Source organism: Crinia signifera, chromosome 6 (genome assembly GCF_055691185.1).
Source record: "Crinia signifera chromosome 6, ASM5569118v1, whole genome shotgun sequence".
NCBI classification, from domain to species: domain Eukaryota; kingdom Metazoa; phylum Chordata; class Amphibia; order Anura; family Myobatrachidae; genus Crinia; species Crinia signifera.
In genome coordinates, this window is record NC_139222.1 from 39,072,701 (window position 1) to 39,144,789 (window position 72,089).

A 72,089-nucleotide genomic window follows, 5' to 3' on the forward strand; every position below is an offset into this window, starting at 1 on the left:
GGTCGACAGTCATTAGGTTGACCATTGAAGGTCGACTTGTCTGAAGGTGGACATGGGGTTAGGTCGACAGGGTCATTAGGGACCAGGGAATTCTCAAAAGATGGACACCGGGGGACAACAGGTGAGAATGAACAATAGAAAATTATTCCAAAATACGGAATAATCCCCTATCCAAAATGTTCCTGGACCCAAGCATTTCAGATAAGGGATACTCAACCTGTAATAGACATGTACGTTTCATAAATGATTTTAGCATGAAGCACAGAAGCCGGCTACTATACCATACTTGCCGACTTTTGAGCTGGGCTTTGTGGGAGAGAGCAGCTTGTTAGAGGAAATAGGGGGCGTGGGAGCTCCCAAGCGTAATTTGGATTCCCTCCCCATTTATGCCATGTAAATGAGGCGGGGCCATGGGCGGAGCTAACCAAAGTACATTTCAAAGTGTACTTTAGAGCTACATTTAGCAAATTTGAAAATCCTTCCTTCTTTCCTCCCTCCCTCCACGAGGCTGCTGCTTTATAAAAAGAAATGTTCCTCTCCTCCTGCACCCTCATTAAATGTTATAAGGCAGTGGGGAGGGGAGCAATTTTTATGAAGCGGCAGCGTGGGCATCTGTAGCGAGGGGGGGAGAGAGACAGCCTGAAAGGGGGGGCAGCCTGTGCCCGAGCCCTATTAAAGAAAACAGCGGGGTGCAGAGGGAGAGAAGCAGGAGGGAAGCCAGCCGCTAGCTTACCATGTCCTCTGCGGCACTACCCTCTGCTGCTCCCGATCCTGCGTCTGCCCCATGCTGTCACTGTGCTGCCGCTGCCAGGGCTATGACGGTGACCACGTCCGGTGCTACAGAACCCCGGCCGGCATTTAATAGGACAGCCGCGAGGTCACCGTCAGCCTCTGCACTTTGTGACTTGCGCAGTCACTGTTTTTTTTTAAATTTTTTTGACAGGCAGACTAAAAGCCGGGAGGATCCCATATATTCCCGGGAGACCAGGAGAAGGGATCAAAAAGAGGGATACTCCCGCTAAATGTGGGAGTGTTGGCTACCCTGTACTATACCGAGAGAGCAACAAGTTGGTGACTGTATACGAATAACACAATAACACATAGACAGGACACGGACAGACAGCCACAAATTATATTGACTTTTCTCTTTATGCGATTATTTATTTTTAACATATTTCACAGTTGCATTAGTCAAGTAACAATCAATTTTAAGATCAAAATAAAATGTATATTTTAAACAATTGTTCTACACAAGTGCGCCACTACCAGACTCTTATTCTTCCCAGTTGTATAGATAATATTATCTCTACAAGTATTAGAACAGGAAATATTGTGTCAGTGGAAGACCCCCCCAAAAAATCAGGCTGCACCCAAGGTCCAAGTGCACTACACCCCCTGCCACAGCTACATTCCCTATTGTTTGGGCTTTCCCTGTATCTAATCTCTGGCACAGGGGCGGGACTCGAACCCGCAACCAACCAGAGGATGACTCTCAGGGCCGGGCCATCATGGCTGAGGAGAGGCTGGTGGCTCTGCTGCAGTACCTGGCATCAGGAAGGTCCATGGAAGACCTGAAGTTTGGGACCTGTATCTTGGCTCAAGCTTTGGACTGTATCATCCCTGAGACCTGCAAGGCAATCGTGAAGGTGTTGCAGTATCAGTTTTGCAAGGTAAGAAAAAATAACACCACAGTTGTATTTAAATGAAACAGCAAAACTGTTTTTATTAAACTGTGAGGTAAAACTTTGTATTTGCGGCCTACACATGGCTGCTTAAATAACAGAAAAAAATAGTTGTTATAAAATATTTATAGAATTTTTGGTACTTGTTTCCTAGCACGGTGCCCGTCGGATCCCATCGCATACCTTAACTTAAGGTATGCGATGGGACCCGATCAGACATGACCGACCCGATTTTAGCCCTTTAAAGACGTTTCCCGTACAATAAAAAAATCGGTCGCATCACATGTCATTATAATGGCATGCGATGCGATGCGACGCGACCGACCCGATTTTACCATTGGACCCAATGTTAAATTGTACCTGAGACCCGATTTTACATTGGATCCAATGTTAAATGCCCCCCAGACCCGATTTTTTATTTTAAACCCACCCTGATGGTTAATTATAAGGTCAAATGCCCCCCATTGTTAACGCCAACCCACGATCAACGCCAACACGAAGCGTGGCGAGTGCAGCAGTACGTGTCCTCTGACCTTTTCATACCCCCACTATCCACGTCGGCGTGGAGTTGATTTTTATATAGTGCGGCGAGCGCAGCGAGACACCGAGCCCGAAGCAAGACGAGGGGAGGCGTAATACCTGTGAAGTAATGCGCGTCCCCTCGCGGGGCTTGCTGCGCTCGCCACGCTTCGCGCTCGCCACACTGTATAAGATCAACTCCACGCCGACATGGATAGTGGGGGTTTGAAAAGGTCGGAGGACGCGTACCGCCGCTCCTCGCGGGCTTGCTGCGCTCGCCACGCTTCTGGTTGCCGTTGATCGTGGGGTGGCGTTAACAATGGGGGGGCATTTGACCCATCAGGGTGGGTATACAATGAAAATTGGGGTCTGGGGGGCATTTAACATTGGGCCCAATGTAAAATCGGGTCTCGGGGACCATTTAACATTGGGTCCAATGTAAAAATCGGGTCGGTCGCGTCGCATGCGATTTGGTCCCATGCGATGTGACCGATTTTTAAGACTCGATGGCATACAATTGAAATCGTGGGCGCCGTGCTAGGAAACAAGTACCAAATTTTTCTATATTAAATAATATGTATATAAAATAGTATACAATACTATAAAATAAATGTTCAAAACAGTACAAACAGTATCAGCAATCTTTATTATCCTTAAATAACCAATAGTGCAGTATGATAGATGGGGCTGAAGCCTGACTAATCTTGCTCGTTGCCAAGGGGGACTCATTTTGCTCATTGCCAAGGGGTACTATTATTGCTCGTTGCCAAGGAGGACTCCCGCCCCCGCCTGCTCTGCCCGGCTAAGCTGCCCCCCTGTCGCAGCTATTTTCACTTAAGTCTCCGGCTGGGCCGCTAGCCAATAGGTCCAGCAGCCATCAATGCTGCTTCTGATTGGCTGCTGGACCGCAAGCGCCTATTGGCTAGCGGTCCAGCGGCAGACTTAATAGCTGAGCATAGTCGGGTAGAGCAGGGAGCGGGCGGGGAAGGGAGCAGGCTGCACAGCACCGGCACTCTTTGATGTCTCGATGCCCAGAGCTCGTGTTCCGCCGGTTTCACCCTTCCTACGCCTCAGCCTACCTTAACCCTGTAGTTAGGGCTACCTACATCTGTCCATCAGCTGGTCCTGAAGAAATCCAATATGGGGTACCTGTGGAAGGAAATTATACTTACAGGGGTCCTCCGGCGTAGATCAAGTCCTCTTGGTTCCATGTAGCCTTCAGGGGACTTGGCAAAATAACAAACCGAAAAGGCGACACCCACAGACTGACAGGATGAGTCGCAAGATGCTTGTTTACATCCGGCGGCTCCTCCCGAATACTGCTATTGGCTGCCTAGCGGCCAATCAGGAGTCGCTAGGCAGCCAATAGCGGTGTGTATGGGTGGGGGGGGGCATGGGGTTGCACCTATGGGAATGCCCAGATCCAAGGTACCTTAGAGTAGCCCTAGATGTGTGTGGGCCTTGCGACCATCGAATGATGTGGGTGTTCCTTCACAGTCTGTGAAAAGATGTTTATGTAAAACATGAATTCGTAGCCTTGCGGACGTATGTGGCGTGCGAGGGGAGACGTGCAAATCAGCATTCGCAGGGCGGCATCTGGTGGACTTGGAGCCTTGCGAATCAACCATTATAACCCCCAAAGTGTGTGATAACTGTACTACAGAATAAGCATAGATGAATAAGGGATAGCACTGCTGAAATTTTGCTCCAAGTTGGCCAATGGATAGACTATAGGAAATAGCACTCCCACAATAGACGTAAACTGTACTCCAGAGGCTGTGCCGGTCACTATGACACTTAAGTAGGTTCTGGTAGCGGCAGGACTATAGTAGGTGCCTTCCTTTTAATCAACAATGTGTTTTGCCGTGGTTTCAGCTTTATCAAGGTGATGGTATGAGGTGGTTGCTGGGTGATCAAGCTGGTATGAGGAGGAGTAGGCTGGTATGAGGAGGAGTGGGGGAGTAGGCTGGTATGAGGAGAGTGGTGGAGTAGGCTGGTATGAGGAGTGGGGGAGTAGGTTGGTATGAGGAGTGGGGGAGTAGGTTGGTATGAGTGGGGCAGTTAGTGGTATAATGGTGGTATAATGTCAGGGGGGATATCTGGGAGGGATGGTAGCTGGGGTGGGGTGTGTGGCCTGTGTATGTGTTGCAATCTAGTGCGGCACATACTTTTTGTGCTATGCGATGTGATGTGCACAGGAGCACGCATTGCATCGCATGAGCAAAATGTTTTGTGTATGGGCAGCTTATCTCTCTCTCTGCACATGTTACATCTGCAGTGAAAAATGGTTTTGTTTATTCTGAGAACAAATTTGTCCTGTGATCAGGGGATGAGGTGTGTCTATTGCAGTGTTGGATTGGATTAAAGCAGCCAGTATTTACCCCCCCCCCCCCCAAATCGAACTCTCTCTGCACATGTTACATCTGCCCCACCTGCAGTGCACATGCTCCTGCGATCATCTCTGAATCAGGCTTGACTCTGGAGACTTCATAAACAACCTTATGACCTGCGTTTGCGGATCCTTAGCACCAGCACCTCCTGAACCCACTCTATCTACCCCCATAGTTACAGGTTCTACTGTTCAAAGAAGCTTTTTTGCAGCAATTGTGGACATACTGTAATTGAGGAATACAGAATAGCTGCAAAGAGATTTCTGTAAGCAAAATATTTAACTTAAATTAAAGTTGCAATATATTTTTATACCACTAGATGGTGATGTATGTACATGTGTAATGTAGAGACTATTGGCCTTTTTCAGAGCAGACGTAAAAATATGGTGAGATTTAATAGGATGAGAGATTCAGAAAGTGAGAGATTTGGTAGGAAAAAGCGGCATAACATGATTGCCGCTTTAACCCCTTCACGACATTTGACGTATATATACGTCATGGCCGGGAAGTACTTCCCGACACATGACGTATATATACGTCATGACTTTAAACTGTCACTGCGTCTCGAGACGCAGTGACAGAGGGACGATGTCTGCTGTCCCTGACAGCAGACATGTCCCTGCATGCCCAGGGGGGGCTGCGATGTCGCCCCCCCGTCGGCGATCGCTGTGATTGGCTGTTCAGTGTGAACAGCCATTCACAGCGTTTTCCTGTGTTACCAGCGAATCAGACGCTTGGTAACACAGGTGTCAATCACCGCCGGGCGTCAGGGGGCATGAGGGGGTCATCGGTGACGATGACACCTCACCCCACCCTCACCCCACCTGCCCCCAAGGCTGTGATTGGTCCGTGGGACCCACGGACCAATCACAGCCAAGGCGCGACATTTAAACTACCGGTGACTGCGCTGCAGACGCCATTCCGGTCTGGAATAGCGTGCAGAACGGTCACCGTGCCTGTCTGCCGTGAATACCGACCTGATCCTTGCTAATACTTACCTGATCCTTGCAAATACCTTACCTGATCACCTGCTCACTGCTTGTAGCGTGCTGGACGCTTCCTGGATCTGACTTCCTGAGACTTCCTGCTGCTGCTGCAGTGTGATAGAGAGATAGAGAGATAGAGAGAGAGATAGAGAGAGATAGAGAGATAGTGACAGAGAGAGCTATATTTTGTGTCTGCTACCCCCCCTTTTTGGGGGTGCAGGGGTTTTTTATATATAAATAACTGTCGCTGCTGCTGCAGTGTCATAGTGATAGATAGTGATAGATAGTGAGAGATAGTGATAGATAGTAATAGATAGTGAGAGATAGAGAGATTTGTGTCTGCTACCCCCCTTTTTTGGGGGTGCAGGTTTTTTTTTTATATATATATAACTGTCAGTGCTGCTGCTGCAGTGTCATAGTGATAGATAGTGATAGATAGTGAGAGATAGAGAGATAGAGAGAGATAGTGACAGAGAGTGTATATTTTGTGTCTGCTACCCCCCCTTTTTGGGGGTGCAGTTTTTTTTTTATACATATAACTGTCAGTGCTGCTGCTGCAGTGTGATAGATAGTGATAGATAGTGATAGATAGTGAGAGATAGAGAGAGATAGTGACAGAGAGTGATAGAGAGTGTATATTTTGTGTCTGCTACCCCCGCCTTTTGTGCTGATCACTATATCTGAGGTGATCAGCAACTTTTTGGGGGTGCAGAGGTTTTTTTTTTTTTATATATACCTGTCAGTTGCTGCCAGTTGCACCAAAGGTTGTGCACCTGCTGCCCCTCACTGGTAATCAGTGTCGCATCACTGATCACCTTTTTTTTTTTTTTGTGGGTGCTGTGTGGTCTTTTTTTAATTTTTTTTTTACACACACTGTGATTTTGTGGGTGTCCTGTGGCCACTGTGCGCTGATCAGTGACGTACATCACTGATCAGCTTTTTCGGCACAGGGTTGATCTATTTTTTTTTTTTTTGATCAAATTCCTGTTGCCTTTGAGCGCTGTTCAGTGACAGACGTTACTGACCAACATCTGTGCTCAATTTTTGGTGCAGGACCTTTTTATTTTTTTTTAACCCCTTCATTTTTTTTTTTTTTAACCCCTTCAATTTTTTTTTTTTTTAACCCCTTCATTTTTTTTTTTTTGTATAAAGTATTTTTTTTGTTCTGCACTACATACACACAACACACTACATACCCCCCGGGTTGAAATAAAGTTTGTACCCCCCCCTACACTATACACGTGTTGAAACATTTCACTACCAGTAACACAAAAATAAAAATGGCATCCCAAATGTCCTCCCAAATGTCCTCCCAAATGTCATCCCAGTCATCCAGAAGAATGTATTCAGTGGAGGAGGCATATGCCATGCTTGCCTCTGATTCTGACACAGCCAGTGAGGCAAGCGGGGAATTTGAAGGATTCGTCTTAAGCTCCTCTTCCTCCTCTGGTGATGAGGGACCCCCTCAAAGACGCCCCCGTAGAGCAGCTGAGACCCCCCCCCCAATAATTGATCTCGTATGGACCCCACCACCAGACAATTTTGAGCCCCAGGTTCCTGAGTTTTTGGCCATGCCAGGAATCCAATTTGATTCCACAGGTCTCAGAGAAATTGACTTTTTCAAATTATTTTTCTCTGATGATTTTATAAATTTAATGGTGGACCAAACTAATTTATATGCCCAGCAGTTTATTGCTCAAAACCCCACGTCATCATTTGCTAGGTGGACCCCTGTAGATGCAGTAGAGATGATGACGTTTTGGGGTCTGGTGTTTCATATGGGCATAGTAAAAAAGCCAGAAATTAGGCAATATTGGAGTACAGATGTTCTGTACAGCACCCCATTTTACCGTATGGCCATGACTCGGACTCGTTTTGAGGCAATCCATAAATTTATACATTACACCGATAATGCACAGTGCCCACCCAGAGATGATCCCACCTTTGACCGGCTATTCAAAGTCAGGCCGGTCATTGATCATTTCAGTGCCAAATTTGCAGAGCTATACATCCCTGAAAAATTTATTTGTATTGACGAGTCCCTTATACATTTTAAAGGAAGGGTTAAATTCCGCCAGTACCTTCCCAGTAAGAGGGCAAGGTATGGCATAAAAATGTATAAGCTGTGTGAAAGCACCACAGGGTACACCCACAAGTTTAGGGTATATGAAGGGAAGGATTCAAGAATTGAACCGCCAGAATGCCCCCCCTCCCTCGTAGGTGTTAGTGGCAAAATTGTCTGGGATTTAATGCACCCCTTCCTGGATAAGGGTTATCACCTCTATGTGGATAACTTTTACACCAGCATCCCCCTGTTTAAGGCCCTTGGTTCAAGAGGTACAGCAGCTTGCGGTACTGTGCGCAAGAACCAAAGAGGCCTCCCCAAAACGCACATTGCCCAAGTAATGAGAAGGGGTGAAAGCAGGGGAATATGCACCGAAAATATGTTGTTGGTCAAATATAAGGACAAGAGGGATGTCCTTATACTGACAACAATTCATGGAGACAGTACCACCTCCATCCCTGTACGAGGTACCAGTACCCACACCTCAAAACCAAATTGTATCCTAGATTACAATAAGTACATGGGCGGAGTGGATCTTTCAGATCAGGTACTGAAGCCGTACAGTGCCCTGCGGAAAACAAATATCTGGTACAAGAAGCTGGCCGTGTATATCATCCAGATGGCACTGTATAACGCTTACGTGCTATTCCGTTCTACCGGCCAGAGGGGGACATTTATGCACTTTCAAGAGGAAGTCATAAAGGGCCTAATATTTGGGAACCAGCAGGCAGAGGGCCCCAGTACTTCTAGTACTGGGCCCCGTATTGTACCAGGGCAGCATTTTCCCAACGAAATCCCCTCCACTGCAAGAAAGGGCAGGACACAAAAAAGGTGCAAAGTTTGCTATAAAAAGGGAATAAGAAAGGAAACTATTTTCCACTGTGAAACTTGCCCCGACAAACCCGGCCTATGTATAAAGGAGTGTTTCAAAATATACCACACATCGATGGATTATTAGGTTCATCATTTCACCGTGCATCGGGGGTCTTGCTAATGCCACATAGCACCCACCATTCATTCCACCAGAATCTGAGCTGCAAAATCCAAAAATCACTCCTTCCCTTCTGAGTCCTGCCATGCACCCAACTGGTATTTTTTGGTCACATGTGAGGCATTGCCGTACTCTGGAGAAATGGGGGCACAGATTTTGGGGTGCTTTGTCTCCTTCATTCCTTGTGAAAATGAAAAATTTTGAGCCAGAAGTACATTTTTGTGTAAAAAAATGTAATTTTTCATTTTCACAGCCCAGTTGTACCAAAATTGGTGAAACCCCTGGGGGTTTGAAATGTACACTATACCCCTAGATGAATTCCCTGAGGGGTGTAGTTTGCAAAATGGGGTGACTTGTGGGGGGGTTCCACTGTATTGGTAATGCAACATAGCACCCACCATTCATTCCACCAAAATCTGTGCTGCCAAATCCAAAAATCACTCCTTCCCTTCTGAGTCCTGCCATGCGCCCAACTGGTATTTTTTGGTCACATGTGAGGCATTGCCGTACTCGGGAGAAATTGGGGCACAGACTTTGGGGTGCTTTGTCTCCTTCATTCCTTGTGAAAATGAAAAATTTTGAGCCAGAACTGCATTTTTGTGTAAAAAAAATGTAATTTTTCATTTTCACAGCCCAGTTGTACCAAAATTGGTGAAACCCCTGGGGGTTTGAAATGTACACTATACCCCTAGATGAATTCCCTGAGGGGTGTAGTTTGCAAAATGGGGTGACTTGTGGGGGGGTTCCACTGTATTGGTAATGCAACATAGCACCCACCATTCATTCCACCAAAATCTGTGCTGCCAAATCCAAAAATCACTCCTTCCCTTCTGAGTCCTGCCATGCGCCCAACTGGTATTTTTTGGTCACATGTGAGGCATTGCCGTACTCGGGAGAAATTGGGGCACAGACTTTGGGGTGCTTTGTCTCCTTCATTCCTTGTGAAAATGAAAAATTTTGAGCCAGAACTGCATTTTTGTGTAAAAAAAATGTAATTTTTCATTTTCACAGCCCAGTTGTACCAAAATTGGTGAAACCCCTGGGGGTTTGAAATGTACACTATACCCCTAGATGAATTCCCTGAGGGGTGTAGTTTGCAAAATGGGGTGACTTGTGGGGGGGTTCCACTGTATTGGTAATGCAACATAGCACCCACCATTCATTCCACCAAAATCTGTGCTGCCAAATCCAAAAATCACTCCTTCCCTTCTGAGTCCTGCCATGCGCCCAACTGGTATTTTTTGGTCACATGTGAGGCATTGCCGTACTCGGGAGAAATTGGGGCACAGACTTTGGGGTGCTTTGTCTCCTTCATTCCTTGTGAAAATGAAAAATTTTGAGCCAGAACTGCATTTTTGTGTAAAAAAATGTAATTTTTCATTTTCACTGCCCACTTGTATCAAAATTGGTGAAACCCCTGGGGGTTTGAAATGTACACTATACCCCTAGATGAATTCCCTGAGGGGTGTACTTTGCAAAATGGGGTGACTTGTGGGGGGGTTCCACTGTATTGGTGCTTGGGGGGTCTTGCTAATGCGACATAGCACCCACCAAAATTCCACCAGAATCTGAGCTGCAAAATCCAAAAATCACTCCTTCCCTTCTGAGTCCTGCCATGCACCCAACTGGTATTTTTTGGTCACATGTGAGGCATTGCCGTACTCGGGAGAAATTGGGGCACAGATTTTGGGGTGCTTTTTCTCCTTCATACCTTCTGAAAATGAAAAATTTTGAGCCAGAACTGCATTTTTGTGTAAAAAAATGTAATTTTTCATTTTCACTGCCCACTTGTATCAAAATTGGTGAAACCCCTGGGGGTTTGAAATGTACACTATACCCCTAGATGAATTCCCTGAGGGGTGTACTTTGCAAAATGGGGTGACTTGTGGGGGGGTTCCACTGTATTGGTGCTTGGGGGGTCTTGCTAATGCGACATAGCACCCACCAAAATTCCACCAGAATCTGAGCTGCAAAATCCAAAAATCACTCCTTCCCTTCTGAGTCCTGCCATGCACCCAACTGGTATTTTTTGGTCACATGTGAGGCATTGCCGTCCTCGGGAGAAATTGGGGCACAGATTTTGGGGTGCTTTGTCTCCTTCATTCCTTGTGAAAATGAAAAATCTTGAGCCAGAAGTGCATGTTTGTGTAAAAAAATGTAATTTTTAATTTTCACAGCCCAGTTGTACCAAAATTGGTGAAACCCCTGGGGGTTTGAAATGTACACTATACCCCTAGATGAATTCCCTGAGGGGTGTACTTTGCTAAATGGGGTGACTTGTGGGGGGGTTCCACTGTATTGGTGCAACATAGCACCCACCATTCATTCCACCAAAATCTGTGCTGCAAAATCCAAAAAACACTCCTTCCCTTCTGAGTCCTGCCATGCACCCAACTGGTATTTTTTGGTCACATGTGAGGCATTGCCGTACTCGGGAGAAATTGGGGCACAGATTTTGGGGTGCTTTTTCTCCTTCATACCTTCTGAAAATGAAAAATTTTGAGCCAGAACTGCATTTTTGTGTAAAAAAATGTAATTTTTCATTTTCACTGCCCACTTGTATCAAAATTGGTGAAACCCCTGGGGGTTTGAAATGTACACTATACCCCTAGATGAATTCCCTGAGGGGTGTACTTTGCAAAATAGGGTGACTTGTGGGGGGGTTCCACTGTATTGGTGCTTGGGGGGTCTTGCTAATGCGACATAGCACCCACCAAAATTCCACCAGAATCTGAGCTGCAAAATCCAAAAATCACTCCTTCCCTTCTGAGTCCTGCCATGCACCCAACTGGTATTTTTTGGTCACATGTGAGGCATTGCCGTACTCGGGAGAAATTGGGGCACAGATTTTGGGGTGCTTTTTCTCCTTCATACCTTCTGAAAATGAAAAATTTTGAGCCAGAACTGCATTTTTGTGTAAAAAAATGTAATTTTTCATTTTCACTGCCCACTTGTATCAAAATTGGTGAAACCCCTGGGGGTTTGAAATGTACACTATACCCCTAGATGAATTCCCTGAGGGGTGTACTTTGCAAAATGGGGTGACTTGTGGGGGGGTTCCACTGTATTGGTGCTTGGGGGGTCTTGCTAATGCGACATAGCACCCACCATTCATTCCACCAAAATCTGTGCTGCAAAATCCAAAAAACACTCCTTCCCTTCTGAGTCCTGCCATGCACCCAACTGGTATTTTTTGGTCACATGTGAGGCATTGCCGTACTCGGGAGAAATTGGGGCACAGATTTTGGGGTGCTTTTTCTCCTTCATACCTTCTGAAAATGAAAAATTTTGAGCCAGAACTGCATTTTTGTGTAAAAAAATGTAATTTTTCATTTTCACAGCCCAGTTGTACCAAAATTGGTGAAACCCCTGGGGGTTTGAAATGTACACTATACCCCTAGATGAATTCCCTGAGGGGTGTACTTTGCAAAATGGGGTGACTTGTGGGGGGGTTCCACTGTATTGGTGCTTGGGGGGTCTTGCTAATGCGACATAGCACCCACCAAAATTCCACCAGAATCTGAGCTGCAAAATCCAAAAATCACTCCTTCCCTTCTGAGTCCTGCCATGCACCCAACTGGTATTTTTTGGTCACATGTGAGGCATTGCCGTACTCGGGAGAAATTGGGGCACAGATTTTGGGGTGCTTTTTCTTTTTCATACCTTGTGAAAATGAAAAATTTTGAGCCAGAACTGCATGTTTGTGTAAAAAAATGTAATTTTCCATTTTCACATCCCAGTTGTACCAAAATTGGTGAAACCCCTGGGGGTTTGAAATGTACACTCTACCCCTAGATGAATTCCCTGAGGGGTGTAGATTGCAAAATGGGGTGACTTGTGGGGGAGGTTCCTAACTTTTAGCACTTATGGTGCCTAGAAACCTACATGGTGCCTAAAAAAAAATCTCATAAAAAGGAGGCTCCAAAATCAAGTAGGTGCTCCTTCTATTATGAAGCCTGTGGTTTGGTCAAAGTGCACACTAGGGCCACATATAGGATATTTTTGAAAACAAAAGAATTGGGGGAATCAATTTTTAGTCACATTTCTCTAGTAAAATCTACTGTATTCGTTAGAAAAATGTATTAAAATTGAAACTCTGCAAAAAAAAAGAAATTTTGAAATTTCACCTACACTTTGTTTTAATTCCTGTGAAACACCTAAAGGGTTAACAAACTTCCAAAATGCTGTTTTGAATACTGTGAGGGGTGCAGTTTTTGAAATGGCATCATTTATGGGGGTGTCTCACATACAAGTCCCTCAAAGTCACATCAGAACTGAACTGATCCCTAAAAAAATCAGTGTTTGAAATTTTCTTGAAAATTTGAGAATTTGCTATTCATATTGTAAGCCTCCTAGTGTCCAAAAAAATTAAAAGGAAGTTGAAATAATGATGGAAACATAAAGTAGACATATGGTCTATGTTAGTTATTAACTATTTTGAGTGGTATGATTATTTGTCTCACAAGCAGAAAATTTAACATTTTGCAAATTGCTAAATTTTCCATTTTTTCACGATATTTTGGTATTTTTCACAAAAAAACACAGACTGTATCGACCCAAATTTACCACTAACTTGAAGTACAATGTGTCACGAGAAAACAATCTCAAAATCACTGGGATAAGTAAAAGCAAAAAAAAGTTATCCCCACTTAAGTGAGACATGTCAGATTTGAAAAAAAGGGCTCTGTCATGAAGGCACAAACTGGCTCTGTCATGAAGGGGTTAAAAAAACTGGAGATTTCTTCCCAAATCTCTCACTTTCTGAATCTCTCATCCTATTAAATCTCACCCATGATTTCTGTCCATAGGCGTGCGCAGCCCATTTTCTTAGGGGGTGCACAATTTAAGGGGCGTGTCCATCACCACCTACTGGGCGTGTCGTTAACCACCTACTGGGCGTGTCTATCACGGCCTATTGGGCATCACTGCAAACTAAATAGAAGGTAACTTATTTATGTATGGGCTTTAGAATGAATAATTCCCCCACACACACTAGAAATAGGGACAGTGCACCCAAAGCTCGCTGCAAAAATGTACACTAATACCTATTACACATAATGCCACACACTGTAATGCCCATTACACATAATGCCACACACCGTAATGCCATAACATATGTTAGAAAATGAACTGCCTGGGTGCACATGGGCCATCATTGCCTGCACAACCAGTCTGCAGCTGCATTGTATGTACAGCACAGCCCGGTACCGGCAGCAAGAAGAAGTGGCTTTTGTGGGCTTATGTGCAGGGGTGTAACCAGACCTTTCTGGAACCCATAGAAAGATTTTACGAGGGCCTGTGACCTCAGAAAGCAACGGGGGTAGTGGTGGGGGATTTGCTAAAGCTGATGGCAGACAAAACAGTACAGAAGAAGCGTAGCCTGACAGCGTAAGGGGGTGTAAATAGCAATAGCAATACTTTGATGTATTAAAAATATTATTCTTTCACAGAATTATAAGACCACATTGTAAATCACATTACGCCCCACACAGTAATACCCATTGCATCACATTACGCCCCACACAGTATTGCCCATTACGTCATATTACACCCCACACAGTAATGCCAATTTTGTCACATTATGCCCCATACACATTAATGGCCATTGCATCACATTACACCCCGCACAATAATGCCCAATGCCCCACACTACACCCCTCACATTAATGCCCATTGTGTCACAATACGCCCCACAGAATAATGCACATTCCATCACATTACGCCCCACACAGTAATGCACCTTGCATCACATTATGCCCTGCACTATAATGCCCATTGTATCACATTACACCCTGCACAATAATGCCCATTGCCCCAAACTATGCTCCATACAGTAATGTCCACTTGTCTACATTATTCCCTCACAGTAATTAACAATCAGGTACCTGATCAGACCATGAAGTGTAGAGTAGAGCAGCCAATCACAGTAGCTGCAGAACACTTTCACTGTTTGGTGCCATAGTTAGCTGTCTCTCTCAAGTGAAGCCATGAATGAGTTGGGGTTAAGGTGAATCAGCCATATTGGGCGGAGCTTAGAATGGCTGGGGATGGGGGCTTACAGAAACGAGGAGGATCTGCTATGGATAGATCAGGCAGAAATATGGGCGGGGCCTCAGGGTCACTTCTGGGGACAGACTACCTATCCGGGTTGGGGGCAGGGCTTTGCGCGACCCGAGAAATAGCAGGAGAGAGGTACTGTGTGAGGCCTTTGCTTCTGTCTGCTCTGCTGCAGCAGAGCTCATAGTATGACAGGGGGCAGGGGGAGCAGCGGGCCCTAGACACAGCTGGGGGGGGGGGACAAGAAACAAAGCAGCGGAGGAGCTTGCCTGTCAGTCTGCAGAGATGGCGGTGACATGCCAGCAGCTCAGCACTCAGCAGCAGTGGGAGGCAGGAATTGGACCAGCTCAGGCACTGCAGGAAGCGAAGCGGGGGCGGAGCATATGGGGCAGGGAGCTTCAGTGCTGCTGCCCGCTGTACTGTGTCTGTAATGTATTGAAGGGCGGCGAGCATTCTGTGTCTGCACTCTGTAACAGCGCTGCAGCTGGTGGTGGGGCCAGGCACAAGGTAGCCATTGCGGTCCAGACCGCAGCTCCACTGCTTCATAACACAGTGCCTCTTTTATACTTGGGGGGAGCGACCTGCCCTCTTGCTCCTACCATTCTGGCGACGTGTGCTTTGCATTAGGGGGTGCCTGTGCACCCCTGGCACCCCCCCTGCGCACGCCTATGTTTCTGTCTATCTTTCCTTAGTGAGTAAGCTCGCCTCTTTTTCATTCTTATGCCTAATAAACAGGTAACTGGGATTGCGACTCAAATGGGTTCCAACATGGCTAGTAAACCTTCAAAAGTGACCAAAGTACATTATGATCCTGGTATGTGGGTAAAGTCATGAATTACAACTGAAATACTGTAGGTAGGAAAAAGCCCCCTGGAAAAATCTGAATCCGTAACCCTAATGTACAGTAGGAGCAAGTTTCATCTTTGCTCCTTTGGCCATGGCTAGCCATGGCTATTCTATTGTTCTCAGCTGCAATACGTATTGTATTGCAGCTGAGAACAATAGAATAGACATGGCTAGCCATGGACAAAGGAGCAAAGATGAAACTTGCTCCTACTGTAGGTTACACACTGATAATGATGACTGTGTCTGATTGGTCGTATGCAATAAAAACACCCATTTATGCAAAATTACTTAAACTGCTGCCGTAGTGTTTTAAAAGTCACACCCAGTGGCGTAACTACTGTAAGGCAGCCCCAGCAGCCGCTTGGGGGAGCAAGCAGCAGTGGGGTCTGTGTGGGCGCCGGCACCCGGTCGACGCACTGACATGCCGCTGCCCACTAACTGAGCACTGGAGGCGTGTCAGCCACAGCGTGGGTGCGGCCATGGCAGAGATGACAAATCCCCCCACTGATTCAATTGACTTTACACAGAGCCAGCTATTGGCTACTGTGTACAGGATGGATGGGCGGATGGGCGTGCTAAGGCGGCCTGGGGTGCGTCGGAGCCAAGGGAAGCAGCAGGGTCTGCTGGTATCTCTTCCTCTCTCCTGCTTCAGCTTCTCCCTTATGCGTGTGACGTCATCACATCACACGCTGGGGAAACACGCTGGAGAGGAGCCTGGGGGAGGGGGGCACAAACTTTTTGGCAGGGGGGAGCAAAATGTATAGTTACGCCACTGGTCACCCCCCCCCCCCCCCTCTTTATGCCTGATTGAAACCTAATTGGGACACCCATAAAACACTGTGCGTATCCCTGCTTCAGCCCCCTGTTTGCCACTGCCCGCCCCCTCTGGAGGTCCCAGGGTTTGCATGTGCAAACCCCAAACAAGCAGGATTCAACCAGCTCCTTTCTTACATAAATAAAGAATACTTCACGCAGGCCCTTTACTGCTGGGTAAAGGGCCTGCGTGTATGTGCGCGGTTTGTTATAAAAAGAAGTACAATTCTCTAGCTGCATCTCTGCTTCACTTAGCACTTCACATGCAATGGCGTAACAATAGCGGTGACCTCCTCTTGCATCCTAAATAACGGTCTGCTTTAAGGCGGTGGCCATTTTGCAAGTGACATACAAGAGGAGCGCCGGGACCGCAGACAGGAGGATTTGCTGGTCCCGGTGGGAAGCAATGGACGCCGAATTTCAAGTTACGCCACAGTTCAAATGCACTAATCCACTTATTATTTGTACAACCCTCTCATGAATTGCGATTAGGAGCATTTGCAGCCATCACGGTGAAACAGTTGTACGATACATACCTACTTGAAGCATTCCCTCTGTGGGAGTTACCCAGAGAGAAGCATGTGGGAGGCGACAGGGGCGGAGCCAGGTGAATTGTATCATGCCCTGCCCCCATACGATGGAAACACAATAAACCTAAATATACAAATAAAATAAAAAAAACACGATGAGGGTATCTAATCACTTCACCTAACGTCACATCCTACCCACAAAACAGAAGTGGGGCAGCAGTGGCATAACAATAGCCCCGCAGAACCCCCGGTGGCGGGGAGGTGCTGAGTATTGCTGCGCTGCGCTGCTGCCCCCTGCCCGGACCTGCCTTATCCCTCCGCTTGCCGCTCGCTGGTGCGTCTGTGGCTGGTACCCATCAAATGCAGGACGTTCTTTGTATGCAAATGGCCCAGGCTGTCGTCCCACTCCCTCCGTCCGCACACTTGGGTGCATGCTCCCAGCGAACACCCTGTTCGCCTTGGCTGCAGGCACCTGGCATATGCACAGAAATGACCACCATTGGAGCCACTGTGAATTTTCTGGTCCATGCGAACAGACCAGAATAAGGCCCAGAATCCACTTCAAAGATATTACATTCTGCTTTATTACAAGAGGTACAGCTTAAGACCCTACACGGGGCATTCATTCCACAAGCTAAGCGACGATGCCTTGGTTCCTGGAGAGTCGGGAGCCTGTGTGAAATGTACGGGTTCACTATCTTCCTTCTTCCATGAATGTGGAGCTGTGGGAAGATAAGACAATTTTGGGATAAAGTTACGAAGCTTATAAATGACATTTGTAAACTCCAGTTGGTTAAAGATCCTACAGCATTATTATGCACTAAATTCTCAAATTGGGACTTGAAGTTCCAGAAGGGGAAGTTGGTCCCCCTTTGTGACAGTGATTGGGACCTTAGCAAGAAAAAGTGTTATTGCGATGTCGTACGTCTCCATCTCCCCATTTGTTATCGATGCTTAAAACTAGAGATGCGCAGGTTCTGATTTACTCTGATTTCAAAGCAGGATCTTATTGGCTATCAACTGTCAACAACTGTCATGTGATTTGGGATAGCCAATAAGATCCTGCTTTGAAATCAGAGTAAATCAGAACCTGCGCATTTCAGTGGCGTAACTAAAGGGCCGCAGCCCCCGCAGTGGCGTAACTAAAGGGCCGCAGCCCCCGCAGTGGCGGGGAGGCGCCGGGGGTCTGTGGGCGCTGTTGTTTCTTCGCCAGCTCCCCACTGCTTGTGGGTGCAGCGGGGAGCTGGCAGGGGGGTCCGTGCGGTGCGGGGGTACCTGTGGTCAGGGACTCGGGAGAGCCTGGAGGTCCCTGCGGCGCTGATTATGAGTTGCCGGGGTCCCTGCAGCGAAGTGGAAATACTGCGCTACCGCCGTGCGGCGGCGCGGGAAGCACTTCTAACTTTGAAAACACTGGCCGCGGCCGCACACTGATTGGCTGAGATTCAGCCAATCAGCATGCACCCAGTGTTTTCAGAGTCAGAAGTGCTTCCCGCGCCGCCGCACGGCGGTAGCGCAGTATTTCCACTTCGCTGCAGAGACCCCGGGGGGGGGGGGGGGCGATATTGTCCCGGCGGGGGGGAGCAAAATTTTCTGTTACGCCACTGGCGCATCTCTACTTAAAACTGTCCTTTTGCAACACATGTATTTGATAGAAACAAATGTCAAGAAATGTTACAATAATTGGGGAATAGATATTGAACATCCGGTTTTTATAACTAGGTCCAAGATAAGGAACATTTTTGAAGGGACTACATGGTTCCTTCTGAGCACATTGTGATGCCCAGGTCCCTGCGGCGAAGGGGAACTAGCCGCCACCGGAGGAGAGGGAGGTAGGACGTGACAATCACATTTTATGCATACATGCTGAAGCTTGCCTGTCTTTTGCCTTTATGTGTTCTCATTGTGAATATGCTTGCATTTTCTATATTTGTGGAAAATATATTAATAAAAATTTGTTTAAAAAAAATAAAAAATCCCAAATAAAATATATTTAGCAGTCCCACCTCTATACCAGCACCCAGGCATCTGGGGAATGTAACACGAGTGGCGGATACAGTAGGTGCAATCAGTCATCTGATCCGGGACATTCTTGGCTTATTTGCACTTTGCAAAGAGAATTCTATACATTCACCTACGGATCAATATTGTATAGAAACCTGCTTGGAAGTTGGGGAACGGCACCACCTGCCTCCAGCTATCAGATTATCCACTGCCGGCACGGATCACTCGACCCTATAGATGTCGACATACATTGGGTCAACAGGGCTTAATAGGTCAACCGTTTTTTTTTTCTTTGCCGACATGTGCCGACAGGTGGTATTTCCTACCCGACCATCGACTACAGCGTGGTGGGAGAATATCGTAGTGTGACTAGCGCAGCGAGGCACTCTGCCGTGCGAGGGGACGCGGTACACTCAGACGGTGTCCATGTCGACTATGTCGGCACTTGGGACAAAAACATGAAAAACTCATTTGGACATTTTGACTGTCGACCTTCCCATTGTCATCCTAATGCTTGTGTCGACCTTCCGACCGTAGCCATGACGACCTATTTCAGGTGTCAACCTAAGCCTTGTCAACCTTCAGTGGTCGACACAATGTATGTTGTCCCCGGAATGCACACACATACACGCACACACACACACACACACAACACGCACATGCTGTCTCCACCAACAGAGTGTGCTCTACCACTGTGCTAATAACGTACGTGGAGATGGACAGGGATAGATTGATAGCCCTCCGCCCACTTGCGCTGTATAAACAAACACACAATCAGGGAGTCAGCAATCCCACAGTCAGCTCCAGTCTGCTGTCTCCTGAATCCACAGACTGGTCCATCTGCAAGGTAAGAGCAATCACATTGCAGTATTAGCTGAGGGAGTCCTAGCAGCCTGAATGTGGCAGCGCTGCAGGGCATCGGCGCCGGGACTGTACATAACGCTGCTGGGACATTCTTATTTATTCCACTTACGGCTGAAAGTAAACTCTGTTCTTATGTGACGAGTGCTCTTTATATTACGGATACAAGTGTTAGGCACAATGGAATATGCTTGCGCCATATAAGTATCATCATGCAGAACAATGATATATAAATGCAGGACAATGATATATAAATGCAGAACAGTGATATATACATGCAGGACAATGATATATAAATGCAGAACAAAGATATAAATGCAGGACAATGATATATAAATGCAGGACAATGATATATAAATGCAGAACAGTGATATATACATGCAGGACAATGATATATAAATGCAGAACAAAGATATAAATGCAGGACAATGATATATAAATGCAGAACAGTGATATATAAATGCAGGACAATGATATATAAATGCAGGACAATGATATTTAAATGCAGGACAATGATATTTAAATGCAGGACAATGATATAAAAATGCAGAACAGTGATATATAAATGCAGGACAATGATATATAAATGCAGGACAATGATCTATAAATGCAGAACAGTTATATATAAATGCAGGACAATGATATATAAATACAGGACAATGATATATAAATGCAGGACAATGATATATAAATGCAGGACAATGATCTATAAATGCAGGACAATGATATATAAATGCAGAACAGTTATATATAAATGCAGGACAGTGATATATAAATGCAGGACAATTATATATAAATGCAGAACAGTGATATATAAATGCAGGACAATGATATAAAAATGCAGGACAATGATATATAAATGCAGGACAATGATATATAAATGCAGGACAATGATATATAAATGCAGGACAATGATATATAAATGCAGGACAATGATACTGTATATAAATGCAGGACAATGATATATAAATGCAGGACAATGATATATAAATGCAGAACAATGATATATAAATGCAGGACAATGATATATAAATGCAGAACAATGATATATAAATGCAGGATATAAAACCCTTTTTGGAATGGGAACGGCAGGACCTGGCTGCTGCAGGACACCAGTGGATGGAGGACATGTTCGCTTACTTATGGAGATGTTAGGACTGGTGGACAAACCATTTAAAGCACAACATCATTTTAGACACTTTCTCATGATGTGGGTTCTATGTCACATGGGATATTGCTACGGGCAACCAATCAGATGCTACTTCTTATTTATTTTAGCACTATCTAGAAGATAATAGATAGGATCTGATTGGTTGCCCATAGCAACAACCCATGTGAAATAGAACCCACATGTTAGTAAATTTCCCCAGATGTCCTACATGAAGAAAGCATATAAAAATCCTTGACCATGCTGTGTTCCTACATTCCTAGTTATTGTTATATGGCCAATTAATAATAATAACAGCAACCATAATAATGATAATATTATAATATATGGCCAACTGTAACTTCTGCTTTTTTGTTTTTGAATTATTTTTAATCCTAACTGCTACATGGCAGTACGGATGGTGTAATGGTTAGCATTACTGCCTCACAGTGCTGAGGTCATGGGTTCTATCCCCACCATGTGTTATATATACGGGGCAGTACGGATGGTGTAATGGTTAGCATTACTGCCTCACAGTGCTGAGGTCATGGGTTCTATCCCCACCATGTGTTATATATATACGGGGCAGTACGGATGGTGTAATGGTTACTTTACTGCCTCACAGCGCTGAGGTCATGGGTTCTATCCCCACCATGTGTTATATATACGAAGCAGTACGGACGGTGTAATGGTTAGCATTATTGCCTCACAGCACTGAGGTCATGGGTTCGATTCCCACCATGTGTTATATATACAGGGCAGTAAGGATGGTGTAACGGTTAGCATTACTGCCTCACAGCGCTGAGGTCATGGGTTCTATCCCCACCATGTGTTATATATACAGGGCAGTAAGGATGGTGTAACGGTTAGCATTACTGCCTCACAGCACTGAGGTCATGGGTTCTAACCCCACCATGTGTTATATATACGAGGCAGTACGGATGGTGTAATGGTTACATTACTGCCTCACAGCGCTGTGGTCATGGGTTCTATCCCCACCATGTGTTATATATACGGGGCAGTACGGACGGTGTAACGGTTACATTACTGCCTCACAGTACTGAGGTCATGGGTTCTATCCCCACCATGTGTTATATATACGGGGCAGTACGGATGGTGTCATGGTTACATTACTGCCCCACCATGTGTTATATATACGGGGCAGTACGGATGGTTTCATGGTTACATTACTGCCTCACAGGACTGAGGTCATGGGTTCTATCCCCACCATGTGTTATATATACGGGGCAGTACGGATGGTTTCATGGTTACATTACTGCCTTACAGCGCTGAGGTCATGGGTTCCATTCCCACCATGGCTCTAACTGTGTGGAGTTTGTATATTCTCCCCGTGGGTTTACTCCGGTTTCCTCCCACAATCCAAAAATATACTGGTAGGCCAATTGGCTCCCAACAAATTAACCCTAGAATGTCTGTGTGCGTGTATATGTGGTAGGGAATATAGATTGTAAGCTCCGCTGGGGCAGGGACTGATGTAAATGTTCAAATATTCTCTGTAAAGCGCTGCGGTATATGTGTGCGCTATATAAGAAACTGTTAATAAATAAATACATCGATTGTAAACATTCACATGGAAGTAAAATAACCCGGGTGATCCCATATTTGTTCTCGCACGGCCAGTTTTCCCAGCTGTTCTTGGGAATGATAAGGATCTGACAGTGACGGGCAGCCAGCAATGTGAAGGAGATCAGGGCATAGGAAATGGCCACTTATTGGGTTGTTTTATTACTTCAAAAATGACATAATACCATACCTCCCAACATGACCCTCTCCAGTAGGGACACAATGCTCTGCTCCTGGACTTCCCTGGTAATGTATGATTCCCATTACCTGTGGTGAAACACCTTTCTTATTACTTAACCTGTTCAACACAGGTGACAGCAATCATACATTACCAGGGAAGGTCAGGAGCAGAGCATTGTGTCCCTCCTGGAGAGGGTCATGTTGGGAAGTATGTAATACTTAACTTGTGTGTTGCACTCAACCAATGTCATGTACTGTTACCTGCAATGTCCAGCAGCCTGTATGCCATAGTGCTGAGGAGATATAACATTTATTGCAGCAGAGAAAATAGTCTCAATCTTTAGTAACATCCAAAATGGGAAAGTTGTGTAACCCTTGTGTTGCATTTGCTGTAGTACATATGTGTATATGTGTGTGTGTGTGTGTGTGTGTGTGTGTGTAAAAATGTGTGCGTGTACAGGTGGAAGGAAAATAGATTGTAAGCTCCATTGGGGCAAGGACTGGTGTAAATCATCTATATATATGTCTTGTGTCTGTGAGTCTCCGAAACACTGCCATCTGCTGGCAGAGAGTGAAACTACATCCCTTACTCTCACATGCACAAACCCGGAAGGTAGCAGACTAGCTTTCGAAGCTTTTGCTTTGAGCGGGCTCACTAGCAACCAAATGTTCTCTGTAAAGCGCTGAGTAATATGTTTGAGCTATATAAATACGTTAGTAAATAATGTATAGAGATTGGGATGCATTACAGGAGGTCAGTCTTCTTCAGGAACAGAGTAGTACAGAGAGGACATTTGGGGAAGCAGCTCCCGTCATCGGGAGAGAACTGAAACGACTGATGCTGAAATCTTGGGCCCCAATCAGAGCACTTGCCAGTCCATGCCCCAAATACTCGTTATTTTACTGCCATTGGCATAACATCATCATCATGTCCTTGCCCGCAGCTTAGAATAAGTGCCCTGCCAGGCACCCAGCTCTTACTGGAAATAGCCAGTCAGTGCCCTTCTCGTAGCCAGGGGCTATTTAGATACTAAGATATATAAATGGCAATGAGGGGAATTGTGATTGGTAGGACAGTAAGTGCTGATGGTTACAATGACATTCTACTGCAGTTATGTCTTCAGTGTCAGTGTAATTGTCAGATAATTAGTAGCTCTTTTGCATTTTCCTAATTGTGCCGTGAAAGTTCCAAAGTGTCTCTTTTGGGTGTAGACATCCATGACCTTCTAAAGAGGCCAGGTGACTAAGTGTTCATAGCAACCAATCAGCTCATAGATATCATTATATAGACTCTGGTCCATTCGCAGCTGGTGTGCGTTCGCACGGTGACCGATGTTTGGCGTATGCGCATGGACAGCTGCGTTTCTGCGCATGTGAATAAGCCGGGTGTGTTCCCATGGGATGTGGGTGCCGGGGACGGGCAGCTGCCCGCCCACTTACTTTTGAGGGTGTGGGCAGATCTAAGTGACCTGAAAGTCACTTAGATCTGCATGCGCGTTCCACATCATTCGATAGTCGGTGACCATCGAATGATTATGGGTGTTTACTCACAGGCTACGAATGGATTTTTACGTTAAACATCTGTTCGCAGGCCCTGCATGTGAACACAGGCTGCGAGGGGGGGGGGGGGGGGGTACCACCATTCACAGGGCGGCTTCTGGTTGACTCACAAGGGTCCAAACGAATCAACCAAAATAACCCCCAGAGTGTACTTGATAAATGATTGTTGAAGCTGATTGGCTAATTCCCCTCATGTCCTGTTTAGAATATTTTATACATCGACCACTAAATGGCAAATCTTGTAGAAAATGTACAGACTTCACTAAGATATGATCAGAGCCGGCCCTAGCCTAAATGACGCCCTAGGTAAGATTTTGGCTGGTGCCCCCTAGCACCGCCACTAGTTCCGCCTCTGACCCTGCTCCCCTTTCCCAGCACCATCAACCCTCATCATAGCAGTCATCATTTTGGTGCTCCTACCCGCAATATTTTAAATAGAAACAGTGCACACATTCGGTGCGCAGCTCAAACAGGGGTGTGTTCTTGCTGGGAAGGGGCATGGCCACCCAATAGTACCCCCAATGCAAATTATGCCACACAGTAGTGCAACTTTATTCACATTATATCATGCAATGGTGTCCCTTATTCACGTTACATCACACAGTAGTACCACTTTACCTTATGTACATTACTCCTCACATTATTCACATTATACCCTTAGAAAAAATCCTGAGAAAATATTGTATTTTAAGCACCTCCATGGCATTACTGCAACCCAGCACAAAGCAGTGTGTGCTGGGCAGAGGAGAAGAGCTGCAGCTGCTGCTGTCACTTAAGGGGAGGGGGCCCCAACTGGGCCCTTCCATCAGACTTTGGCCTGGGTAATTTGTACCCCCTACCCCTTTCTCTCGGCACCCCTGATAATGCCACACAGTAATCCCCCTTACACATGACACACATTATTAATGTCCTTATAAACATATGCCAACCTTTATTAATGCCCTTCATACACATAATGATACACATAATGCCCCTTACACCTATGTTGCACATTATTAATGCCCTTATACACATGACACACATAATGCCCATTACACATATGTTGCACATTATTAATGCCCTTATACACATGACACACATAATGCCCCTTACACATATGTCGCACATTATTACACTATTGCACAACCAACCCACCCACAGACAGCACTCGCACAGCTGCTAACACTGTGACCTCTGCCTCTGCCTGGATACAGATGTTTCCTCATACATCTTGCCTCAATAGGCCATGCAGCTCCTGGCCAGTTCTGCTAACGTTGGGTGCCTTTTTTGCTGAAAATTCGTCTTATTTGCATTGTTATGTGACCAGGACACACAAGGAGCTTCTTATGATTAAAATGATATGCAGCATGCCTATATTCTGTGTGCGACTGTGGCTGTACCTGCATATGGAATGCTATGTTACAGTGATTTCCATCAATACACTATTTCATATGCAGATACAGCCTCACTCACACACAGAATATAGGCATGCTGCATATCATTTTAATCAGCAGAAGCTGCTGATGCTCCCAGGCATTACAAATGCCCTAGGCAATTGCCTAGTTTGCCTATGCCTAAGGCCGGCTCTGGATATGATTACAAGTAATCATTGCTTTGTAGGATGTCTGTAATATAAGCCATGGTGTGGAGCTGTGTTATATTACCAGATGTATAGATTGAATCAGTTGTACATCTTAAAATATATGCAACAGACCAATATAGATGCTCGATCATTTTCTATGCAGCCGGTATGACCCCTGCCACATGTGTAATTTCTGTATACATATATATATTGGTGTTGTTGTGCTGAACTGTGCGCCTGCTTTATCTTGTGGAACTAGAATGAGCAAACAGCGTGCTGCTAAATAAATCTATATAATGGATAACTGTATTATACAGTGAGTGTGGCTGTCACTCACATACAGCAGCCAGTGCGCAGATGTATTACAGAAGGGAAGCTAGTGTATTGTCTCTAGATAAATGCAATAATCACCCCAAAAGTGTGGAAAAGTACTATTCATGTTGTAGAACATATACCAACTGGATTCAGTAGCGCAATACTTTATAAAGTTATTAAATCAAACTGAAAGTTATATATAAAATTGATATAAGCGCGTTAGACAGTCAAAAGAGGAACTCTAGTACGCTGAAACCTTTGCCCATGTATCCCTGTAAATATAATCCACACTGCAAGGTCTGTACGTGCAACGTAGAAGTGGGGTTTGTGCATGCACTAGACCTGATATAGTGAGGCTGCATGAGAAATGCGTACAATCCTCAGAAAATGCAATTGTTGGAGGTATGAAGTTCTGAACCCATTTTTAGCTTGGATGCGTCCCACCCTTAGCATTAGGCCAGTGGTTCCCTAATTGTGTGGCTAGGCACCCTTGGTTGCTGAGAGGCTCTTATATTGGGTGCCTCTGGTTGGTGACCCAGGACCAAATCAGATCATTTATGGTCAAAGTGACAGGAAAGCCAATGTTTGTGACTGCCAAAATATAATCATAACATCATAATAGTTCTGGTCAATCAAAAACACAACTGTGCACCACCACATGTGACACCTTGAGTCCTGTTGGAGAAAGTGCGCTATATAAATTAAACTTGCTTACTTACACCCATGATGACAGGTAGGCAAAATTTAATTAAGTTCTCTTTTCCCCAAATTGATCAATAAACAGATTTTATCCTAGGGGTGACGTGAAAACAATGCTGATGCGTAATTCAAGAAAGTTTGAGAACCACTGGGTTAGACTCAAAAATACAGCAAAGTAACCAATCCCAGTACTAGGTAAACTTTGATGATATTCTAATCAGATGGTCTGAAAGTGTGTGGACCACAGAAAAATGGCAGCCCAACCAGTACCAAGATAGGAGAGAGTTGAATGAGTCCCACCCTGATCAGTGACAGGAAGGGTTCTGCAGAAATGAGTGAGCAGGTTCCCCTTACAAAGGCCACCAGTCCTGTGCTGTAATAGTAATAACCAAAACAAATCTGGTCCACTTTACTGGAAACTATTCCACGCTCATACAGTAGTCCCACCTAATCTGGCACTATATTTCCTAGGATGCCCTGGCTCTCATTATGGGCCAGATGTAGTAAGCTTGAGAAGTGATAGAATAGAGAGTGATAATCCACCAGCCAATCAGCTGCGAACTACCATGTCACAGGCTGTGTTTGAAAAATGAAAGGTAGGAGCTGATTGGGTGGTAGTTTATCACCATTTTATCACTTTTCAAGGCTTAGTACATCTCACCCTGACTGAACTCCCGGGTGAAGATTTCTGAAGCATTGCAATAGCGGTCGGTGGAACTGAAATCCTCTTTTACCACTCTATTAAAAATAATGTTAATGAGGTATTTCAAAGAAAATGAAATATAGAATAATAAACCTAAAACACTTTTATAGCTCTTTGAAACCTTGCTTTGAAATAACATAATTTTCAGTTGATGGAGAACGTGTTCGATAACCTGTGGATCAGACGAGCCGCACTATGGGACTCATTCTGCTTGGATCGCTAATGCGGGAATTTGAAGTTGTCTGCAGGGAAAATGACGTCGCCCAGACAGAAAGAGAAGACGCCCAGAGTAGTTCTGATGCTTCCACTAATCTGGGACTGGCCGGAAGTGGCCATCGCTGACATCACAGACCCTCCTCATTAACGCCTGGGCACTCCTGCCTTTTTTTCAGACACACCCATAAAATGACAGATTTCCACCCTCAAACGATGGTTTCCTGTCAGTCAAACTCCGTCCACTTTGTGTTAACGTCCCATACGCATTTTCAGTTGCTATTTCCCCCTTGCACATGTGCAATGCGTAAGGTGTGCATTGTTATTCGATAATTGCTCAATTTGTGAACTCTCTATGAAGTGATCCAACGCTTTCACATCGCAATGAGGGGTTGGGCCCAGGATCTTGATCCCGGGACCGACGCTTTCATACTAAACCCGGGTCGCCCATTATACCAACATATGATACATATTCTATACTTATCTCTACATCCTTGTGAACATCTCTTCTTGCATACAGTATGAACACCCGTGATCTTCCTCTCCATACACATGGTGGGGAGACATATAGTTGCTTCTAATTATCTTGTGACCATCTCCCCCTGACATTGACGACTTATCGGCATTAGTGTCCGCCAGAATATATTATCCACTCCATGACAGCTGCTCTTATAGTTACTTCTAGGTCTCCGACCCGATAGCTGAAATAGGCTTGTTGGGTTGTAAGTAGTCCATAGGCAGTGGCGGATCCACCACAGGGCGACAGGGGCGGTCGCCCCGGAGCCCCTACACTCCAATCTGCGGTGGCAGCAGCGGGTGGTTGGCAGACAGCAGGGTCTGGGCAGGAGGTCCCTGCGGCGGCTGGACAGTGGTTCGCTGGTTATTTCAGCATTCCACTACAATGAAGTGAAACGCACACTATTGGAGAGGCTTGGAACGGAGAAGCGCGCCCAATTGGAGTATGAGTAGAGTAAACGGAATAGAGGCTTGGAACACGGAAGTGAGGTGAACGCCGGTCTATGCGTTCCACTGCGGAGGCGTTCGTCGGCGCGTGTTTTATCATAGTCGTCTGCCGCCGGGTTGGTGATGTCTACTTGTTACTTGAGTTGACAGCGGATCCCCCTGGGCACAAGGTAGCCGTGTGGGGTTTAAATAAGGTGTAATGGTGATTTATATGCCATTTGGGGGAACTGATAAAGGTAAACAAACAGTACAGATGTAGCAGGCTACATCTTTTCAGGGGCTGGCGATTCTATCGCCAGCCCCCGCCAGCGGCCGGCTACCGTCAGGGGCGCGCACGCACTAGATGCAACGGAGCCCCCCCCAAACTGGGCAGAGTCTCCCTGAAATGGAGATGGGCAGGGAGAGGCTGCCCAGCCAAAGAGATGCACGAGCGTCCCAGTCCCTATCACCGGCGCTCACCAGTGAATGGGATCTGGCGGGCGCTGGGAACAGATAGAGCCGGCTCCATCTGTACATCTGCTTTGGTAATGAGGGTGTTAGCACCTGGTACTAGTATATAAGGACAGGGTGGTGGTGAGAGGAGGGGGCCCCACAATTTTTGTTGTCCAGGGCCCCCACAGACCTTAATCCGGCCCTGTCCGTAGGCCAGAGGTTCCACGATGTGGTCCTGAAGGCACCCCAACAGCAGGAGCGTAACTAGATATTCGCAGGCCCCATAGCAAAAGTTTGTAAGGGCCCCCTATTTATCAACGGATGGTGATAAATGTAAGTAAAACATACAGTATTACTTAGACAGTAAAGATGGCCCCCTTCAGCTCTGGGCCCCATAGCAGCTGCACCCCTTGCACCTACGGTAGTTATGCCCTTGCCCAACGGTACAGGTTTTAAGTATATCCATGTCACAGATGGTTACGTCCTATATATTGACTGAGGTACTAATTAAGTGACCTGTGGCCAAGCAAGGATATACTTATATCTGCACCGTCACATGATGTCAAGCAAAAAAATCCCAAAGTAAATTGCTGAAGTACTCAAAAGCACTTCATTGTTCAGTTGTGAATGGCTTGGAAAAGGAGAATACCATTTACTTTGGTATTTTATTTTTAAACCACTGATTACAGGATATCATCCCCTTATTAAAAGGAACCTATCTCCAAGGCAGCGAAGGATGCTTCTGATAGAAAGCCGCTGCTTCCAGATAAACACCATCTAGGTACAAAACCCTTTTTATTAAGCTATGTGATTACTGCAAAATATTTACTCGCATTAATTAAGGGTTCAGAGGAAGCTCATCCAGTACAATAGTATAATGAAATCATCTGTTACTTTGAAGGGAGATTGTGACATGAGTCAGCCAGTTGGCATCTAGGATTGTGTTGTCATATGCACACTAGGGCAATGATAATCTCTTACCCAGCACTGGATACTGCATCGCATGGTAACATTGGCTGCCTGACGATAACACAATAATACAATTAATGCAGACAGATTACAATGTCAACAATCAAATCAGAAAAAAAAACTACTCACATGGTGATAAGAAAAATGATGACTACAGTACCTTATTGGAAGGAAAGCCACATTGGCCAATATACATACAGCTGTAGCGCCTCTCAGCCAGCTGGAGTCGCCAGATTCCCTGAGCTGGTGCAGGCTGGCGGAGAGGCGCTCCATATGCCAGGGAAGTGCGAGTGTCTCACACACTCACATGGCGGTGGGGAGCGGATTCCCTGCCCGTCTCCACTTCAGGGAGACGGGCAGGGTTAGTGGGGGTGCGGGCAGTGGGGAGCAGTGGGTAGGTGGCAGAGGGCAGGCTCCGTCAGAACGGGGCGAAGGAGCGTCTCATAAGCCAGCACCCCCTTCTGGCGGCTGGCGAAAAGCAGAGGATGGCGATTCTATCTGTACAGTCTGTCACATTATCTTACCCTGGGCCAGTGGGGTCACTTGGGTTGGTGCCACCCGGTAGACAGGCATTAGGTGGACAGTCAAAAGGTCGACATGGGTTTTTCACTTTTTTTCTAGCCAACATGTGTCAACAGGCCATATTTCATGTACTACCATCCACTAGGGCATGGAGGGAGAATAGTGTGCCGAGCGGTGTCCATGTTGACCATGTCGACATTCGGGACAACGCCAAAAAAATCATGTTGACTTTTTGACTGTCGACCTAGATACTGTTGACCTAATGCTTGTGTCAACCTTCCAGCCCTGTCGACCGTAAGCAGGTCAACCTATTTCAGGTGTCGAAATAATCATGTTGACCTTAGTTTAGTCAACCCAATGACCCATACTCCTTCTGTATCACACCGAACCTTAGTAGTGTTTTGTAAATGATCATTCTTGTATATCACGGAATGTAATGACAATAATAGTGATATAGGCAGCTGACAAAGTCAACATACCGTATATACTCGAGTATAAGCCGAGTTTTTCAGCCCTTTTTATTTGCTGAAAAACCCCCACTCGGCTTATACTCGAGTCAGTGGCTTTAATACTGTAGCCGCGGCTTAGGGAAGATGGCCGCGGCTACAGAAACATGGCCGCCGTCCTCCTGCATTGAGAACATGTATGGTGCAGGAGGCCTGGCCATTACAGAGCAGAGGACGGCATCGGCGCGACGAAGTCAGCGGCTGCCGCCGCGTACCCCCCTCCCCACGTGGAGCCTGTCAGCGGCACCCTCTACCTCCCTCTTGAGCACTGCGACCAGGGCAGCGGCAGCGGCGAGCAGGGCAGCGGCGGACACACCAGGAGGACAGCGGCGGCTGTGCACCCTCCTCCCCCCGCCTCTCTGTGGAGCCAGACAGCGCGGCAGCTGCAACCCCCCAGTACAGGGGATGGAGGTCAGTCACACTTTAAGTGAGGCTAAAAGGCTTGTGGCGTTTTACACCAGTGTCCCTATTGACATTAATGCCAGGTGGTTGCTGTCATGTAATGTGGGTTTGGAGCCAGTGCTTGGAGATGGGATCATCTCTCAGTGCTGGCTATGTCATTGGTGAGAATGGGCCCCGGGTTGCTGTGACCCGGGTCACCCATTTACACTGCACCGTGAGCTGGATTGAACAATGCCTGTGGTGTCCCATGCAGGGGGAGAAACCTGTGGTGTCCCATGCAGAGGGAGAAGCCTGAGGTGTCCTGTTATTATGTAGGGGGAGCAGCCTGTGGTGTCCTGTTATTATGTAGGGGCAGCAGCCTGTGGTGTCCTGTTATTATGTAGGGGGAGCAGCCTGTGGTGTCCTTGTATTATGTAGGGGGAGCAGCCTGTGGTGTCCTTGTATTATTATACAGGGGACTTTACCAGTAGCTGCGGCTTATACTCGGGTCACTAAGTTTTCCCAGTTTTTTTAGGTAAAATTAGGTGCCTCGGCTTATATTCGGATCGGCTTATACTCGAGTATATACGGTAATATCTGTGTGATGGCGCGAGGCAGTGTGACATCACCGCAACCGGCATCGTGATTCATGGACACTCGGATCAGTAATGGCTGTGGCGGCTGGTGTAACTGTGAGTCAGTGGCGGACTTATAGATTTTACTCTACCCCTGCCAAAAAAGTTTCTGGGGACCCCTCATGGCATTTTGAGGAAACAGACAGGGCTGTTCTAGGCAATTGGGTCCTAATGTAAACAGTTAAAAATGCACACCCATCCCCATTGACATTTTGAAAACTCCAAATTTGTGCATGCTTTTGGCACACATTCCAAAAAGGGGGGTGTGGCCTTGCAGGAACAACTACATTAAACCCCAGTTTTGCCCAAACATTGGCCACCACAGGGGGGGGGAAAATCCGGAATCATACATTATTTGGAATTTTTCTTCCTTACAAATTATGTATCACAACCATAGGCGAATCTAGAATTATGGTAATGGGTGGTCCCAGATCTAGACATTATAGCAGGGGGACCTTTGCGCGGTGTAGCCGCGCCGCAAAAAGGAGGCATGGCCTCATGGGAAGGAGGCATGGCATCACAAAAAGGGGTGTGGTATTAGACTTTAGACCATACACAGTAATGCCCATTACACATTTTAGCAAACTCCGTAATACCCATTACACATAAAGCCACACGCCGTAATGCCAATTACACATAAGGCCACACACCATAATGCCCATTACACATTGTGCCACACATCATGATGCCCATTACATACTATATAACAAACCGTAATGCCCATTACATATTTGCCACATAAGTGCTGCTTACCTACGTGTTCATTGCTAGGGGGTTCTTGCTTGATGGCACCATAGTACCCATTACACATGATGCTGCAGACCATAGTACCCATTACACATGATGCCGCACACCATAGTACCCATTACACATGATGTCGCACACCATAGTACTTATTACACATGATGCTGCACACCATAGTACCCATTACACATGATGCCGCGCACCATAATGCCCCTTACACATGATGCTGCACACATAATGCCCCTTACACATGATGCTGCACAAATAATGCCCCTTACACATGATGCTGCACACCGTAATCAGGGCCGTTTCTAGACAATTTAGCTACCAGGGCGAAGAAATCAAGATGCGCCCCCCCCCCCCAAAAAAAAACAAAAAAAAAACAACATAACATGGTATCATAGAAATTGTGCGCGCCGGAGGCGCGCGCCGAAATAGGGGGTGTGGCTTAATTTTAAAAGGGGTGTGGCTTAATATAAGGCTTGGTCTAGCAGGAAAACAATTACCTTATATCACACTTTTGCAACCTGCATGACCAGACATTGGTTACTGCAGGAATTGTTATTGTCCTCCCGCACTTAAGTTGGCGGGCTGAGGGCCACACAGTGAGCTAGTACGCCTCACAGATCAAGGCCAAACAATGGCCCTTATTCAGATCGGCACGGTACGGCCCGCGTGCGGCCGTACCGCCGATGTTTGTGGTCTGCACATGCGCAGAGGTCATTCTGCGCATGTGCAGCCCCCTTCGCCGCAGACGGATTTCGTCCGCCGCAAAGGGGGCGTATAGGGGCGTGAGGGGCTTCAGCCCCTCATTTCCCTATGTGTACGCCCCGCGTTTCATGGGCGTTCCCATGAAAACGCGGGGCGTATGCATGGTAATGAGGGCATGACGCCCTCATTACCATGACATGGGGGCGGAAAGCTGACGTCGCCGGATGTCAGCTTTCAGCCCCCTTACAAGCTCCCACACGGACGATTGTCCGTGTGGTCTGAGCTTGCGGGAGCTGCCGCGGCGTGCGGGCCTGCCTTCGATGGTCGTCGACCATCGAAGGCAGGGGGCAGCTCCCACCATGGTGGAGGCGTAGCCTCCACCATTTTTGTGCGGATCGCCAGCCGTCCGTGTACGGACGGCCGTGGCGATCCGTCCGGTGGGCGGCCCTTGGTTTGTGCGGTCGGAGCCCCGTGTGCGGCTCTGACCGCACCAACCAGAATAAGGGCCATTGACAGGCTACTTAAATCATTATACACTATTTATCCGTGATGACAATTACCCATTACGCCGTACACTGATATGACGATTACATATTACGCCGCACACCGTGATGACAATTACACATTATGTCGCACACCGTGATGACAATTACACATTACGCCGCACACCATGATGCCCATTAGACCCCACAATGTGATGGCAATTACACAATACTCCCCACATCGTAATGCCCATTACACATTATGCCCCATGTGCCGCTGCCGCACAACTGATGCCGTTTACTAATATGCCCCCACAGTGCCAACTATGCCCCCACAGTGCCACAAATATATGCCCCCACAGTGCCACAAATATATTCCCCCACAGTGCCACAAATAAATGCCCCCACAGTGCCACAAATAAATGCCCCCACAGTGCCACAAATAAATGCCCCCACAGTGCCACAAATAAATGCCCCCACAGTGCCACAAATAAATGCCCCCACAGTGCCACAAATAAATGCCCCCACAGTGCCACAAATATATGCCCCCACAGTGCCACAAATATATGCCCCCACAGCGCCACACATATGCCCCCACAGTGCCAGATGTGCCCCCACAGTGCCAGATGTGCCCCCACAGCGCCACACATATGCCCCCACAGTGACACAAATATATGCCCCCACAGTGACACAAATAAATGCCCCCACAGTGCCACAAATATATGCCCCCACAGCGCCACACATATGCCCCCAGTGACACAAATATATGCCCCCACAGTGCCAGATGTGCCCCCACAGCGCCACACATATGCCCCCACAGTGACACAAATATATGCCCCCACAGTGCCACAAATAAATGCCCCCACAGTGCCACAAATAAATGCCCCCACAGTGCCACAAATAAATGCCCCCACAGTGCCACAAATAAATGCCCCCACAGTGCCACAAATAAATGCCCCCACAGTGCCACAAATAAATGCCCCCACAGTGCCACAAATAAATGCCCCCACAGTGCCACAAATAAATGCCCCCACAGTGCCACAAATATTTGCCCCCACAGTGACACAAATGTATGCCCCCACAGTGCCACAAATATATGCCCCCACAGTGCCAGATGTGCACCCACAGCGCCACACATATGCCCCCACAGTGACACAAATATATGCCCCCACAGTGCCAGATGTGCCCCCACAGTGCCAGATGTGCCCCCACAGCGCCACACATATGCCCCCACAGTGACACAAATATATGCCCCCACAATGCCAAACTCACTTTTTCTCTCCCTCTGCTCCCTCTGCTGCCGCTGCTTCCGAGGGGAGGGGAGCGCATCGTGCCTCTTTCCTTCCCCTTCAGTGTGTGTACCTGAGCTGAGCCGTCAGCCATTCATACCTCGCGCCCGAGCTCTGATTGGCTGACAGCGGCAGCCCAGTGACGTGAGCGAGGGGAAGGAGAGACGCACAATGCGTTCCCCTCCCCTTTCCAGGGAAATCTCAGCCTCCGCTTATGCACTGTCGTGCGTGGAGTCGGACCGGCCGGGGACACAGAGCGGCGGAGGAGGAGGCGGCGGCTACAGCGGCGTTAGCGGCGTTGGGGGAGACTGCCGGGCGCCCTGGCTGTTTCAGAGGCGGACAAGCCGTGCGGCGCCCCGGGCTGCTGCACGGCTTGTCCGCCTCTAGAAACGGCCCTGACCGTAATGCCCCTTACACATTAAGCCACACATTATGCGTAATGCCCCCACATACCACCACTTGTAGCGTCCCTTAAGCAATGCCCCCAAAAGTGCCACTTACTGTAAATTTTTATATGAGCCTTCGCTGCTGCTGCAGGGAGAGTTGGAGAGCGGTGCAACTGCTTCTATGGGGAGAGGAGCAGAGCGCAGCGCAGAGCACGCTCCCACTCCCCTCCTGGTGTCCCCTCTAGCCGAGTGGACATTTGAAATATTGTGCACGCTATTGTTGTGTGTGACGTCAGGGGAGCACGCCGGGCGCCGGCACCAAATGATTAAAGGGGGGCGGGCTGAGGTGAAAGCGGGGAGAAGAATTGGAGCGGAATCTGCAGGGGTGACAGTCATTGACATCTGGACAGAGAGCAGGGGGCTGCCCGGCTGTATTTAGAGCACTGCAGGTCACAGCTGTTTGAAATAATACCCCTTTCACAACAGAAAATGCAGGGATTTACCTGGGAATATGGTCCCAGGATCATGCAGGGACATTCCCAGGCTGACCCCTTATACACCAGCCTAGTCCCTGCATTTTCTGGTGTAAGGGGGAGAGAAAACCACTCCCCTCTCCCTACCCCCCTTTAACCAACCAGCTATATCTTCGTAACCAACTGACCCATTTACATGTGACCAGTATCATATTGAAGAACTTTTGAGTTGGCTTCGAATGATTTTGGACCCGTGAAACTGGGCTGTTTGGTTCCAGAGAAATCTGCCCTCAAAGAACATAAACAGTCATGAAATGACATTTAAGAAATGAAAAAAAAATGGTTTAACCTCAATATCCCTGGAACCAATTAACCCATATGGATCCAGCCTGGTATCAGATTGAAGGCCCAGCGATTTGTGTTCGACCGAGATCAATCTCGAGCTTCAGTGATGCCGAAGGGGAAACTTGCAGCCGTTGAACTGGGTGGGGGTCGGAATTAGCGGGTCCCATGTTATCCTATAGGGAAAACGTTCCAGCTTAGCCTGGCAGTATCTCCGGTTCTCAGGGGGCTAGAGACACGGGGCTGGGCTTGTTGGAAAGCCCCATCCCTCAACCACCCCTAGATTCGCCTATGATCACACCACATTATGCCACACACCGTAATGCCTCCTACACAATGGGCCTTATGCTAGTTCACTCTTTCTGACAAAATCCTTCTTAGATGGACAAAACCATGTGCACTGCAGGTGGTGCAGATGTAACTTGTGCAGAGAGAGTTAGATTTGGGTGGGGTTTTACTTCAAAGTGAGATCTATATTGCAGTGTAGAAATAAATCAGCCAGTTTTTTCCCTGAACAGAAACACAATAACTCACCCAAATCTAATTCTCTCTGTACAAGTAACATCTGCCCCCCCTGCAGTGCACATGGTTTTGTCCATCTAAGAAGGATTTTGTCAGAAAGAGTGAACTAGAATAAGGCCCATTATTCCACACAACGTAATGCCCCCTACACATTATTCCACACAACGTAATGCCCCCTACACATTATGCCACACACTGTAATGCCTATCAAATATTATGCCACACACAAGTTATGCATGGCAAAAAATGCTGCTTTCTGCATCCTCTCACAGTGGCTCCAGTGCTACATGCAATGGTTTAAATATAAATTTTGCACCTCCCATCCCATGGAATTTTAGTGTCCCTTACACACACAAACACAATGCCCCCTATGGTGCCGTTTACACACTCACATCGCCCAATCTACAAGTGTCCCTCCATTATGCACTAGAGATCTTTGTTATTCTAATACAAACAGTGTGCTTTTATACATTACCACTGCCATCAGTCCAGCCTCCATTATTACCATATGCCAGGAGTGGCCAAACCGGTCCTCAAGATCTACTAACAGTCCATGTTTTCCCGGCCACCTGTGGCAGTTAGGAATGAATGCAGCACACGTTTGAAAATGTGAAAGTTATGATTGAACCTGTGCACCAACCAGGGCTGCCATCAGGAATTTTGGGGGCCAGGACTTATTTCCAGTCTTACAGAGGCCAGGGATTCGGGAGCCAAGGGCGAGCATTTGTCGGCATTTACCTGTTTTCTAGGCTGCAAGCATATGCACCCTACGGTCTTAATCAGGCCATATATGTTCTAAACGATCCCCCAAATCTAGTATAGGCTTATATGGGACTACGGCTTCTCCGGATGGTCACCTGATTGACTTACTGTATCATATAGTGATGACCATTTATCTTGAAGTTTGGGTGCTGTGTTGCACAGCAGTCTCTGTACTATAAATGAATCGGTATGATGCCTAATGACATGCAGGTAATTATTACGGGGCCTTACATGTGTGCAGGATTGCTGGTATCAAGTGAGCAACGCTACACTACGGTATTAAATCATTAACAGAATTACGTGTTGACCTCCTGTCCTGACAGGCAATACTTTCTCATGTGAATTACAGCGACAGTAACTTATTTCATGATAATAGTCAGCTGGCATCTACTTTATAGGATGTTGATCTGGCGGCACTTGTTTTTGACCTGCATTTGATGGTCAATATTACCGTACTCGATAAAAATATAATTATCCATGCATATTCTTATCACCTGAACTCTGGAATACTTTCAAAGGGAGAATTTCAGACTATGGCACTAGGGATTAAGAGGTTTTACTCAGACCCGAGAGCTGGCGTTTGCGAACTTCCAGCTCGGCCGATAATCGATCCTCTGCACATGTGTACGGACTGTAGTACATGTGCGCAAGGCCTTCCTGCAATAACATCCAGCATCTTCTTTAATCTCTGGCCGTTCGCAAGTTGATTGGCATGAAGCCGGCGCTTGTGAGTGGTAACTGGCCGCTTTCTGGGAGTGTCAAGGAAAATGCAGGCGTGGCCAGGGGTTTTTTAGGGAGGGCCTGTGACGTCAGTATGGTAGGTTCTGGGTTACGCACAGACTGCACACACTGGAAACATCTTTAGATGGTGAGTGAGTTGCGAATAAATTTGCAGCTATTTGCCGATCTGCAATCGTTTTGCAAGCCTCTGTCTGGGTGGCGGCTATCTGATCACATGGCTCTACTAATTAGCAGAGAACCTATCAGGCCTGAATAACCCCATAGACTAGCCCCATTTCCCAGCGAATGTACTCATGAATAAAGTCTTTCCTTGATTTCACCTTTGCCATATCTATGTATATGTATAAGCCTGCGGGGGAAAACCCACATCATTCATTGGTCGCCGAACATCGAATGATGTGGAAGGCACACCCACATCTAAGGTTGCTCAGAGCAACCTTAAATGTGCGTGCACATTCTTAAGGAAGTGGGCGGGCATCCGGTGTCAGTTACCCGCCCCTGGTGCCCACATCACCGGGCGATTTCCATGAGACCTCCCAGTGTTTTTATGGGAACGCCCATGAAACGCTGGGCATTTTCGTGGGCTGGTCCCCCGGCCCGCCTCCCCCCTGGCCACTGGCCTCAATATGTTCGCTGTGGACGTGTGCGTACAAACCTGAATAAGGTCCTAAATCAAATGAGTTATATACTGTTTGTATATAATAAGTGCTATCATAGAATTGGATATCTGTATGGCAGTGTAAAAATAAAGCAGCCAGTATTTACTCTGCACGGAAACAAAATAACACCCAAATGTAACTCTCTCTGCACTTTACATCTGCCCCACCTGCAGTGCACATGGTTTTTTTCCATTAGAGAGTGAATTTGCTTTTGCAAGTGAACTAGAATCAGGCCCAAGGGCATAACTACCATAGGTGCAGGGAGCACAGCAGATATGGGGCCCAGAGCTGAGAGGGCCCACCTTCCCTGTCAAAGTAACACGTGTTATACATTATTTACCAGTGGTAAAAAATGGTATGACCACATCCCTGTGATATGGCACCTAACAAATTCAAAGGGTTCCAAATGGGGGCATTTTTGCATAGAACATACAATTTCAAGCAACATGTGTGTCTCTTTTACTTGAGTATTGAAAAGCAGAACAGGGGCGTTCAGTTGTGTAAGCTCAGTACAGTAGGGGTATAAAAAAAAACCCAATCTTTACCCCTTTGAGTGTCAAGTGAATTTGTCAAAATAGGTGTGCAAATTTCCAAGCATACATATTTATTTCATCATAATGACCTGTAATGTTTACCTTATATAGGAATATAATCTTTTTTTACACAACATTTTTTTTATTTGAATTTATATAACAAATGTGAGCGATGCTGCCATTTTTTAGTGGATATTTTGAACATCTGTAACAGAGATGCTGGCACCCAAAGACTTAAGAAACATTGGTCTTTGTACACTATACTCCTGTTGCACGTTACCGAACTGCTGAAATACAGAACCGTATCTATGTGCATATGTAATAATTTACAAAACTTACAGGGTGTGTATTTATGTTCAATTATAAATTAGGCCCTTAACTGGACAAAACAGACACTTTTGCCTTTATTCTGTGGTTGAGGCTCAGTAGTGCGTGCACCAGGAGCCCAAATGAACCATTGCAGCTCAGGTCAAAGGTGAAAAACAAACGTGATGTGGGACTTCTGTCAGCCTAAAAGTAATTTATCAGGTATTATGGAGCACTGAGATCAACCGTGCAACATTAATCTTGTACATTGATTTTTTAATTATTCACTTAATCATTTGTGCAAGACTTATGTTCCACGGTTGATCCCACAACATCACTAATACAGGGTGAATGTTACGTTGACAGAAATGTTCTTGCAAGCTTGTACCTAATACGTTTTATTTTTTTCTACACAGTGCCCAGGACGAAATGAACTACACACTTTCCTTCGACAAGTCTTCCGCTACCCTCCTGTTCGAGAATCTGATAAGGAATAAATGTCAGCATTTGCCTGACATTACCCCCTTTCTGGGGACATCCTACAGTCTCCTAATATTTCTTTGCCTGCTGGGTAACAGCTCCCTGATCTATGTCATCTGCCGGAGAAAGGAGAAGGGGAACGTCACGCACATCCTCATTGCCAACCTGGCCTTCTCCGATATCCTTGTAGGCATCTTCTGCTTGCCTTTCTCAGTGGTCTACACTATTATGGTTTATTGGATATTTGGTCGGTGGCTGTGCAAGATCACTAATTTCGTTCAATGCGCATCAGTCACTGTTTCCATCATGATCCTAGTGATAATCGCCTTAGAGAGGCACCAACTTATTCTACACCACACCGGCTGGAAGCCTAGTGTCTGTCAAGCCTACACAGCGGTTCTGCTTGTCTGGAGTCTGGCCTGCCTTCTAGCTCTGCCCTTGGTCTACTCCGTAGACTTGACTAACAGTCCTCACAAAAATATTTCAATGGTCATGGACTACCTGGCAGACAAGTTCGCATGTGTTGAGACCTGGGAGACGGGAGAGCAGAGGAGAGCCTACACGGTGACTCTACTGCTCCTGCAGTATGTGGTCCCGCTGTGTTTTATAGTAGGCTGCTACTGTCGTATCTCTGTGCACTTGCGGCACAGGGAGGGTCTATTTGAGAGGACCTACAGTCATATGAGAAGGGTGAACCTCATGCTAGCCGCTATGGTTGGTGCATTTGCCGTTTGTTACTTGCCGCTTCAAATTTTTAACATTATTGTGGAGTGGGACCACAAACTAATCGATGTTTGCTACCACAATCTGATCTTCTCGTTGTGTCACCTGCTTGCCATGATCTCTACATGTATTAACCCGGTCATCTACGGCCTACTTAACAACAATGTGAAACGAGAATTGAAGTTATGGGTCCAGAGGTGCACAGGGCAGAGGAAAAAGAGCCCAGAGGCTCAGGTAGAGCCAGAGAAACATCCATTGTCAGTCATGAATGGTCCAGAATTGCCTGGATCACCAAGTTCCGATACTGGGCAAGACGTATGTTGACATTCTATAGTGCATAGGAGACTGGTATGGACAATCAATATAACACTCTAAGAAGCCAAAAAGACAGACATGTTTACAAGGGATTTTGAAGGCGTCTTTTGCTTCCCTGTCTGTTGGTGGACAAGAGAGCTAAGGACGCACCAAGTGGAGACAGACGGCTTAAACAATGGTCCTCTCTTTGAACGCACAATTGCAGGGCAGTCCACACCTCTTGATTTGATGTGTAACGCGAAAAATCTGTAAAATGCTTACACTACATTCTAACAATGGACTTAATGGTGGTTAAGATACAGACAGTCGGGATCCTGACAGTCAGAAGACCTATGGTGTGATCTCATTGGTCTGAATCCTGACAAATCATGGGGGTTAGGCACTAGAGGGAAAGTTAGGCTGCGTGAGTGGGGGAGGTTAGCTTAGGGGGTTAGTGCTAGACTGTGGGGGAGATTAGGGTTAATGTGCTCAAGCACTTGTCCAATTTGTGCCAATTTTACTCAATTACGATGGCTCAGGCCGAGAAATCTGCCCAAACTGGATGTGTTTATGACCCCCTTGGGTCCGATGCGTGGTCCTGTGCGGATCGGACCTGAGACGGAGGTCAGACCTGCTGCTCGTCCGACCTAATGCCCCCCTTCCGGCAGTGGGGAGCGGTTTGCATGCGAGAAACTAGTGCTGTTGTCAAGGGGGTCGAAAGGCTCATACACTGCTGCGATACATCACCGTAACATATGGGCACATTTAGGCTGTGGAGGGGTAGATTAGGGGTAGGCTAAAATGACTTCATGGAATGGGTCAGGATTCTGATTGTCATGATACTGCTGTTGGTCTTTTGTCTGTGGACATTTCTTTCCCAACATGACTGACGTGCTTCCAGCGAATAGTGCTCAAAGCTTAATGTTTTCCCATCGATAACAGACACCATTCACTCACATCTGCAGCAGTTACAGGAAACTAGATGTAATAGGAAACTCAATTATACAGTAGGTAAATAAGCTTTGCAGTGGGAGGAAAAAACAAGATTGACTTAAACTGCAACATCTGGAAACTTTGCCCTTGTTTCTCAATCTCTGTCATATACTGTATCTGCAGCACAACATAGCTAGTGTGGGGCAGACATTTGTTAATAAAGTTTTAGGACTTCTGTCATGCACCGAGTCTGGCTCTATCTACAAGTATGAGGAACAGCACCCCCAGTGGCCGTATTGTCACCTGCTTTCTAGAGCACTTACTGTACAGGGGTGGAACTCTTGATATGAGCATATTTATTCCAGTAATGAAACAGCTGCATTTTATGAGCATTGTACAGTGACTATGGAAAATACAATTTTATTAACAACTACTAAATCTGTGTCATTTGCTTTACATTTCACTGTAATTGTAATTATTGTATGCATATATGTTTTTAACATACTGTACACCCTGTACTCAGGGCGGTACTTGTGGATTATCACGGCTCCCACGATGGCCATCGTATGCGAAAAAATCGCATTGCATGCGATTGCATACGATTTTGCACTGAAAAGCATCCAAATGCATTGGAATTAGTATGAAACATGTTCAATGGCCCCCAAATGGCATTTTTGAGGCTGTACCACCCCCACTATCAACGCGAACCCGAAGCGTGGCGAGCGCAGCGAGCCCGCGAGGGGCGGCGGTACGCGTCCTACGACCTTTTTATACCCCCACTATCCACGTCGGCGTGGAGTTGAGAATAGAAAGTGTGGCGAGCGCAGCGAGGGGACGCGGATACCTTCACAGGTATCCGCGTCCCCTCACGGGCTTCACAGGTGTCTGCGTCCTCTCTACAGGAAAGCCCGTCTGTGGCTCCGCCCCCAACCCACCTCTTTTTAACTCCCGGCGAAGGCCCCGCCCCCCTGCAAAAAAGGCAAGCCAGCAAAAGTCGGCAAGTATGGATTAAATGCATATTTTATACTGATGGTAAGGCCCATACACACTGGATGATTTTGAGCTGAAAGTAGATCACTTTTACCATTTGAGCTTCATTTAGCTCAAAAGCCACCCAGTGTGTGCGGGCCAGTGAGTGCTGATGTGCGCTCCCACATCATCGCTGGCTCTGCTGGTCATCTGCTGGTATTACCAGTCAATGAGTGAAGGGGTGGTTGGCTTTCCATAGCATCATGCTATGGAAAGCCATCTACCCCAACTAAAATTGCTTGGATGGGAGAAGAATAGCTCAGTGTGTATGCACTGAGCAATTTTCAGTCCAGCGATTTTCAGCATCCTCGCTCTGCAAAAACGCCCAGTCTGTATGCACCTTCACACCAAGATCCCTGATCCGACCAGGTATTTCAAACATGGTTCCAAATTGGGTCAGACCCTGCATTTACACTGCAGTGCCATCCTGGGATATTCTTGAAGGGCGGCACTTGGAGATGACATTATCTCCAAGCACCAGGAAATCCACCGATTGGGATGCCCTATGTCACACTGGGAGCAAGCCCTGAAGCAGCTTTCTCGAGTGTTGGGCTTGCCCCCAGCGTGACCTAGGTGCCATGGGCATTTTAGCTACAGTATGTTAAATTATGACATACAGAAATCCTACTGCAATAATGTGCCGGGATTTATTGCTTCTTGTCAGAATAATGTTAGGCAGACATTAATGGTCAGTTGTAAACCAGAGGTTCCCAAATATGGTCCTCAAGGCAACACAATGCTCCAGGTTTTAAGTACATCCATGGCTCAACACAGATGGTTAAATCCATAGGTGTGCGCACATTGAGTGTTAGAGGTGCACAGGCACCCCCTAATGCTGTGCCCCACCCTTATGAACACCTCTGCTGATAACAATATCAGCAATACCCTTAACCAAAGACTTTTGCTTTTTAGAACTGTATTCCATTTAAAGAAGTGCCCACCAATTATATGTGTGTTTGCATTGTTACTTGAACTAGACCAGTTGTTCCCAACCTTGGTCCTCAAGTACCCCCAACAGTGCACGTTTTCACGGTCACCCGGCAGGTGCACTCATTATTCAGGCACATTTGAAAAGATCCACAGGTGGAGCTAATTATAGCACTTGTGATTCTGTGTGGAGACCTGCAAAACATGCACTGTTGGGGGTACTTGAGGACCAGGGTTGGGAACCACTGAACTAGACCATTGTCATATCTCTACATACCTGCGTCCTCCATATATGTGTATGACTGTATTTGCATGTGCTGTTACACAGAGTAATTAGAAGAATACAACTGAAATAGGCCGGAGATTAGGGTGTGGCTGAGATGTTTTATATTGTAGCGAGTGCCAATAGATGATGGAAGACGCCTGATTGGGGGAATTAGACACGCCCAATAGGTGGAGCTATGCACACTCCTTTGACGGTGCACCCCCTAATAAAATGTGCTGCGCACGCCTATGGTTAAATCAAATTGACTGAGGCACTAATAAAGTCACCTGTGGCCAAGCATAGATATAATTAACACCTGGACTGTTGGGGTGCCTTGAGAACCACATTTCTGAATCTCTGCTGTAAACACAATATACAGTATACAAGTAAAATGATTAAGTGTTGCTTACAATAGTAATAAGTTATTTACAACCTATGATGGAACTTGTGGGTGGTGAGCCCCGCTGCATATATATATATAAAATATAATTTGGGCCCCTATCTTCAACCCCGACCCAAGTTCACGATATGCAAAACGGCAGTGGGTGACAGTGGGAGGCAGAGGGTGACCGGGGGAGGCAGAGGGTGACAGGGAGAGGCAGAGGGTGACAGGGAGAGGCAGAGGGTGACAGGGAGAGGCAGAGGTTGACAGGGAGAGGCAGAGTGTGTACAGGGGGAGGCAGAGGGTGACAGTGAAAAGCAGAGGGTGATAGTGAGAGGCAGAGGGTGACAGGGAGAGGCAGAGGATGACAGGGGGAGGCAGTGGGTGACGGAGAGGCAGAGGGTGACGGGGATATAGGGTGACAGTGAAAGGCAGAGGGTGATAGTGAGAGGCAGAGGGTGACAGGGGGAGGCAGAGGGTGACATGGAGAGGCAGAGGGTGACAGGGGAGGCAGTGGGTGACAGGGAGAGGCAGAGGGTGACAGGGGGATATAGGGAGACAGGGGGAGGCAGTGGGTGACAGGTAGAGGCAGAAGGTGACAGGATTGGACTGGCCCACAGGTGCGTAGGGGAAACCCCTGGTGGGCCCCACTGCTTTTGAAGGGCTTGGGGCCCAAATCATTTAGGGTTCAGTTTCCAGACTGTGCACTTGCATTATATTGCATATGTTACCTCATTCTGCACAGGTCTGTGATGTATTATCTACAGAGCATTGCTATTTTTAATGTGATGCATTACCATAGATGGACTATGCCACACCTTTGTGATGGCCAGACACACCCCCTCTGGAGACCAGCCACACCCCAAAGCATAGGCCCCGACCACTGCCTTGTGTATAGTTGTGTATGCTTGTTCAGTGTTCCTGTAATCACTTATTGATGTGACAATTCATATTGCAGCTGATGCTAAATGAGGCTCTCAGTCACACAATGCTAGCATGTATAGCTGGACATCTTATGACAAATGTGCCTTATAGGATTCTAAGGATGATGGGATGCATTCAATTAGTATATTTAAACTAGTAACATACCTCCCAACTGTCACGATTTTAGAGGGACAGTCCCGATTTTCGGGTCCTGTCCCGCTGTCCCACCCGCGGCAGGCATTGTCCCGCTGCGGGGGGGTGACAGTTGGGAGACCCCCAATCTAGTAGAATAGACGCTGAAAATGAGGTCGCGGCTAATTAGCATAAGCCGTGCCCTCATTTGCATACGCCCTGCCCCCTTTTCGGGCGCTCGCGAGGCTTCGCCGCGCGAGTGGCCCTATTTCATACGGACAGAAGTTGGGAGGTATGTAGTAAGGGAAAATGTATATTTTCTTTGTACAGTTTCTATGTCAAATACAGTTGTGAATTGTAGAATATATGTGTATAATGTGCTCCCTGTACACATAAATATTCTTTACATAAAATGTTTCCTTGAGGAATCATTAAACACCAACCTGTGTGATGTGCATCCTTTATAATACATTTTTTCTTTTTTTTTATACACATGCAAATTAATCACAGTTTACTGCAGAGCCAGACTGGGACTATAAATTAGCCCTGGCATTTAAAGCACACAGGCCCACTTTGACATCAAAATCTGAAACTTGACATAGACCCCTCCCCTTACTACTCAACTCCTCCCCTTACTATTCCTGACTCCTCCTACCTCATTGCAGCCCCCCTTCATACTTTTTACAAAAAGTGTGTGTGCTGAAGTGTGCATCTAAAAAAAATAGGGAAGTGGGGTGACATTTAATAGGGTGCAAACTTTTTTTGGACCGCGCGTCACAACTGCATCTTAAAGAAACACTGCTCATTTTGTAGCTGCCGTATTGCTTGGACTGGCTCATCTGGCCATCGGCCCTTCTGGCATGTGCCAGATGGCCAGTCCGGCCCTGGTTTACTGTATGACAATACAATTGAAGCAGTGGCGGCTCTTAACCTTTTAGAGGAGGGGGGCTGCCGCAATGTGCCCCCCCCCCCTCCACACACACACACGCTGCCGTGCTCCCTGCACCTGCTGGTTACAGCCGCCAGTCCCCTGCACAGGGCCAGCACATGTGCAGTATCTTCTTACATACTGCGCATGTGCTGGCCCAAGCCTCCATGGGCATGCACACAGAGAGGCATCCCGGGTGGAGGGAACACCTCCCAATGGGACTGCCTTGAGTGACTGGCAGGTCGGACTTCCAATAGGAAGTCACTGACAGTCACATTGACGCCAGACCAGTCTCACAGACTGCATCTGGCTTCACTTAGGCAGAGACAGTGGTGGATTTTACCTGGGGGGGGGGCTGCAGCCCATAGGTAAAAACCGCCACTGAATAGAAGAACAACAATATACCATAGACTTTAAGTTTATCCAGGGGCTCCAACCAGGGCAGCCGAGAGGAATGCCGGGCCCCGGTAAAATTTTGGGGGCGTGGCATAAGTGTGTGTTGTGGGAACCTCCCACACTTAGGCCACGCCCCCAAAATGTTTAGAGGAGGGTGAAAGAAAACTCTAAAAACTGTAATCTCAGAAGCAGCACACACCTACAGCATGTGCTGTGCTGACTGCAGGCTCAGCATGACCTCTCACGCTGTCAGTGAGGCACTCATGCTGAGCCTGCTGTCAGCACAGCACATGCTGTAGAAGTGTGTGCTACTGTTGCTACCCGGGAGTGATGGAGGGGGAAGGGAGGGGTCAGACCAGGGCCCCTGCAGGGCCCCTTCAGCAAGTGTGGGCCCGGGTAATTAGTACCTGCTCCCCCCCTCTCTCGGCTCCCCTGGCTCCAACATAGAGGCTGCCCAATTGCGTCAGAACTTTTTACCCGTGCCTGTGTCTTCTGGCAGGGTATAGGGCCCGCTCCCCCTCACCCTTTGCAAGGAACAGGCAGTGGGGAGAGAGATGACAAGCTGCAGCCGCAGCACAGCCTCTCTCCCCAGCTCAGCACATGCTGCTCATTGGTTTGTGCTGAGTGGGGAAGAGAGGCAGCTGCAGCCTGATATATCGTTTCCTGAGCTGGTGTCCCACCCGCCAGCACTATGCAGCAGGTGCTGGGATGTGGTATCGGGTCCCTGGGTCGACAATGTCTAGGTCAATAGTCACTGGGTTGACAACTATTGGTCCAGAGAGACTAGGCCGACATCTAAGAATGGTCGACATCTAAAAATGGTGTACCCTGACAGAAGGATGACACAAGCTTAGGGTCGACATGGAGATGATGGACACTCAAAAGGTTGACACAATTTTTTTATGTTTTTTTTTTGTTTAGACCGACTTGGTTCAAACTTTACTATCCAAGTGGGCATAGAGTTGGATTATAATAGTTTGCCAAGCACAGGGAGGCACCGTGCCCGAAGTGCGCTCTCCATGAGAGGGGATACAGTACACTTATACGGTGTCCATGACAACATATGTCAACCTAGACCCAAAATATATGAAAAGATAGTGTCGACCTTTCTAGTTCCGACCATGTACATGTCCACCTTAAGCTTGTGTAGACCTTCTGTCACTGCCGACCTAGGGTACATTCTTACGTGTCCACCTACAGTAGTCACCATTGTCCTAGTGACTGTCGAGCAGGACATGGGATGTAGGAAGAGGCTGCTGCTGCAGTGGCAGTTAGTTCCTGCAATCCCTGCAATGGTGGAGGGGGGGGGAACGGAACTCGGACCCCTCCAACAGACCCCTCCCCTTGTGACACCAAATAAATAAAGGATAATAATAATGGAGCCCATAGTAAGATACCAATTTTGAGACGCCCTCCCTTAAACAATCCATAGCACTATATGTTTTGTTACTGTATGGCGCGTATTCAATTAACCAATAAATGCTCAGCTGTGTGAATATTGGCTTAGTGTACAAATCAGAATCAGGCTTTAAGTATTTTTGGAAACTTTTGAAACCATTTTGTGTGTCCCAAAAAATCTGATCCGATCAAGGAACAAAACGTTGCAACATTAGGCCTGATTCGACGTCGATGCCGACCTAATGAATGACGACCTAATGCCAATGACCCATACCAGGACCGTATACCATATGGCATATAATATACACAGCATACTATTAAAGTTACAGGACAGAAGAGCTATCCAATCAGCCTAGAGCCAATCTGCAAGGAAGAATTGGCATAAATTAGTCCCAAACATTAGGTGTTATTCAGACCTGAACGCTACTCTGCAAAATTGCAGAGCGCTGTGATCATGGGTAGGAGTCGAATGGTCGACACTAACGGTCGATAAGCAAAAGGCTGCCCATAAAACAAGCTGTGTGGCTGAGCAGGCGGGAGCATCCGAGCACCTGCCTGCCTCCTTAGCTACATCCACCAGTCCTTTGCTACATCTGCCGGTCCCTGCTGTCGCCATCTTGGGAGTTGAGACCATGCCCGTCACGCTCCTAGGCAGCGATTCCCCAGATACGGCAATCTGAGAATCCTGGCCACGTGACACTTTTACTGAGTATCCCAAGCGTGTGCGTATTTCACCACTATTTCTCTTGCCACCAATCAAAGTACGCTTTTTGGACTTAGTCCACGACAGCTTTGATTTTGCTGACACACCAAATTATGAATTGCACGGTAGCGCTCTGGCGACCTCTTCAGAGGCTTGGGCTGGAAAACAGCAGACACCAAAACTAAATTATGACTGTTTAATTTAAGTGAAAACACTACAAGGCTTACAGTATATTACAGAAAACATGAGTTACAAGATAGTAGTAGTAGTACGTTTATTTATAAGGCGCCGCAAAGTGTCCGCAGCGCCGTACATAGCAAACAAAAAAACAAATGACAAGGTAACGTACAGGGTGTGTTGAAAAATACAGCATAAATAGGGGTATAGCTGGTAGAACTAAAATCAGCATCAGTTCTGAAGTAGGTGTCAAAATTGTCGAGGAGACTGAAGATGAAGTAGAGGAAGGGAAGAACAGGACAGGAGCACAGGTGAGGTAATGAGGTAGGGTGAGTACGTGAGGAAGGAGGGCCCTACTCATAAGAGTTAACATACTAAAAATAGGTGGGTGGACGAACGAAAAACAATAGGATAAGTAGGAACGGAGGCAGGATAGGAGGATCAAAAGAGGTTAGGAGGAGGGATAGGCTAGTCGAAAAAAGTGAGTTTTGAGGGAGCGCTTGAAGGAGGTAAGGGAATCAGAAAGCCTGATGGGTGGCGGGAGGTTGTTCCAGTGCAGGGGGGCAGCGCGAGAGAAGTCTTGGACACGGGAGTGGGAGGAGGTGATTAGGGCCCTTATTCTAATCGGAACGGTACGGCCCGCGTGCGGCCGTACCGCCGATGTTTTAACACTGCACATGCGCAGAGGTGAATCTGCGCATGTGCAGCCCCCTTCGCCGCAGACGGATTTCGTCCGCCGCAAAGGGGGCGGATAGGGGCGTGAGAGGCATCATGCCCTCATTTCCCTATGTGTACGCCCCGCGTTTCATGGGCGTTCCCATGCAAACGCGGGGCGTATGCATGGAAATGAGGGCATGACGCCACTCATGGGGGCGGAAAGCTGACGTCGCCGGATGTCAGCTTTCAGCCCCCATACAAGCTACCACACGGACGATTGTCCGTGTGGTCTTAGCTTGCGGGAGCTGCCGCGGCGTGCGGACCTGCCTTCGATGGTCGACGACCATCGAATGCAGGGGGCAGCTCCCACCATGGTGGAGGCGTAGCCTCCACCATTTTGATGCGGATCGCCAGCCGTCCGTGTACGGACGGCCGTGGCGATCCGTAGGGTGGGCGGGGATTGGTTTGTGCGGTCGGAGCCCCGTGTGCGGCTCTGACCGCACCAACCAGAATAAGGGCCTAGGTGAGAGGTCAGTCGGTGGTCAGCGATGGAGCGAAGAGGACGGGAGGGAGTGTGGATAGAGATCAGTGAAGAGAGGTAGGGAGCTGTGGAGGAGGAGAGAGCCTTGTAGGTGGTGGTGAGGAGTTTAAAGAGAACTCGGAAAGGAATGGGGAGCCAGTGAAGAGATAGACAGAGGGGGGAGGCGGAGGTAGAGCGGCGGGAGAGGAAGATGAGAGGAAGATATATAGTTAATAGGTACGTCACGCGTAAAAACAGTTTCAAATAAAACAAAAATGGGGATACAGAAAACAGACCGATTCAGGAACACACAGCATGAAACAGAGTTTGGAGTGGAAATCCCTCCGGATACTGGATCATTTCAGAGACAGGTATCAGACCCGTCTTATTCCAAGGAAAATTAACCAAATTTCTTTTTTTTTTTTTATTCAAAATATGAAAAAATACATACATTAGACATTTAGACATGTTTTCTTTTTTTCCAAAATAGATTTTTATTAAGTCTTGCAAAGACAAGAGCAATTTACAGGAGAGTAACAATTGTGCATTGAACAGAAATACTTTGAACAATGAGGAACAATATGAAGGCAGATCATTTAAAATCGATACATAATCTGTAATATGATTCACCATATCTTATTCCAGTCGGCAAGACTTACATTTAACAAGGTGGGGAGGGGGTTGGGAACAGAAGGAAGGAAAAGGTAGGGAAAGGAACGGGGGTGGGGGGCCTCAACATATTATACGATACAATACAAATAGGGAATATGAGAAGGGAGCCGAGATCACCCATCCGTGGTATGCGGTGGGGTGGAGAGAACTGCCAAGTCTAAGGGCTCAGTATATAATACAGATTGACCATGTTTTTCTCTGTATTCGCTCCACTTAAACCATTTCAGGTGGATTGAAGTAGCAGAGGGTGAGTATTTGACGTTGGCTGTCTCAAGCAAGAAATGTTTATTTATTTTGTTTGCTATATGTCTGATTGATGGGATGACAGGTGATTTCCAGTGTTGACCTATGGCAGCTTTGGTGGCATTTAGACATGTTTTCAATTCATACATGTCTACATAAATACTTTTACTTCAAATATTACACTTATTCATTCATTTATCACAGAGTTTTATACAAACATATAAGACATTCTATTTTACTGCCAGTGATAATAATAAGGGGGAGAGGGCAGATGGGTCTGTTCTGGTCTACTTATTTATATACCGTTCTCTACCTTTAAGGTTTTGGACCTCTCTCATCTCCTCTCTCCTGCATGTTTTAGTGTAATTATCTCTCACACCACATTCTTACCTCTTTAAACACTCATTCTGGGAAAAACGTATTTATGTTCTCTTAGATATTCTATATCTGTTAGGCGGTTTACATAGTTTTCATATATATCTTATTTATATGGGGGGGGGGGGGGTCAGATCCAACATCACACACACACACCCAAGCCTTTTTTGTATCTTAGTAGTTCCCTAGCCTATTCCTTCTCTTTCTACATACTGTTTCCAAAGTTCCCATTTTCTAGACATTTTCCCTTTTCCAGTCTTATCATTTATCTCCATTTTATAGGCAAAATTTAATTTGTTTACTATGTCTATCCTTGAGGGTACTTGTTCTTGTTTCCAGTATTGGGCAATTGCTGTTTTAGCTGCTATGAAAATTTGGTTTAGCAGGTATGTATTACTTTGTTCAGTTTCTCCTGTGGGTATGTGTAACAAGGTCTTTTGGGGGTTTAATTCCACTTCTCCTCCTGTTATTGTTCTTATAAGGCGTCTAATGCATTATTGAGATGAACATTTTCTTTCAACTTAAACCTTGATTACCCCTAGCAGTAAATCACACGGACACATGACCTGAAATAACTCACACGGACACGTGACCTGAAATAACGACACGGACAACCACTGCATAAGTTTAAAAAGGTAAAGGGTATTTATTGTGGTATGACCCTATTGAAAGGGATGGCCTAGAGAGCGCTTGACGACCAGCCAGTCATAAACGTTAGCAATGGCGGCGACTACAACGCCCCAACTTGTAACTAGGGCGAGGAACCGCCCCCATTGAATTCAAAGCCAGCCTGCGCTGTGACTGTCTTGCCGCCCCTCCTAGGGCCTAATGAGGACAGTTCTAAAAGTGTCCTGCGTCCCCCCTCGGGGGCAGAACTCACCAGCCTTCCTGGCAGAGGGTGGCAATACCTCACAGTGACCACCTGTACTTCAAACTGGACTGCTGATCGAGAGCGCCCTCCCGCCAATTAATATTAAAATTGATGAGAGCCAAATTTGTGTGACGGCCGAAAGGCCATGTGGTAGGTTAGCACAAGGGAGGGAGGGTGGGAATCCAGACTCAAGAGGAAGATGGATCATCTGACTACCTCTTATATACCTCCACCTAAGCTACCACCCCTTCTACACCTGATTGGCTACCCCATCTACACTGTACTTCTATGGGTAAGTGACACTCTGATTTCTATCTTTGTCATACCATCTCAAACTGCACCGACTCTTATATTCCCTCATGCCTAGGCAGCCCTCGCTCTCTCTAAGGCGTCTAATGCATTATTGAGATGAACATTTTCTTTCAACTTAAACCTTGATTACCCCTAGCAGTAAATCACACGGACACATGACCTGAAATAACTCACACGGACACGTGACCTGAAATAACGACACGGACAACCACTGCATAAGTTTAAAAAGGTAAAGGGTATTTATTGTGGTATGACCCTATTGAAAGGGATGGCCTAGAGAGCGCTTGACGACCAGCCAGTCATAAACGTTAGCAATGGCGGCGACTACAACGCCCCAACTTGTAACTAGGGCAAGGAACCGCCCCCATTGAATTCAAAGCCAGCCTGCGCTGTGACTGTCTTGCCGCCCCTCCTAGGGCCTAATGAGGACAGTTCTAAAAGTGTCCTGCGTCCCCCCTCGGGGGCAGAACTCACCAGCCTTCCTGGCAGAGGGTGGCAATACCTCACAGTGACCACCTGTACTTCAAACTGGACTGCTGATCGAGAGCGCCCTCCCGCCACAGCTGGGTTCAAAAATTGCCACTTAAAGACAATTACTGTAGAACCCAAGCCCGCCAAACCAATCAATAACTAAGTCAACCAGAGTAACACAAACCTAATCCCCTATCTGCAACAACTGAACAAGTCCTGAAGTAGAACGGCCATGCCTGATTCTGACAAATGTACACCATCACTTCTGTAGAAGGATGGGGTCTCCAGTGCTAAAGAGGGGTGTCTAACCGCTGTGCCTCCCATGGATGTAACCGCTTTGGAGACCGCAAAGTTGACCTTGCGTCTGATATTCTCTAATGACTTGGGGTTCCAGCAGCCCCTCCAGTTGAAACGAGGCACTATGTCGGACCAAACTATCCGCAATCCAGGCCAAAGGCCTACCAGAGTCTTAAGATCAGCCTCGATCCTCAAAATAAGGCCTATGCTGGTTCCCCGGCCTAAGTCGTTACCTCCTAGGTGTATCACCAAAACATACGGGTGACCCCAGCAACGCTCTGTATCTGACAATAATGGTAAAAGACCATTCCACCGGAGACCCCTGACACCGAACCAATGTACTGCCTTCGCCCCTAGCTCTGCCCGGGCCCTGACAGCTAACTGATGATTGGATGCCCATAAAATGTATGAATGCCCGACGAACCAGACAGTGGCATGAGTCGTTGAAGGGGGGGAAGGGCTGAAAAAGAAAACCCTAACCGATTAGCATTCAAACTTAAACTGTATAAATGCACAACGTAGGGTTAGACATATAGGGGGAAATTTACTAAAGGAAATTTGTAAAAAAATAGGTGTATTTGTATCCAGAAATACACTTATTTTTGACATTTACTATCCCGAAAATACGGCATTTCGTAGTTGTATTGATGTGCTATCAATACGAATACGAATTGCCGTATTTTTGGGATAGTAAATGTCAAAAATAAGTGTATTTCTGGATACAAATACACCTATTTTTTTACAAATTTCCTTTAGTAAATTTCCCCCATAATGCACAACATGAATTAGTACACTAGAATCCAAGTGAAGGGGAAAACCTTAAAAAACCTCCGGTGGACTTGAGGGGGGGGGGAAGCCAATTGTAATCAGCCCACTATCGGAGGAAAAAGTAAAAAATTCCCTTCACACCGTCGATTCCGTAACGCTGCCGTTACAAAACCGATTGTAAACATAGTTTTTGGATCCAGCGCCGAAGGCGCGTGCTAAACCTTATCTAGACGTATATAAGATTTATAAGCGGAGGACTTCCAGCGGCCGAGTTGCTGAATGGCATTCACTGGAAAGCCCTCCGCTGCTGCGTTGGTGGCCGCACCAATACGGAACGAATGCGTCCCGTAATCGGCGACCTCCAAACCCAACGCAGCCACACAGCGCTTAAACACAGCAGTGAATTGAAAGCGCGTCACTGCCATGTATCAGCATGTGCGAGGAACTGGGCCGTAGCGGCAGGCCTCAAAGGCAGATATGCCGTGGCCAGCCGCACGGCGCAGACCCCCTTTCCCGCTGGGACTTAAGGGATGCCAGCGACCTCTGCCCAACTGATCGGTCTCAGACCGGCGGAGCACACAAAGGACGAACCGTCCCGGAAGACCATGTCTTCGAACCGCACCTAAATCAGTGGCATTCTTGCTGGCCGCAACCAGCCCGCCGACCCTAAAGTCCCTAAAGAACGCAAAAGAGAACGCCACCCGACAGAGTGACGTCTCTTCTGTGCCCTCCGCTACGCTCTGAACACAGGCTACAATTTCCACCGCGTCTACAGCTCGATGGACTTGCGGGAATCCGCTGTCATAGTCTGTACTCTCGCCCACCAATCAAAGCCCTTGCTAGCGCAAAGGCTTTGGTGGGGTCCCGTTCTCTGCGTAATTTAGCACGGAATATATCCCGGCTAATGCAACAGCCATGGCAGATGGACAGTCCCGCGCCATAATGCCCATACCCGAAAACAGCAACGATCATCGACCGACTTCCGCTGTTCCCCGGGGACTCCTAAAAAGGCCGCCACGTCCTGCAGCGTGGCTGCATAAGCCCTACCGGTGGAGGGGGCCAGGGATGGCAAGATAATCCACCCACGTCTGCTCTATGATCTGCCCTACAGGACATGGATAAGTGAGCCCAAGGGGCGCAGCGATGGGTACCAACTCGCGAAACTTCGCCAAGTGGAACTGCAACAGGGCATCGGCGATGCCATGGTCGACCCCTGTAACGTGCTGCGCCATGAAATGTATGGTGCCCTGCAAGCAGCGTAACAGCAAATGTCTGAGCAGTGTCAGGGGTGAAAAAAGGTGCCCTGGTTGCTAGTGGTGTGCACCCCTCCTCGGTTATATCACCATGACCTCCCGTCTGGCTTGCCAACGTGAGGGCCCACCATCCCACCGCTACAGCGATGGGAAGAACTCTAATAGCAGCAAATTGGCCGTGAAACCTCTCCCAATCCATGATTGGGGCCATGGGGGTGCGCGCCATTCGCCCTGAAAAAATTGCCCCGAAACCCGAGGCCTGCGTAAATAACTGAAGCCTGGCCATAGGCGAAGGCTCTGCGGTCCAAAGAGCTCCCCATTGAAGTCCACCAGCAATGGAGACCAGGTCGTAGCGTATCTCCCGGGACAGCCTAACCATGTAAGGGGAGCCTTAGTCCCCGCTGTAGCCCCTACCCGCTTGTGGCAAAAACACCGCCCCTGGGGGCGGCCCAGCACTCGTCAGCCGGCAGGCCACAGCCGCCAGCCGCAGTGCCAATCTCTAAGCATGGCCAGATATGACGCATGCTGGGCCCTCGGTCCTGGCGTAGGCCATCGATCCCCTAAGTTAGGGTGTCACGGAAGGAGGCAGAAAGCGGACTCCATGCCCAACTTGGCCCTGAGTGCACAGTGCCCAACTTATGGACTAGCCAGGGTATTTTATAAAACAGCTGATAACGCACTTGCACGCCTACTCAGTAATAGCATCATTAATGGCTGCCCAGCGAGGGCAAGCGGGTGCTGGATTAACCGGTATTCACCCAGAGCCTTCTCGGGTACTACCCCCAAGGGCGAAAACACATGTTGGGCAAAGGTTCGGCAGTGGTGACTGGCCCCCCAATTCCAGGATCCGCGGCGAAAACGGCATTTGACGCCTCTATCGCCCTTTGAATCCTTGAAGGCAAAGCCCTGGCCTTTAGCGGCTGGCTTCGTATCCTACTTGCCGGGGGAAAAAATGGCTTCTTGGGATGGTACTCAGAAATAGCGTGGCCTTAACCCATGCCCCGCAATCATATCCTGACGCGCTTAAGGCCCACGGGCGTAACCCGTGTGTCGGCGTGGGTCAGACGAAATTTCTCGTCCTAATCCCTCCGAGCCGTACCCTTGTAAGCGAGAAAACCCGTGCCCAAGGAAAATACACCACCTAACGCTGTTGCGCTCCTTGAGTCTAGAGTTAAAATAGCCAGATGGAATATAAGGAACTGCTTAAGCTAGGGTGAAAACTCCGATATGAGGTTTCACCGACACCGGCCGATTTCTTGGCCGTGCCGAAATCAGTTACATGTTGCTAGCAACTTGAAACATCCACGAACTCCCCCTTGGCTATTTTACCCTTTGTGCCCATATGAGACCCCTGGTCCCTGCAGTGTCGCTGCGATGGACCATGTCAGAAGAAAGCTGGGCTCAGCGAAGGATTTAGTCTTGCTGGCCCGCTAACCCCTTCCCCCTTCCCCTGCTTGCTGTGCACTGCGCGCGCAAAGCTTGGCAAACCTGCGGGGGCGTCTAATGGTTCCTGACTCTCGCAGCCGGCATAGGAATGGCCCGGCAAAGATTCAGAGGTATCATAACCATCATGCTCACCATCACCCGGAAAGTCGACAGCCTACCGAGACCTGGCATCATGCGACGCCCCTGCTGCAGCTGTCTGGAGAAGTGATCGCCGTTGTTGCCTGTTCGCCTGTCGACCACACTTCAGTGCCTGCGGCACCTTCCGTAATGTTCCCTCCAGAATGATGATCCACTTCCATGGCTGCCCTCCTGGCAACCGATGAGCCCTTGGAAGAAGCATGCAAAGTGGTTAGCGACTCACTCGTAACTCACGCACAACCAACCCCACCCTGAAAAAAGTGGGGGCAAAGCCGCCTGCCATGGGTGTGACAGTCCGGGGCCATTCGGACAGGGTAAGGCCATGCCGGAGGCATGTGGTGCCGTAAGCTAGGGGTAACCCTCGTGGGAAACGGGACCGAAAACGTGTAATAACCCGGATGAGGTTGCATGTGGGGGCGCGCCGCCTTCTGGCGGTGCCTCCGATGCCCCCCCAGCCCTGATGGGGGCAATGTGGAATTTGATGGTTCGTACCCCTGCCATGGAAATATTGGCACTGCAGTGCCTTGGCCGGGTCCAAAAACCCCCCCACAGGGGAATACAGCTGCCCCTACTGTATGCGCAATGATGCAAGGCACCAGCAGGGGGCGCAGCGCCCCTCTGCTGGTATGAAACAGCCGCTGCCTGGGATCCAGGAAACCCTGGTAGCGGGGCGTCCCAGATCCCCCTGCTGGGTAGCCCAGGCACCGATTGTGGCGCCCCACTGAGGGCTTATGTATACCGTGGGGGGGGGCGCCATGGGGATGTGTTTGCCGGGGCTGTATTAGAGCTGGGCAAAACGGATATTAAGCCGTGATCAGACAGATTTCCCAATGAAAAGATACAGATCTTTTAGAAGGATCCTCAGCTCGTTTTAAAAACAAGGGGGGATATACATGACCGAGTAAAAAACACTGATGGATGGCTGGGTGCAGCATCGCCATCGATGGCAACCATCGATGGCGTCTGCACCGATGGGCATCCCTGGCAGCCGCAGCTCATCCTTGCATCACATTTAGTCACAGCACTGCACTCAGTTTTTAGAGCCAGTACGTCTCAGCTGCCACAGGTGGCAGCACTGAGACCAGGAGAATGCACTGTGAGCTGAGCCGGATCATCAGACGTCACACCTGAGTCACTGCATCGGATCCGTCTAGATGAACCGATTCAGCGCGAGCTGCCGGCTTTGTAAAGTATGGTGACCCGCAGCCGCCGCCGGGTCATGTGCACCTCTGGCCGCGGCGGGGCTGGGGAGAGGGATGGGAGGAAGGATGCCGCCAGAGAGCCGGGCGGGGGAGAGGGGACCCGCAGCAGCGCAACCGTGTGCGCCGCCCGCCCCCCGCCCGGATGAAGACACTTGTAGCAAGTAGCGCGGTGAGGGAGAGGGGACCTGCAGCGGCGCCACAGTGTGCGCCCCCCTTAGGATGACGTAAATGCAGGTAGCGCGGTGAGCGCGGCGGGGGAGCGGGGACCTGCAGCAGCGCCACCGTGTGCGCTGCCCGCCCCCCGCCCGGAGGATGACACCTGAGGGGGGAGGCAGCGCGGTGAGCGCGGCGGGTAACAGCCTGGGCATATGCCGCCGGCGGAGGAGAGCCGCCAGCGGCGCTAAGCTGATTGGAGGGTGAGACCTGGGCAGGCAAGAGGGGATTAGTTGTAGATCCCGCCTGCCTGCCGCCACCACCATATGCCGCAGCAGCCGGGGGTGTACAATGGGGCAGAAGAGGGGCAATGAACCAGAAAGGGTAAAATGTATGGATCCCCACTGCTGCACTTATCTCTTTCAGGCTGCTCAACGTGATCCTCCCAGCAAATCCAGACTCAAGAGGAAGATGGATCATCTGACTACCTCTTATATACCTCCACCTAAGCTACCACCCCTTCTACACCTGATTGGCTACCCCATCTACACTGTACTTCTATGGGTAAGTGACACTCTGATTTCTATCTTTGTCATACCATCTCAAACTGCACCGACTCTTATATTCCCTCATGCCTAGGCAGCCCTCGCTCTCTCTTAAGTTACTCACTTCTCTCCACACTTTTTTAATCCTATTACAGTTCCAAAAAACATGTATTATGTCGGCTCCTCCCTCTCCACATCTCCAGCAAGTATCAATCTGGTTAGGGTCAAATTTGCTCATTCTCTCTGGGGTATAATAGATTCTATATACCATTTTCAATGTCCTTTCTATGTGTGTGATTGATTTGGACATTTTATGAATTGCCCCGAAGGTCCTTTCCCAGAGTTCTTCGCTCATCTCTAATCCTTGGGGCAGTATTCAATGAAGATATTCTCCGTGCACGGCGAGCATTTTTTTTTGCTCGCCGTGCACTCTCCGTGTTCCGGAGGGCTCGCTGCCACTCCTGCTCCCCCTATTCAACGTGTTAAAGACTCGCCGCCACTCGCGGCGAGTCTTAACCCCTGCAGCGGACGAGCGTCCGCGGCAGGGAGCTGTCAGGGAGCCGGGGGACGTAGCAGGCAAGAGAGATTAAAGTCTCTCTTGGCTGCTGTAGGGGATATGGGGAGGGGAGCAGGGCTCCCCTGGACCCAGGCAGCACAGGCTGCCCCCCCTATAGCCAGCGGGGGACCCAGTATTCACTGTACCCGAACGTGCTTCGGGTGCAGTGAATATATGAATATCTAATGAGCGGCTCGAGCGCTCCGGCCCCCTGCTGGCTGCACTGTGTAAAAAAAAAAAAAAAAATGTAAAAAAATATTTTTTTTAAAATTAAATATATATTCATGTGCTATAGGCACATGAATAAAACTAACATGGCCCTTCACAGAAAAAAAAACATGATTTTTGGACACCAAAATTAAAAAAAACACCCTTTTAGTTTAAAAGTTCACATTCCTGCTCTCCATCAAAAGATGGAGAATTTCTACACGGAGAGAGGCGGCGAGAATAACTTAGAAAGACGGAGAATATTTCACATTGAATAGGGTGGCTCGCCTTTGGAGAAAAAAAACCTCTCTCCACCGCGTGAAAAGCACAAACTCGCCATGAAACACGGCGAATTTTTGTCATTGAATACTGCCCTAAGTCTTTTTCCCATCTAGACTGGGCCTTCGTTTTCCCCTCCAAACTGATATTTAACAGGTAATTATACCAGAATGTTATTCCTTTTATCTGATAGCCTCCTCTTAGTCTATTAAGTACACTATCAGATAAATGTTTTGGTTCTACATCTCTAATTTGTTGCTTATTAAGCCAACTTCTTATTTGTAAATATTTATAGAATTCGGATGCAGGTATCTCATATTTTTGCTGGAGCTGTGTAAAGGGAATGACACCATATTGATCTCTCAGATTTTCCAGGGTTTTTATTCCTCTTCTCCTCCAAGACTCTATCTCCAAGTGTGGGATCAGCTTTCTTAGCGTTTGGGTTTCCATATATTTGAAAGGAGTCTTGAATTCCTTTTGGGAGTCCAAAAGTCCATCCCACACCCTGAGGGAGTCTCTGATGGCCCTTGGCTGGTCCTTATCTATCATCCTCATGTCCGGTGGTAACCAGACTAGGTCTTTCAATCCAAAACCTCCCATTAGAGCCTCCTCCAGGATTACCCAGGGTTTGGTCTCCCCTCCTTTTATTGCTTCTGGAAATTGGTTTAGAATACAAGCCTGTTGGTACAGGTATATTTCGGGAAATGCTACTCCTCCTTTGATTTTAGGTTTTCTTAAAATTTTCTTATTTATTTTAGCCTTTTTATTGTCCCATACATATCTATTAATCAAACTTTCAAATCTCTTTATCCAGTACTTTGGAAGAATTCTTGGGATTGCTCTGAATAAGTATACTATTTTGGGGAGTACAAACATTTTTATTGCCGCAATTCTGCCCATCCATGTTAATTCCCTAAACATCCAATCTTTGTTTTTTTTCTCTATTTGTTTCAGTAATGGCATATAATTGAATTCTATCAAGTTTTTTTCTTCAGCTACTAGGTTTACGCCTAGATATTTTATGGATAATTAACCAAATTTCTTGTGAGACACACACTTTTAAGATTTGCAAATCCCACACACACAAACACAGCCCCCACAGGAATCTTTTCTCTCACATGGAGTTTCTTGAGGATATAAGCAGGGGCTGGCTAATTTACTTTCCTTTTGAAGCTGAGCAATTAGCCATCAACCACCAGAGCTTTGACACCTTGTATACAAACCACCCCCTTGGGGTGCCTCCTAATTCTTATCTCCAATAAGGTATCATTCTAGAGTTCTAAGGGAATTGCTTTCCTGACATCTCTTCTGGTCTGGGAAGACATTTGCCAGATCTCTATGCCTTAAGGCCCCCATACACTAGCCGATTTTGGTCAGATTTCAGCCAGATCAGTCGGATCTGGCCGAAATCGGACCAAAATCGGCTAGTTTTGATGTCCCCTCAGATCCGATGCGCTGTCCCGTGCGCATCGGATCTGCGTCGGGTGGTCGGACCTGCTGCACGTCCGACCACCCGACTTGGGACCTAGTGGGGCGGCGCGGCGGTAGAGGGAGCAGGGGGGGCTGGGGGCGCTGCGGGGGACACAGGCGGCATAGAGCCGGGAAGGGGGAGCCGGCGGGAGCTGTCAGTACGGAATAAAAAAAAAAAGCCCATAAAATGAATGGGCGTCCTGTGATTGGCTGAGCGCTCTCTCAGCCAGTCAGCAATTGGCTGAGAGAGCGCTCAGCCAATCACAGGCTGCCCATTCATACAAAGCAGCAGCGGGGACGGGCAGCGCAGTGGCGGCTATTATATTTTTAAAATACTTGTCAAATGACCGGCCGCTCTCTGATTGGCTGAGAGCTCTCCGGCCAATCAGAGAGCGGCCGGTCATTTGACAAATATTTTAAAAATCTAATAGCCGCCACTACGCGTCCCGTCCCCGCTGCTGCTATGTGTAAGTACACTGCCCGGCCAGGTCAGCAGCGCTCACCGCACCCGCCGCCCGCCCCCACCACCGCTGGCCGCCGCTGCCCGCCCCCACCACCGCCGCCGCTGCCCACCCCCACTACTCCTCACCGCCCTGCAGCTCCACGTTTTTTTTTTTTTACATGGGATAAATCGCATGCGATTTATCCCATGTAAAAAATGGCACATCAAGTGCCAAATTGTATGTGAGCCTCCCGGGGAGCTGCCGGGCGGCTCGCAGGTAAATTGGGTCCGACTTGTCCCTAGGACAAGTCGACCTAATGTATGGGGGCCTTTAGATCCTGGACTTCAGTACAAGTTTTATAGATGCAGGGGGGAAGGAGATAACCTCTGCTTTCCTGTTGAATTTTCAAACGGCTGGGCAGGGGTTGTTGGAATAACCTTTTCACCCACAAATTCTTCATAACCATACAGGATACCTGCAGGTCACTTATCAATAACATTGTATGTACAGTTAGGCCCATTCCGGCATCAGAATGGCGCTTTATCATGACAATGCCCCCATCATCAATGGTTTATGGCCGATGTTGAATAGTTTTGCCATCGATAGGGGAGAACCAGATGGTTTCCCACCATCGATGTCAAGCTTAAAACGAATAGTTTTGTTTTTGCTTTTTTCCCCCAAGGTGTCGGGACACGGAGCATAGTTCCGCCTTCGGCACCCATGAAGCCCCGCCCCCGCATTTTGATTGGCTTACAGGCCTATCAATCAAAGAAAAAGGATGACCATTGATATATAAAAACATCGATAGTCGTCCATTGAATATTTATACACTCTCGATGGCAAAGGCAACGATGGCCATCCCTACTTTGCACTAGGCTGCTGCTGTCAGGTTCCACTAGAGAGCAACAGTCATGTGGAGAGGGATCAGGGCAGACCGGTTAGGGGGTTATTGTGTCTGATTAGTGTGCTGGGCAGCAGCGGCAGCAGAACACGCCGGGAGGCTACTGTCTGTCTCTTCTCCCGACTTGAGACAGCCTTGTGCTGTGCCTCTGACTTTGCTGTCAGCAGGTCTACACACACTCTGTCTGCCCTCTCCCTGACAATCCCAGATCAACAATTTTTCAATGCCGAATTCCAGGATTGAAAAAAGGGCCTGGGATTGGCCACCCTACTCACGGCACACCAAACAAGATCTTAAAATTGCCAAGGCTGCACCAGGCTCATCTGCTCAGTTTTTTTCCCCATGGGGTGTAGCGTTAAAAATTCCCTCATGCAAACACCATACGAGTCACTGCTTAGCTGCCATTATGTCCTCCTACCTAGTGGGGCAGTATAACAGCAGGACACCTGAGCTGCTCATCACCTAGCTAGCTCCCTGTGACATATCTTCTCTAAATGTAATTCATGCGCTATGCAGTCTCTGGGCAGCTTCATAATCAATGAGACCTTGAACCGGGACTGACATCATCAATGTGAGAGAGGGAGTAACAACAGCTGCCACCAGCCAATGACGATTAACAGATGACAAAAGAAGGAGGGGCCAGCAGCCAGATCTGGAACCACTGACTTCGAAAAGGGGAGGTTTCACATGCAGAGGATACAGAGACAGGACCGGAGCAGGAAGAGACCAGTGAATAACAGTTGAACTGGTGGTGGCTGTAAACTGGTGCGGACATCCCTAGATCTGGTGGCACACTTGAGAACAGCTCAAGGCACAGCAGTTGACAAATACTGATCTAACATAACATATCTACTGTATTCTGACTGCAGGGTGTTTGATGCAAAACATCTATCCAGGATTACAACATTTTCAGCCTTTATTTTGGTTCTTAAGTGGAGTGAAATTCCAAAGGCCATGTTGTTATATATTATGTTCTACAATGTGAATATAATCCTTTGGGAAGGATCGTTTGAAGCAAATATAAACCCTGGGAAGAGTCTCTGAATCCCATGGCGGATATACTAATTTCCCTACTATTCCCTACCCATTCTTATGAAAATGGTTTGCACATACAGTATGTGGCCTTGAGAATTACTTGCAGCTGAGAGATGCACACAAACACTGCAGATAGCAGAGGTCATATCATCGACACAGGAGATAGTGTAGTAGTGTCGTTTTAATTGTAAAGAGGAAGCCCGAGCTTAACTTGATGTACAGTAATAACACTGTCACTGCAAGAGGTAGTCATGAAGAGCTGACATTTTCCTATTTCCTAACATTTCTATTTTTCCAGACAGATGGGCAGGATGTGGGTCTGCAATGTCCTTCAGAAGCCTACAAAGCAGTTTTCAAAGCAGTCAGGCTGCTCCAGAAGTTCCCACTGACAGTTTGCAATTCAATCTTATTTACTAGTAAAGGGACCTGACTAGGGCTGGTGTAAGCCCCACACTGTCATCAGTACCCACTTTCCAGCCTCTCAAGTGAAAGTCTGGAGGTAGCATCTTTAAAGGTCCACAGTCACCACCTGGATTACATACAAGAAGGATGTCTTCCTCTTAGACACCCATTTCTTCAGTACTCATCTCTTTGAGCTCCAGCACCTGACACGGCATCCCTGCAAAATGACTGGGAAAATACATTTGGGGCATACCATATATTTCCAGACTGTCTCAGATTCACCTGGATGTTCTCACTTTGGGTTGGCTGCAGGGATAGGGATTTAGGGTTAGGCACTTGTTAGCAGAGCCAGATTAAGGTCTAAATGGGCCTGGAGCTGAAAATTATCCAGGGCCTATTATGCGCAATAATAGGGGTTGTGGCCAGCTCCAAATAATGTGGGGGGCGTGACCAGTGTTCTGGTTGGGTGGTCTGCTCATGGGTGTGTCTTTATTTGTGTAAATACTTTCAACTAACTATATATGCCTGGAAAAGGCAGGGTGCTGGCATAGGAAAAATGCCGGCAGATATATTGGGGGTGCCTTCCAAAGGTGCACCCGCAGGATGCCGATGTGCTAAAATACTTGCGGGGTGAGGCGGTATTCCAGTCATAAAAAAATACTGAAAGCCAAAACATGTTAGACAACATTTCAGCATCTTTTATGTGGTCACCTAAGTTTACCACACCATATACCCCTTATACAAATCATGTAACACAATAGTAACCCCCTTATACTGTACTTGCCTCTTACACATTATGCCACATGGAATGAGCCAAAATTCACACTATGGCACACGGATTAAGGCAAAATTCACACTATACCAGGCATGTCCAAACAGTGGCCCTCCAGCTGTTGTGAAACTACACATCCCAGCATGTTTTGACATAGTTTTAACATTCTCTAATAGCAAAACTGTGGCAAGGCATGATGGGACTTGTAGTTTCACAACAGCTGGAGGGCCATTGTTTGGACATGCCTGCACTATACCAAACAGGGGTATTGCACGCCAAAGGCGCACATTAAAAATTTACACCATAATGCCCATTACATATTATGCCAAACACCATAATGCCTATTAAAAATTATGCTATATAAGTGTTGCTTACCTACATGTTCATTGCCAGGGGTTCCATGTTCATTGCCAGGGGTTCCATGCTCATTGCCAGGGGTTCCATGCTCGTTGCCATGTGGGATTACATGCTCATTGCCAAGGGGGAATACATGCTCGCGGAAACTGAGGGACAGACGCCGCCGGGCACAAATGACAGCCATTGACAGCCAGGCAGAGAGCAGGGGGCTGCCCGGCTGTATTCAGAGCATTGCATGTCCCGGCTATTTGAAATAATACCCCTTTCACATCAGAAAATGCAGGGACTTACCCGGGAATATGGTCCCAGGATCATGCAGGGACATTCCCGGACTGGCCCCTTTTACACTAGCCTAGTCCCTGCATTTTCTGGTGTGAGGTGAAGAGAAAACCACCTCCGCCCCCCTTTAAACAACCAGCTATATCTTCGGAACCAACTGACCCATTTACATGTAGGCTTTGAATGATTTTGGTCCTGTGAAACTGGGCCGTTTGGTTCTAGAGAAATCTGTCCTCAAACAACATGAACAGCCATGAAATAACATTTCAGAAATGAAAAAAAAAAATTGTTTTACCTGCAATATCTCTAGAACCAATGAACCCATATGGACCAGGTATCAGATTGAAGGCCCAGCAATTTGGGTGCAACTGAGATCAACCACGAGCTTCTGTGATGCCGGAGGGGGAACTGGCAGCCATTGTAACCGGGGGGGGGGGAGGTTGGAATTAGCGGGTCCCATGTTATTCTTTGGGGAAAACATTCCAGGTTTGCCTGGCGGTATCTCCGGTTCCCGGGGGGGCTAGAGACGCGGGCTGGGCTTGTTAGAAAGCCCTGTCCCTCAGCTACAAAATGGGCCTATTTGGAGAGTGGGCCTGGAGCTGTAGCTCCATCAGGCCCATTGTTAATCCGGCCCTGACAGAGAGGAGGGAGGGTCATCTGCTTTGGGTGCTCTGGCCCCCATGAGGGCTTAATCCGGGCCTAGCTCCACCTACAGTGCAATATGGTTTCACCAAAATGCTAATTGCTTTTATTAAATATTTGCTCTTTACTCCATAATTGCCTATCCTCATGGAATGGCCAGGAGGCTCCCGAAAATCAGGAAAGGTTGCCAAGCATCCCACATGCCGCGGGACTCCCACATCCACCTCCATCTGCCGTATAGGGGAGGGGGTGGGACTAAAAAGACAACCCCTCATCATAGACCCACTAACAGCGACATTTGCCATAATGGAGCAGGCGTTATTGACCTTTATCTCCATCCCTGCCCACACTTTTGGTGGGGGTGTGGATGGAGATAAATATCATTAAGCCCCACCCACATCATGGCAAATGCCGCTACTTGTGTGTAGGCAGGTGCTTGATGGGTAATACCTGTGCATACGTAAAGCTGACTAGTGGGATATTTGTGATGACAGGACAAGAGTCACGGGTAAATTTACTAAGATGGGAGTCCTATTGAAGATGGAATGTTACTATTTTCAACCAATCAGAATCTACTTCTTATTTATATAGCACCTTCTAGAAGATAATAGATATAATCTGATTGGTTGCCCCCATCTTCAATAGAACTCCCATCTTAGTAAATTAACCCGTCTGACATTTACCGTAGCGTAATGAAGTAATTGTATTGGCATAAACAGGAAGTCCCTCAGTGACAGAGAGTGATCTATAAATAGACAGTAAAGTAGGAGAAATGGATGGAAATGATACAAACACTAACGTGGGAACAGAAGACAGCACAAAGTTACACGACTTACGCACTTTTCAGCATTTTTCGTATTTTATTGTATATTTTTGAAGATGAAAACAAAATACCAGTGTGGCACGCTCATCACTAATCTTGCACAAGCGTTTTTATCTTACTTGGTTACTATTATAATGGCCACCGCAAAATTAGGAAGAAGATTGTGTATTACCAAGGCTGCCATCAGAAATTGTGGGGAACCGGGACTGCCAAAATAGGCAGGACCCCCCCTTCCCTTTCTCGAACACCTGGAATGCCTGGTGAGACCTGTGTCTAAAACTACCAGCGTCGCTCACATTTGTTATATAAATCAAATAAAAAATGTTGTGTAAAAAAAGATGATATTTCCTATATAAGGTAACCATTACAGGTCATTAAGATAAATAGAAATGTTTGCTTGGCAGTTTTCACACCTATTCTGACAAATTCACTTGGCACTCAAAGGGTTAAGGAAAATGTGAACTTTGTTTATGACAAATTATACTTTATAAACTCCAGTCCTGGGTTCCCTTTCATTCTGTGCTAGGGACTGGAGCCCCAGCAGCTCCCCCTGATGGCTTCCCTGTGTATTACCTACGTGGCACGTCTCTCTTCAGCCCAAGGGGCATCTTCTGCGTCACAGGTGGAATTTGCCCAACAGCTCTGAAGGGAAAGAAGGGAATATAACTTCTATTATACTGTAATGTTATATGATAAAATATAATAACAAAAAGGGGGGAACTCTGGCGCAATCCACTGGCTACAAACATGTCCAACTAAGGATAGGATATAGAGCAGGCATGTCCAACCTGCGGCCCTCCAGCTATTGTGAAATTACAGATCCCAGCATGCCTTGCCATAGTTTTAGCATTACCTAATAGCAGAACTGTGGCAAGGCATGATGGGACTTGTAGTTTCACAACAGGTGGAGGGCTGCAGGTTGGACAAGCCTGATATAGAGCATAGATGGGTAAACTTCAGCCCTCCAGATGTTGTTGAACTACACATCCCAGCATGCCCTGCAACAGTTTTAGTATGGCCAAATAGAAAAACTGCTGCAAGGCATGCTGGGATGTGCAGTTCAACAACAGCTGGAGGGCTAAAGGTTCCCCATCCCTGATATAGAGCAATGGATCAAAGGAGACCCAGAATAATAATATATGTAAACCAATAGTCCACAAAGGAAAGGTCCAGAAGGATTGTGTAGTCTATGAGAACTTGTACTCTTGTACACATTTCCTCCATACTAGAGACAGGAACATGCATGTGAATCAGTGGCATAACTTTATTAAAGTTGCCCGGAGGCAACTTTGGGGTAGTTGCACCCCCCCTTGCTTACCCCTCTGGACGATCCGATGGGTACTGCCATTGAGTTCTTCTTTTGTCCAGTGGGGCTCCCCGCAAGCATCGGCTTTACCTTTCCATGCTGCAGGCAAGTCCAGCATCTCCCCACTATCCATGGTGTTCAGTGTCGGGTACTTCCGCTGTGCACCGCCATCTTTCAGTAGCCAGTGACATGCTTCTGTTGACCCCTCCTTACACCCGCTGTACTGACAGGCATGGCTGCTGGAAATAGTACAGCGTCCTATGCTGCAAAACGCCCAGGCTACCCAGGCTGACCGGTCAGGGGTTAATGCTTTCGCCGGGGGGACTTGTATAAAAAGTCTCCCCCCGATTATGGCATTAGCCTGCTGGTTGGTTGGGCCTTGTCCTGGTTAACAAAATATGGGGGACCACTATTCGTTTTGTCCCCTGTATTTTGAGAGCCAGGACCGGCCCTTGGGCTTGGTGCTGGTTTAAAAAAATACAGGGAACCCCTATTTCAATTGTTCTTTGATTTTTTTAAACCAGGACCGGCTCTTTGGGGCTGGTCATGGCCGTGGGGGATCTGAGTGATTCGTGTAGGCTTCTGCCAAATACGACTGGAAAATGACATTTATTTTCCAGGCGTATTTTACCAGCAATTAGTGGCCGTATCCCGCTAATTACCGGCAATTAGCGGCCGCACTTTACATACGGGCGCTTAGTAAATTAGGAATCACCATTTTTTTGAATGGTGATTCCTATTCCTATTTACCGATGGCGTATACATTCATATTTGTAAATAGGAATACGAATGTGCCATTAATACAAATACAAATGCACGTATTTTCGGCATAGTAAATGACAAAAAAATACAAATACGAATAAAATAGGCATATTTTCTAATACGAATTCGCCTATTTTACATGTATTTCCCTTAGTAAATTTCCCCCATAATGTCCTGTTTACCCATATAGGCCTGTATTCAATGTTAAATTACGCTATGTGCCACGAATCCTGTTTAGGATTCGCTGCACATGCGCAGGGTTCCGGAGGGTTGGAGCATTCGCTGCCAGCCCTCCCTCTCACCCTATTCAACGCCGCCTGGGCTCGCTGCCCCTGACAGCGATTTTTAACTGCCGCAGGGAGCCTGGGGACAGCGACAGGCAGGGAGATGGAAGTCTCCCTGCCTGCGCGGGAATGTGTGGGGGGAAGGAGGGCTTCCGGGGACACAGGCAGCAGAAGCAGCCCCTCCGGGAAAGCTGGCAGGGGATGGGGGTAGGGAGCCGCTGCACTTCATCTTTTACAAGCTCAAAAATAGGACCTGCAGTGACCGATACAATTCTCCAAGGTATACCGGACAAGCTACCAGAACATTCACTCACCATCTTACTATGCATCTGGGACCGGCCACCTGGTAATATATTGCTGCTAATATTAGAGACCTTCCCTCCAGTTATCACTATCCTGGATATAGGAGTCCAAAAGTGTCAAAAGGGTATCATTCCAAACCTTTTAACCATATTCCCCATGTGTCCAGCCCATATATATTTTTATGTATGTGTTTAATTATATGTGTTTAATTTTTAATAAATCTTTTTAATATCCAGAAACCGTCATTCTCCAAATAATTTGAGAAACAAGCCAGCGCTGGTTATTCTTTCTTGTACTGCACTGGTCCCGCTTGTGCATATGTAATGAGCGGGACCAGTGTGAAGTGAATATTTAATGAGCGGCTCCCCACCCCCTGCTGGCGAATATGTGCAAGCACATGAATAAAAATAGCATGCCCCTTCACGGAATAAAATTTCAGATTTTTTTACACCAAAAAAAAAAAACCTTTATTTTAAGAGATCACTTTCCAGATCACCTTAAAAAGATGTTGAATGCAAAACGGTGAATCGTGGCAAAAATCATAACGGTGAATCATGGCGAAAATCATGCTGAAAGCAGTTCTCCATCCTAGCATTGAATACACTCTTAGCGAATCCCAGTGAAAACCCCATTGAAATACACCAGGGAATTGCAGCGAGCATGAAACGGAGAACTGGCCGGCATTTACTGTTCGCTTACGGCGAATAGTGAACATTGAATCGGGCGAATCAGATTTTCAATTAAAAAGATTCACCGCAAGGAGTGAAAACAGCCCGATTCGCCGAACAAAATGGTGAATCGGGAGCATTGAATACTGGCCATAGTATAAGGCACCCCAATACAACTTAGAAAAATAGTAGTTGGTTACAAATGTTGCAAACTATAAACATTACATGAAACTCTGCCGATGGATGTAGCAAACAGTAAATGTAATGACAGGTATTTTGTAGCAAGTTTTTAAATAGGTGTACCAACTTCTCTCAATAAACATGCACATACATTATACATGATTGCAGACAATGGTGACATTCTATGGGATGAGATGTGTGTTTTTTGGCGATTATTAGTAAAAAAAATGGCGACATCGCATTTTTCCTTGAAATCGCATATTTAATAGGATGCGCTAAGGGCCGGATATCGCATATTCTGTGCGATAACTCATGCGTACTAAAAGTGTGGAAAAAAATCGCACTTTTATCGCATCCATATGTTTTCGTACAGAAAAGTATACAAATCGCTTATTTAATGGGATGCATTTTTGTAAATCGCACTTTTAAGGTGTCTAATAATCGCACTTTTTTCAGACCAGGTTCTGTTGGGCAATTTGGCCCAGAACTCACTTTGGTCAAGTGCACAAATGGTTAATTTAAACACAGGTGCCCTCAATTTCACTCAGAAACACCCCTACATATACCCCAACATCATTAAGGACACCTGTGAGGGTTTGAGACATGGAGATTTTGCAGAGTGGTTTGGAGTTGCTGATTTGTGATGTGGCCCATTTGGAGGAGCTGCGCAGGAGGGAGGAAGCTGCGCACCAGATCCAGGTAGCCCCCCGACTACTGCGTACCCCACATATGTATCGTGCTAGGC

At 47.3% G+C, this 72,089-nt stretch overlaps 1 protein-coding gene across 3 annotated transcripts; it reads left to right on the forward strand.

Annotated features, from left to right (window-relative positions):
- Positions 1 to 639: 639 nt before the first annotated feature.
- Positions 640 to 43,091, forward strand: LOC146007577 (neuropeptide Y receptor type 4-2-like). 3 transcript variants are annotated; one of them, XM_083146038.1, is made up of 3 exons: positions 640 to 1,670; positions 18,599 to 18,708; positions 40,478 to 43,091. In XM_083146038.1, exons 2-3 carry the CDS (start codon positions 18,632 to 18,634, stop codon positions 41,586 to 41,588), a joined length of 1,188 nt encoding a protein of 395 aa, XP_083002164.1. In that variant the 5' UTR covers positions 640 to 1,670; positions 18,599 to 18,631; the 3' UTR covers positions 41,589 to 43,091. The 3 variants fall into 3 exon arrangements, with proteins under 3 accessions (XP_083002164.1, XP_083002165.1, XP_083002166.1); XM_083146039.1 differs by lacking the exon at positions 18,599 to 18,708 and having other exon boundaries at positions 642 to 1,670; positions 40,478 to 43,088; XM_083146040.1 differs by lacking the exons at positions 640 to 1,670; positions 18,599 to 18,708 and adding an exon at positions 19,637 to 19,727 and having other exon boundaries at positions 40,478 to 43,089.
- The last annotated feature ends 28,998 nt before the right edge of the window (positions 43,092 to 72,089 follow it).

Bases quoted from the DNA above. Each gene is read 5' to 3' on its own strand.
- LOC146007577 (XM_083146038.1), top strand. From the start codon at position 18,632: ATGGTTCCTTCTGAGCACATTGTGATGCCCAGGTCCCTGCGGCGAAGG. The intron at 18,709-40,477 runs GTAGGACGTGAC...TTTTCTACACAG, and splicing joins CGCCACCGGAGGAGAGGGAG to TGCCCAGGACGAAATGAACT.